Source organism: Poecilia mexicana, unplaced genomic scaffold (genome assembly GCF_051168715.1).
Source record: "Poecilia mexicana isolate PSO_F unplaced genomic scaffold, ASM5116871v1 scaffold_22, whole genome shotgun sequence".
NCBI lineage: Eukaryota > Metazoa > Chordata > Actinopteri > Cyprinodontiformes > Poeciliidae > Poecilia > Poecilia mexicana.
In genome coordinates this window covers 18,650,758-18,711,705 of record NW_028263391.1, presented here as the reverse complement: position 1 = coordinate 18,711,705, position 60,948 = coordinate 18,650,758, and the positions used below count along the sequence as shown (strand labels likewise).

Genomic DNA, 60,948 nt, shown 5'->3' with positions numbered 1-60,948 from the left:
CTGAAACATTGACTCCAGTCTTGTTTGTAGGGGATGCCCATAAGTTGTTTACTATGTTCAGAAATGCATTTTCCTTCTACTCAACTTTTCATTGAATTGCAAGCCTACCTCTGTTGTCAATAACTGTCTGCAGCAGTTAAGTCAGCAGTCTTTCCATTGGTTGCATAAATCACAGTAAATCAATTGTGTGTTAATTGGTCTAAGATAATACTGTAATTTTCAGAGGAACTGAACTTTAAATTTAGATTAGCTGTAAAAAAAAAAAAATTAAACATAGAAAATTAACAGAACATGCTTGGAATAAATTAGGTGTAAAGAATCTATACCAGTTTCATTGTTTGGACTGAATTACTTAAGCTTACTAAAAATTTGCCTTCTTACTGATAAAACTAATTCATTTTAATTGTGTCTCAAGCAAGGCTGTAATTTTTTTTTTTTTTTTTACAAAGCAATTAATGTATTTTATCAGACTTTTAAACTTCCCTTGACCATCTGCATTGTTTCATTTAGCCAGAGTACTAAAGGCCACCCATGCTCTTTATGCTACAGTTCCTACTGTGTAAACAAAGCAAGAAATGCTGTCGGGGGCCCTCTGTGTCTGTGAGAGCGTGGTGGGCATGCTTCATGGTTTTACGGTTGAATAAGAGCTATAATCTTCTTAATCTGGAGCTCTGAATAAAATTCCTCATATGGGGGCAAAACCCAGTAGTGTTCACTTTTCTTTACAAAACCATGCAATTTAACCTTAAGTGGTTAAATTGTAAGTTTTTTACTTACTTAATGCAGCATATTAATGAAATTATTTATGTGCAGATGAAGGAAACTATATTTAAGTGAACACAAAGTTTTACACTACATAATCTTGGTTCATGGAGCTGAGTATTTGTCGCCCCCCAGTGTTCATAATGGGTAAGGGTCTGTTTTACTAACTTCCTCTTCCTGTTGCCAGCAAGTGAGTAATCGAGAAGAGGCTGAGATAAGTGTTCCAGACAATTTTATTTTTATACCCTAAAAACTTCCCGTTTTGAAATGTAAAGTATTTTTAAGAAATTCAAATGATTATTTAAGATTTTTGTAAATGCCACAGTCTGAAATCTTACAATGATATAAATCCTAGTAGAAAAACAAATTTCATGCTATAAGATCAGTCTTTTCTTCGAATGTGCAGAATATGGATGTCGGGACTGCTGAACTCTGGGTCCTGTTTGTCAGAAGGGATTGTTTCACGGATGAAATTTCGTTGCAGCAACTGAAAAATGAAAAAGCGAGACAGCAAATCAGACATCAAGGATATAAAGCTATATAAAATAAAACTGTTTCTATCTATACCTCAAAAAACTTATTTTCCACTTCTGGATTAACGCCCTCGGTGCGTTGCTCATAGCAGCAGATAATGGAGGTCTCTGGTCCAGAAAGCTGCTTCAGTGTCTCCACCAGTGGTCCTATAGACTGTGTAGGATTGAACCATGAGTTAAAATGAGGAATACAACAAATAATATATTTTATAGTCTCAAAATTATTGTTATAGTACTTTATTAATGTATTCATTCCTGTTGTCATGTTATATCTTCAAACCACAGAATATCTTTGAAATCTTTTGTGGCAGACCAATGCAAATGAATAAATATGATTTAAACTAAATCTATTGACTGCATGTTTATGTTTGCTATCCAACTACAAGGCAAACCTCCACCCTGTAAAGATTTCAATATTACTCTTTGCTGACCCTAGTGACTTCTGGTAGGTATTTTCTTTAACCGTATACTTGCGGTTGTTGTCATATCAACAGCTAGTCTTACCTACCCTGTTGATTTTTCCAGCATCTGTACTTGCGTTTTCTAAAGGAAACTGACGGAACTGGATTTTATTCAGGAGTACAAAAGTGAAGAGGGCCAAATACAAATGCATCTAAATCTTCTCCGATTTTTATTTGTAATGTTTCCTTTTCATAATTATGCACTACCTTGGGTTGAATATGTGGATAAAATCCTCATGAAATAATTGAAGTTGGTGGTTGTAAAGTGATACATTTGAAACGCAGTTTAATTTAATCCATTTCATAAAAGAGTAAGTAGAAGAAAGGTTGCACAATACCTGCTCATAATATATGCAATCTGCCATGATAATGTAATGTGGAGGAGGCAATAGTTCAGACACATCTTCACCCCTTTAAAAGCAAAGAAACGGGTTAGAGTTTAGCAAATATGCAGCTCGTAAACATTTTATCAATCCAGTGCAATATTAAACAGAAGTACAAACCATTTCAGTACCTTGGCAGATATGGACCCACTCTGAATGAGTGTCTGGTTTTCCTGAATATTCACATTCAGGAGGGATTGCAAATCTTCCAGGTCTGTTACTATGACATGGGCACTGTAGAAAATTTAAGGAAAATAATTTGTAAGTAAATGAAGATGCAAAGCAAATCTGAACGATTGAGGGAGCGGGATGATTAACAAAAAAGTACGACTTCGTTTTGGGGTCTCACCCGAGTGTTGCTGCCATCAGACCAACTACTCCTGTCCCAGCACCTAATTCCACCACAGTCCTGCCACACCACATGTTGACTCCTGTCGACGGGTCATAAAACGTTTTAGTTTCTAAATATTTAGCGAGAACAATGGCTGCATCCCAGACGACACAACCAACGTCCCCTATGTAGCACTGTTTCATTCTTAAGACGCATCCGTCATTCTTTTCAATTTCTCTTACAAAATACTTGCTATTGTCTATTTCTGGTGCCGCCATGTTGACCAAAGTGAGTGACTGGTGTTATGACTGAGAGGACTTCCGGTCCTGTGCGAAATTATGTCCTCCTGTGAAAAACTGTTCCCCTTGTTTCAGGAGCGCGCACAGCAGCCAAAGAGGCGGGGATCCAAGCATTTTCACTCGGTGGGGGCACCAAATATTTCTCAAAAATACATAAAGGGAATACCTCTGTCTGTCCAGCTTCCAACTCTGTTTCTTAAAGTCAAATATCCCGCTAGGCAGGGCCGTTTTACTGTTACAACCTTTCTTATTTTATCAAAGTAAAAACTTTAGGTTCAATGAGATATAAATCTTGTTTAAACTATACACGTTCTCTTTACAACCAGATACTGCCCTTGACTTTATTTCCTAGCTTTGGCAGTTAAACGCTTTCATAGAAATACGCCAAAGTACCTTTCAAAATAAAGTCTTCATCTGCCATTAACGATAGCTTCATGCGCAGATGCTAACTTCCGTTGTTTCTCAGAATAGCCATTTGTGCTAACTGCTTGAAATATGTTTAAATCCTCTCTTTACTGTTTGTTTAAGTCTGATAAGTAGATTTTAACATATATAGAGTACGCAGTTTGGACTTTCTTAACCACTATAATTTTCTTGTGAGAATTTAAAATGTATCAGAGCAACACAGGGGAGATAACCGGCAGTGAGCCCACAGACTCTGGACAAACCTGTCGCAGAAGCGGCCTGAAGGAAGCTACCGCATCGTCCTGTTGTCCAGCATCTCTCTCCCCCGCTCTGCCTTACCGCAGTTCAGAAGTTCACACTCCCAGTTCAAGTCATGCTCCATCACAGCCAGGAACGGCCTCAGGTGATTTTAAAAACTAGGGTATACACCTCTTGTGAAAATATTCATACAGGTTGACATTTTATATATGCATACATATTTTGTGCGATAGAACCTAAATGCAAAAAGATAAGTAGTTTTCAAAACTTAAGCTGAAATGTTCAAGTCTTGCCACAAAATTGGTGTTTGGTCTGGGCTTGCACAGAGGCATTCTACAAACTATCCTATTATAGCTCTGAGTGTATTTTTAGACATTGTCCTGCTGGAAGGCAAGTCTCCATCCACTTTAACGTCTTTTGCAGCATACCAGTTACCAAGCTTTCTTCCAGAATTGCCCTGTACTTACTTCCAGATTTTCCCACTTGAGCTATGGATCTCTGCAGCTCATCCAGAGCTGCCTCTTAGCTGCTGGTTTGATTCTTGCTCTCCTTGCCCAACCTGCCCATTTGTAATGAGACAAAAAGAAGCAGTTCTGTGCGTGTGAAGATTTTTTTAAACCAAAAATATCTATAGTTTTATGAAATTCAGATTTTATTCTGGTAGTTTGAATAGGATTGGTCCCACAAGATAAATTTTGTCCTTTAGACGGCGGTTTTCTTGAAGGTCAGTGCCGGAATGGCATCAGGGTGGGACGACCAGCCTCGTCGGTTCTCATGTCTTCCTCAGACACTTCCACTGTTCGCTTCCCTGGAGGAACACCAAGACTCAGGAGGACACCAGGGTCTACAGGGCCGACAGGTTGGCACCTTACACAGCCACGAGTTCCTGAAATAAGCTTTATATTAAGTAATCCCTTTTTGAGCTGATTTCTAAATGGTCACTTTTGATAGGAACAAGCGTCTCGTCTGTTTCCACAATTTCTGGTGCCTCTGTGATAGTAGCGGTAGTTGAAGGGCGAGGTTTGGCCAGAGGAGAGATTGGCATGGCCAGTATTGACTTAAAATGTCCAGAGCTCATACTTTCTCAGTTTGCAGACACAGGGACGTATGCCAAGGTAAACCTATTAATTTCTTCCTGGGTGATTATAAGACATGGAACACAGAGAGAGTTGTTTGTTTTTCTCTTTTAAGGTTATAACCAGGCTTCACATCTTGATGCCTATGGAAATCCTGATGCCAGACACAGCCAGTGAGAAGGGGAAATGGACAAAACTCTTCAAGCTTATCACAGAGAATTTTCCAGTATAAAAACATTAAAAAAAAATTTTATAAATTTTTTTCAAAAATGAAAATCTATCGATCGCTTTTAGTATGTTAAACCTTTGTTTTTCAGGGTGTAAACCTCACTGCAATCCAGAGAAAGTACTATAACGAGAAGAAAGGGCTGGAGTACATACAGCAGCTCTGTGCTCCAGAATTTGCCACTGTCCTCATGGAAGTGCAAACAAAGTAAGCTCCAAAATCCATGAAGGCATAAAAATATACTGGTCAGAAGTTTGGATACATTCATCATTAATCATTAACATGAATGTCATAGCAATTTTGAGCTCTTTACAATTAATTTGAATAGTTCTTATGGGGAGTGTTGACTTTAAACAGCTTGAATCAATTTTAAAAATGAGGACATTTGGTGTTTGAGCAGGATGGTTGGCTCAAACACTCATTTAAACTGATTCTGGTGGATGCAAAGTAGAATAACATGTCTGCAGAAATGGTCACAACATCCACACTATTGATAATTTATGGACTGCTCTTAAAATCTGTCTTTGTGCCACCTAATTTTTTATTAGATCTAGTTTTTTCTCTACAACTTAAGGGTATTTATCAAAGTATGAGTTGGGGTGTGTATATTGGAAAAATCCACAATAAATTAAAACTTCTATGCAAAACATTTGTTTCCGAAAGTTTGCTGAAGCTGTTACTAATTTGAAAACCCCCAAAAAGCATAATGTAAAGCTGAAAACAAATGTGACATTCATGCTGCCGACGTGTTTATGCAAACCTGCCCGGCACTCTTAACTCTGCTGTAACCCTGCAAGTTTTTGTTTATCTAACATTATTACCATTTTAGGTATTATTGCCTAGCAACGGCAGCTGCTTTGCTGAAATACTTGGAGTTCATTCAGAGCTCGTTTTATGCTGCCAAGTCTCTAAAAGTGATCTTTAAGGGAAGTGAACAGACGACTATGATCGACTCGGCCTCTGCAGCTAACTTGGAGTTGGTGGTTAATAACAGAGACAACAGGTAAGAGAGGAAAGCACCTGCAAAATCACGATGTCTCTACGTGAACACACTTTTAGTCCTTCTTTGTTTGCCCTTGGACAGAAGCGACTATACTCTTTTAGGAGTACTCAACCATACAAAAACACCTGGTGGAGCGAGGAGGCTGCGCTCCAATATCCTGGAGCCTCTTCTTGATGTGGATACTATAACCACACGCTTGGACGCCATTCAGGAGCTGCTGCAAAACGAGGAACTCTTCTTCGGCCTAAAGAATGGTTTAGGAGCTACCTTTTTATTGAATCATACATGCAAATTTAACAAATACAGATGATGCATATCAGTGTGTGTTCTTTCCCCATCAGCAATAGGTCATTTCTTGGACATTGACCGGCTGCTCTCCGTTCTCGTTCAGATTCCAAAGCAGGAAACGGTGCATGCAGGTTTTTTTTCTTTTTTTTTTCTGTTGCTCACGTTTTGTGCATTTCTCATTAGTGGTACATTATTAATCCTGCAGGCTCAAGCTGCTGAATCGAAGATTACGCATGTCATCCAGCTAAAACACACACTGGATCTGGTGCCACAGTTAAGGGTCTGTACCTGCTGGTCATCATTCAATAAACATTCATATACTGATTTTTATAAACAATTAAACATTGCACATATTAAACAGGAGGTGTTAAAGACATGCAACACAGCTCTGCTAAAGGCATACAGTGCAACGCTGGAGGACAACCGGTAAAAAGGCTTTTTCTTTTTTTACTTTAAATTCAAATTGGAAATATGTACTAAACCAGCCACTTTAACTGGCACCCTCGATAAAGATATGTAAATGTCCTTAAAATAATAAACATTCAACCCCTGTTTACTAATTGTACTGCACTTATTGTATCTTCTATGACATTTCATGATCTTTTACCATTTACAATCCGTGCCTCAGTCTGTGCTCCCTCACAGCTGATACATACTAAGCATATTATGCTACCCTGTTGCTATCACTTTTGTCCTTTTGGGTTTTTTGTTCTGTGTGTCATCTTTAGTTTCCTGTAAGCTTGTTCACCTTTTCTATTAATAATATCCCTTAGATTCCATCTTGCTTATCTGCTGCCCACATTTGTTTTTTTTACAGAAACAAAATATGACCTCAACATCTCAATAGTCAAAATAACTCATGTGCTGATTTGGCCAGATGTGTAAGCTTATTACTGTGTTGAAAACCCAGTGATGATCTATTTTAATAGAAAAAAGCCCATAGCGTGACATACTCCACCATACTTAACAATGGCTATAAGGTGCTTTTCCAAATATTCATACAAATATTCATCTGACTAAATCAAAAGGGTTTAGTTAAAGTCCCAATTTGAAGGCCGGATTTTTCAAAATGTTACATACATGTTTGTCAGGAGTTTCATTAGATTGTTCCTGTGCTTAACCTTCTTAAAACAGTGTGTGCATTTTGTTTTCCCACAGATTTGACATAATCCTCGAGCAGATCAAGACGGTGGTTAATTATGACACCACTTATTTAAAAGGAAGCCTGAACTTGCGGACCCAGAAATGTTACGCAGTGCGACCCAACATCAATGCGTTCCTCGACATCGCTCGCAGAGTTTACACTGAAATTGTAGACGACATTGCAGGTATCTAGTAAAAATTCTCGCATCATTTCTATGATGCATCCATATCTGATGGCTTTGTGTGCGTCCCTCTCCTGTGTATAGGGCTTGTGAACAAGTTGGGGGAGAAATACGGCTTTCCGTTGCGCACTAGTTTCAGTACGACCCGGGGATTCTTTATCCAGATGAAGCTGGATGGAGTGGTCTTACCTGAGGGCAAACTACCCCCAGAGTTCATCAAGGTAGGTAGGGTCCTTTTAAAATCACTCCCCAAGCAGATTAGGATGTACTACGGACAATGGAGCACTAGTAGGTAGTAAAAGAAACAAAACTAACTTCAGTAATCACTAAAGCTGCTTCTTGCTAGCAGAAAATCTTCTATTTCAGGTCACCAAGCAGAAGAACAGTTATGGCTTCACCACTGCAGACCTGATTAAGATGAATGGTCGTTGTGATGAAGCGCTGAGGGAGATTTTCCACATGTCCTATGTGTGAGAAGACAACTATCTATCCTTTCACAAACAACTTATTTTAATGGCACTGATTGATTTCAATTAAATTTTTCTACTAGGGCTTTTCTTCCCTAAAGAAAATCAAATATAAGGGCATGATTAGTAAATTCATTATCTCATTATATCCAACAATGTCTTTGTAAAAAGAAAATACTGTACCTTTCAGAGCTTTGAAACATTTCACTGAAACTTTTAACTTTTTTTGTAGTGCCAGTGACCCATTAGCAATTCCCAACTGGAATGTTTTAGTGAGAAAACTGACATTATAGCTTTTGAGGCTTGTCTTTATCATTAAATGTCCACTAGAGGGTGCTATTTATAAGGTAAAATTTATTATACTCCTTCCTTATCTGTGTTTCAATAGGGTTATATGCCAACTTCTTACAACCATCCATGAGCACATCCATTGCCTGTACAAACTTTCTGACACCGTGTCCATGTTGGACATGTTGCTCTCGCTGGCCAATGCATGCACAATCTCAGACTACGGTAAGTGGAAACCAGTTCCATCAATGATAGTGCTTTGCAAAAATGATGTATAAACCTTGAGCTTTTTAACATTTTGTCACATAGCAGAGATTTGAGATTTTTTGTGGTAAACTAATTTTGTCACTCCACAAATCTGGCAGAGTGGTAGATGACACTAAAACAGTGAAAGTGGTTCAGAAAGTAGGGATTTTGTCTCACAACTGATGGGTTGTTGGTTCAAACCTTCGCTACATTTATAGCAGTCATTTGGTGGCTCTGATTGAATGGCAGCCTACCTTCCATAATTGGCGATTGTAGTCTAGATATGTACAAGCACAAGTCACTTACCATCACCCTAATCAGACCATTTCCATGGTGAACCATTGTGGTGGGAGCATCATGCCACCACACTGCAAAAACACAAAATCTTACTAATTATTTATGGTAAGATTTTGCAAGTGTTGTAGTTGACTTGAAATAAGACAAGACTAACAAATAACGTCTCCGCACAATATAGGAGCTTGTTTTAAGTCAATAATGAATAAGTACTAGCTATAAGTAAAATAGTCTGCCAGTGTAACAAAGTATTTTTTTCATGTTATAAGTAAAAATGTCTTGTCATACCAAGGAACAGTCTTAATAAAAAATCCAAATAAAATTGATCAAAGTTTGCAGATTAAAATCATAATTGACAAAAATGTGAAAACATTTGCAAAATGATGCATAAACCTTGAGTAATACAAAAGTGTATTTCCACTTTTCCAGTGCTGTGTACTGAGTATTACCTCCATGAGGTTTGATCTGCTGTCTAGAGGAAGGTGGCTCCGTTAAACCGCCATGAACTGCTTGCTCTGCTAAGCCTGACTCTCTGCTGGGCTCGGTTCTTTTCGCGTGCGGCTCCGCCCCCATCAGCCACGTGGGTGGCGATTGCTGGCCCTCAGCTGTCTGAAGCTGTCTCTCCATTGATGCATGCTGACTGCCTGCCCCCCTTCTGTCCAAGCCAGCTTGTACTCCGATTACCCTTCTTACATAAGCCCTCACTGATGTGCAGTATTTGCAGAGACAACTGTAGCCGCCAACTGTCTGTAACCGGTGCATATTTTCACTCAGAAATGGCTGGTTTTATGATTCTGTGGCTTATTTTACAACCTGTCTGCGGCTAATCAGGCATTTATTTAAATACGCTGATGGATTTAGAACATTGCAAATGCTTTTACAGTATTTTGCTGTTGTTGTCACTGAGATGCCTGGAACACAAAACAGCAGACGAAAGTGACGTGTCTGTGCTGTTCTTCTGTGGCCGCCAGTGCGTCCAGAGTTTACAGACACCTTGGCCATCAAGCAAGGTCGTCACCCCATCCTGGAGCGAATGGCCCGACAGCAGCCTGTCTCAAACAATACCTACATCTCCGAGGGCAGCAACTTTGTCATCGTAACAGGACCCAACATGAGCGGCAAATCTACATACCTCAAACAGGTGGCGCTCTGCCAGATCATGGCCCAAATAGGTCAGCGGCTAATATTCTAACCTTATAAATCGTGCCGTGCGCTTACCTTAATCTTGCGTCATGACTTCTGTGTGTTTATGTTCTTCAAGGCTCTTTTGTCCCAGCTGAGTACGCCTCTTTCCGCATCGCTGACCAGATTTTCACCAGAATTGGTGTTGATGATGATTTTGAAACCAACTCTTCTACCTTCATGTTGGAAATGAAGGAGGTAGGGTCTTTTTTGCACACAGATTGCACAGATTGTTTCATGTGATATAAAAAGGAAGGCTTAATCTCTAACACTTTTTGTTTCTTTCAGATCTCTTACATAATCCACAATGCGAGTGACAGGTCATTGACCATTATAGATGAATTGGGACGTGGCACTAGTGCTGAAGAAGGCATTGGAATCTGTCACTCGGTTTGTGAGTTCCTCCTTGGCCTAAAGGTGAAAAATGCACTAGTACGGTTGAGTTCTGCCACTCCCCTTTCTGAATTAAGAACCAGATCATTCAGATTCCTCTGCTGTTTCTTAGCCATTTACCTCCTTTCTAATTGCTTGTGATACACCTTCCTGATCAACGTAAAGCAGCAGAACAAAGAAAGGCATCCTACATAATAGGTGTTTTGAACTTGAAGGTGTGTCTGGTTTTTCCTCTTCTTTGCAAGGCGTTCACTCTGTTTGCCACACACTTTCTGGAGCTCTGTCAGCTGGAGTCTCTCTATCCTAACGTGGAAAACCAGCACATGGAGGTTGAGCACACACGTAACAGAGACTCTGGTGCTGAGCAAGTGGTGTATACATATCTGCTGAGTCGAGGATGCTCTGACGAAAGACAATACGGTAACCAGTCGGCGTATTTCAGGAACAGTCTTGTTAAAGTTTGATATGAAAGCCATTACAGGACACAGTTTTTTTTTTCTGATTTAGGTCTGAGAGCAGCTGAGATTACCTCACTTCCTCCAAGTATAATCCAAGAGGCGAAGTTGGTTGCCTGTAAAGTCAGCCAGCAGCTTCTGGTAATGTCCATAAAGATCAGATTTAGTCATTTTGTTCTGATAGTTCTGTAATAGGTTATTCATACCCCTGAAACTGTCTAACGTGTTTCAGCTTTAAACTTCTCTCTTATATGGGGAATTTATACGATAAATAAAACAAAATCTAGTGCAAATTTGTGGAGAAGAATTTTTTTACTAATAAAAATCAAAAAATTGTGACATTCATATATTTAATCTGTGTTGAGTCCATAGTTTTTAGAACCACCTTTTGTTACAATCACAGCTGCTCACTTCAAAATTATTAAATATTTTGTGCTGATCTCTGCCAAACATCGTAAAAAATATTTGCCACCATATTCTATAAAGATTTTGCACTTATGCTGTTAAAAGTGTGTAAGTACAATATGTAGCCACATAGGCTGACATTAAACTGCCCCAATGCTAACAGTATTTTTCTGACATGACATTAATAACTGGATATTTTGAGTAATACATTTTAGGAGTAGACTAAACTTAGCATCTGTTTGACACTTTCAGGCCAAACGTCCCGCTGATCCAGAAACGCAGAGACAGAGAGCTGTGTACCACCTGGCAACTCGCCTGTTGCAGACTGCCAGAAACTCAAGACTGGATCCAGAGAGCCTGCGTATGTATCTGAAAGGACTGAAGAAGCAGTATGAGGCGGAGCTGCAGACTGCAGCCCCAGCAAGGCCCACTGACACAGAGGAGGAATGAATGACTGTGCCTTTCTTCAGGGAGACAACTGTCCTTTCATTGTTACTGACCAAACCTTACATTTTAATAACTGTGTTGTTTTTAATTCTAACTGTGGTGTTATTTATTTGGTAAGTTATTCTGCCTGGGCAGAAAAACACAGCTATATTACTGTGATGATTTCCCTGTTATTCTGTATTGTTTGATGTTTTCTGGAAATAATTGATGGCTAATTATATCAATTCAGTAACATATGAATTGGTTATACAGTAAGTTTTGTTCTTATGGATGTTTTGGGAAAACTATGAAATCTTCCATTGCCAATATTTTCCTATGTGTTTTTTTTTTGTTTGATAAGAGCAAACATATTTGCAATAAACAACAAAAAATCTAAGCAAAAGCTGAAATAAAAAAAGCTATAAAATGTTAAATTAGCAATAAGCCAGGTGATACCTCAAAATTAAAAACAGAAAACAACAAAAGAAAACTCATATACACAATAGAATCGTACTTGACATAAATATTTAAACTTTTACTTGACTCTTTTATTGCAACAATGTTTCATACATATGATGAACCAACCATAAGAACTAACACCAAAAGGCCCCAGGGGTCCTATCCAAAACAGAAAACTGTATTTCATCTCAAAAAAGAACTTTGAACAACAAAGCAGTCATTCAGTCCGTTTTCTCTTTTGCTCATGAAAGACATCTTTGGCATTGTCTTGTCCAGGAGTGACTGATCACAACTCAAAGTGGCAAAACTTTTTGTGTTGGTTATGTGTAGTAGTCTAATATTCTGAGACTTTATCTCAGAAAAACAAAAAAATAAATAATAAAAAAAAAAAAAAATATATATATATATATATATATATATTACAAAATTACACTAAAAGAAGAGTACATTTTCGATTATATTTTCATTATTCGAGAAACATCCGTAAAATGACTTGTTCCGCCGGTGTACGTCGGCTCACAAAACGAGCGCTCCCTATCAGCCTGCTTATGACCCGCCCCCGCAAACCAGAAACAGCAGAGCAGAGAGTGTGACGGCAAGCGCAGGAGAAAGCCAGGCTGGAGCTGCCCTGGGAAGTCGGGAGTGTGCCAGAGTCAACGCAGAACAACGCCATTTAACCACGGGCAAAGGAAACAGACAACTGAAGCCACAGGTACTCACGACTGCGGTTTCCCTAGATGTTATCGGTAATTTTTGGTGAGAATAACCGCTTGTCCCGGTCAGAGCTGCTCTTTAGCTTCTCACGCAGGCCTGGGAACGGGCCGCAGCGGAAGAGTGAAACAGTGCGCCGGGTCAGAGATTTAAAGAGAGGGAGGCTGGGATAGTACGAGGCCCGTCAGGGAAGAGGTCCACGCCTCCAGAGAGGAATGAGTGTTTCTGAGTGGGAACCAAACTATTCCTCCTACTCACTGTCTTGGTCAGCTCATTTATAGATATTTCCGGTGTATTAAACTTGACTGACCGGTTAGCATGAGAGTGGTCAACCGTTAGTTAGCTCTGTTAGCTAGCTCATTCATAGTCCCTCTGAACTTAAAGAAAATTTAGAAAGTGAGGTCATTCATACTGACCACGTCCGGTTCACAGGACAAGCCCTGCCAGGACATTTTAGGGAAGTGAGGTTGTGAGCATTCTTGCTTGCTGCTTCTGATGACTAATTTCATAGCGTAGAAAGTATCACACCAGTAAGATCAGAAACCTTCATAGTTTTTTTTTTCCGTTTTAAGGAGTGTTGCTTCTGAGTTGACGTGGAACCAGCTGCCATCACTCGCCCTGCGGTTAATGTTAAGCATGACCAAGCAAGCTAGCACATTTAGTACTGCACCTGAGAGTGCCGAGGTGGCGTAAAGGATACCACCCTGTGTCAAAGACAAGTTAAGCTACTATGAACTATTTCTGGTATTTACACTGAGTGACATGTGTGCTGCCAAACCCTTCAAAACTGAATGTGTCCTTGTGACATTTAGGCCTCTTTGGTGCTAGGGGGACTTTGGACTCATTGGAAAGTCAACCAGGATCTACTTAGTGACAGTTTAAGAAACTTAAAAAGCACATAAATTGAAATTCTCCTCCATTCTGACTGAAGATGTTTGTTTTGTCTTGTTGTTTCCCTTTATCTGATCCCTATCTACTGATAAGTTATTTCTCAAGGCTGCTTTGCCCAGGTAGAGTAGAAAATGAAAGCATGCCTTCTGATTTGTTAATGTTTTTCTCCATAACCAAGCACGTATACCGTGTACTTTGATTCATTCAGTTTATGAACCAGATTATTGATAAGATTGAACATTGTCTATCTATCATCTACCTTGCGTCAGAGCTTTTTCTCTGACTGGAGTTCATGTCTCTGTATGAGTGTATTAAAACTCACTGTCCAGTTTGTACGTAGGCATGGGCTGAGATTCTTAAGCTATAACCTTGAGTTAACCACAATTGTGTAACATAATCTGATTGCTTTTATTTAAAACAAAAAAGGACAAAAATGCCATGTTACTATAGTAACAAGTATACATAAATGACAGTTCAATTTATTTAGTAACTGACCTATTTTCAACTGTAATATGGTGTTGTTTTTGTAGCAATGGTTAGAGAAATCTTAAGTCCTCAAACTCCTGTTTTTTTTTTTTTAATAGTTCCTGTGAAAATTCAATTGGTTTAGTTAATTTTCACTCATAGGTCCAGGTTAAGAAAACATTTACTTATTGCTTTAGTTAGTGTTTTTAAGCAGCTTGCTGCCAGTTCAGAAATGTTAACTTTAGAGTGTTGCATGGCCTTGTTTTGGACTTCAGGCTGGATAGTTATCAGGACTTGCCTCTGTGTCCTCGCCTGCCAAATCAGGAGGCCTGGCCAGCCAAGTGGGTAGATTCCGGGGAGCCAACAGCCCGAGAGGGCTTTGTCCTCCAGGCTCATTTTGATGCTGGAACGAGGCTCCAGCTCCATAAGGGAACGCATGAAATCTCCATTCTTAGTCCCAGGAATGGGAGAAAGTGAGAAGTAAACGAAAGGAAACAAGCCTGTGAGATTTACACCACCTACTCCACCCGTCGTCTCTGTGCCAACATTCAATGTTGCTTCAAGGGTTACTGACAGTTTGAAAGAGTTTACAAGTTAAGTTTCGAAGATGTTTTCTATAGAAGGTCCATACAGTGTGACCAGGGTTTTCCTCTGGGTGTTTTCTTCCTGGTGGGATGTGCCTGAAACGCCTCACCGGAATGACATCTAGGAGTACCTTAACTGGCTCCTCCACTTTTCTATTCTGCAAAGCAGCCCAATTCTAACTGTAAGAATATGAGAGAGCCATTAAAAAAATTACACACTCCTTAATGAGATCACTGGGTTGATACTGTTTAAAAGGCAAAAGGTTCATATAGGAAGAGTACATAAATGTACCACACAGAGCTACTGACGGACCAGACATCAGAACTGCCCAAGATATTCTTTAATTAGCCGTAATTATCTATTGGCTATTGAGTTTCTGAAAAATCAGATGTTTCTTCTATCTTCATATAAATGCGTCTAAACTCAGCACTCATCTATTTTCAGTCTATAAACACACCAAACATTTTGATGTTCTTCTATTTAGGTGAAAAACAATCTAAAAGTAGGGAGCATGTATTTGGATAAATAAATGGAGATAATCTTCTATTTTTGGTTGGGTTCAGACTACTAGAAGGTTAGACCGTAAAGAAAATGGATGTCAGCCAGGAAAAGCCTGATCGGTGCGTCCTCGACTCAGACCAAGGCTGCAGTTAATTAAACCACTATTGAAATCCAGCATCAGGATGTATCTGATTGATTTACAAAGCACATTAGATTGCTATATGGGCAATATTTAGGTTTTTCCTTTTATTTCAATGAAAAGTTTGGTTTTACAGCCAAACAAAGCTAAGCTTGCAACATACCTAATTATATGTCTCTTTTTCTGTTGTGAAATGTGATCAGAGGTTTTGGAGGTTTGGAGTGAAACACAATCAGCGCTGCACTGTGAGACTAAGCCTGTCGGTGCTCAGGAAGCCCTGCAGTGGAAAGTTATTCTTAAATCTATTATCATGGGTAATCTTCTTAATCCAAATTACTAAAGGCCTGCTCTACGACACTGACTCCTATGCTGAACGTCGGCCACAGCTCTTGACTGGATTGTGCAGAATTTCAGGTCACTTCTCATCAGACTCTGTACACTGCTGACAACACAACACTTAAACAGACTTTAACTTTCTTTTTCTGTTTCTCTCATGTCTGTAAGATGCTTTATTTATATCATTTTCCTCTATATCAGCTTGTCTAATTCAAAAGAGATTTTTAGCATCGTTTTAACAGGAAAACCTGTAATTTAGCCTGTAATGGTAATTTAATTACCAGAATGAAGTCGTAATATTGGAGAATAAAGTAGTAATTTTGAGAAAAATCAAGAGTCGGATGTGGTATAAAAAAAATGAGTTTTATTTATTTATTTTTTATCTCCTGGCCCTACTGTACACTTTATTCAAAAACAAAAATGGAGCTATTTTTCAACTTTTTATGGTTTTAAATATTTTTGGATAGAATTTTTAAGCCAGAGCTTTTTGTGAATTAATATTTTTTAGGGATAATTAATTCATCACAGACTACACTGTGCTTTTAGGAAATCTCTATTTAGTGTAACTTACACCATTTATATATAACAAATCTAGTGGTATATATTTTGGCATAGAAATGATTCTGCATGGAAATGGCAAAATTCTCCCTTTACCACATTGCTAATTGTTTAGCCAACTTCTGCATCATGCTTTGATGATTTGCTGAACATGCTGACAAAACCCAAAAAGGAGCTGATGTGGAAAGAAATCTAAAAATTTGAGTCCAAAACATGAATGGGAACTAGGAAGAGCAAAGGCACATTTTTCTGAAGAATGTGTTTTTGTGGATTTTAAATTGATTACATCTGAGGCTATTGCGTCCTCAGAGATATCTAGAATGTAACAGATGAATGTCCTCTCCCCTGCCATAAAGGACTGAAGTTCCCGGCTGCAGCTGGAGCGGTGTTCAACCTCTGACACTTTCATGTCGGTATATTTTTGCCCCTTTCAAATCCAATCCAGTGTAAGTTTAGAACAGCAGGGGCTTGTCCTTACAGAGGCCGAACGGCAGGGAAGTGGCTAAATGAGAACGTAGGCTACGAATGTTAGCCTAGTTGCCTTTTGCTTGGTATTGACCTATTTTATTCCTGTTTCAGTCTGCATGAGTGAAGCAGACTTTTTTAATATTTAACATTTTTGGCTCTAACAGAATAGTTTTCAGTTCTCTCTGTTCCCTCTGTGAACTTACAGTATGTAATGAAGACGTTAAGCTGTCTGGCAGGGGCAGCGTGGTCTAATTGGATCATATCGCTAAGATAGGGTAAGGTCAGTTCTCTCTCGCCACCCTCTTAGCATAAACAACGACCCACCACACATGGAGAAATATCACACAGAAGATACCACAGATTTATATGTGGTTAGAAAAAGAGCAAAAATCAAGTCTGTTGGATGGAAATGTGCAACAGACTAAAAGCACAGTTTAAGGTTTCTATGTAGCCTTAATGGACATGTACTTTATAGACTGCAACTAATGATTATTTTAGTGATCGGTTATTCTATTAATTTTTTGTTGATTAATTGGATTTAAAAAATGGCACATTCTACAGATTTTTCATTTAACCTTTTAAGATTTTTTTATGTACAGTATTAGTCATACATTAAAAGATGTAAAAAAAAAAAACAGATCACTCATTTCCTATTTTAAATAAGAGAGACAATTTTATTTAATAAAATGCAAGTTTTAGGAAATGGGAAATAATTTAGTGAATTTGAACCAGGGAAACAAAATTATGTTACTTGAAGAGTTTGAGAATTTGTTTTCTTTTTTAGCAAATGGTTGTTTTTAGAGTTTGTATATCCAAGTTAACGATTAATCGGTTGCTAAATTAGTTGACGATAATTTCAATTGTTGATGTATTAGTCACAATTGTTTCTTCCCACTTCTCTGGATTTCTACAAGTTTGAGGTCATTCTAGAAGCCTTGTCAGTTTTTATGCACTTCCAAATCAGTTTTTGTTTATTTGTAACCCTCATCTTGTTGGAAGCTCGACTGTCGAAGTCTCACCTGTAAAACCCCAACCGTTCTTTTTGTTCCTCTCCTCAGAATGGCGATGGATATCTACGACTCTCAGTACCTTCTCATCCTGGCCCCCACACTGGTCATCGCCCTCATGTTCCTCTTCTTCTGGCTCTTCATGAAGGAAACCTCTTACGATGAGGTGCTGGCTCGGCAGAAGCGAGACCTCAAGCTGCCGGCGACCAAGCCAGACTCTCGTAAGAAGAACGAAAAGAAGAAAAGCAAGAAGAAGGAAACCGCCAGTGGGGGAAGTGCGGGAGGTGGAGGAGAGTCTGAAGAAGACCTGCGGGATTTTGACTTGACTGACGTCATTGGCTCTAACGTGGAGGCAGAGGAGGAACCTGAACCTGTGGTTACCCCGGATCCATCCCCGCCTGCACCTGCTGCCGAAGTTTCGGTCTCTCCAGAGGCTACGTCTGGACTAAGGGAGAGGAAGAAAAAGGAGAAAAAGGCTGCCAAGGCTGCTGCCAAAGCTGCTGCTGCAGCAGCTTCCAACCTAGAGGAGTCGGAAATGAACGACTCAAAGCCAGTCAGCCACAAGACGGAGACGTCTCCAACTTCAGGCAAACGGATGAGCCCACCTCCTCCACAGGTGGAGACACAGGTTCAGGTCCAAGCTGTTCAGGCTCCTGTTCAAACTCAAACTCCTCCCCAAACCTCTGGGAAGAAGAAAGACAAGAAGAAGCAGAAAGTGGAGGCGGGTTAGTAAATAAGTGAAGTTTTTAGCCTGGTTTAGCAAGGGATAGACTTGAGCGTAAATATCAAAATTTCAATGCATCCCAATATCGACACAAAGATTTTAAACCAATATATGTTGCATGATTGACTGTGCTTAATATTTCCATATTAGATGAATTGGTCTGTATCGTAAATGATTGAAAAGTGTATCCCTAAATCTTCTTTCTGTTTCAAGCAGAGGTCCAGCAGCTTGAGGTGAAAGCAGAGCAAGCTCCAGCTCCAAGCAAAAAGGAAGCTCCTTCTGTGGCCGAAACCAAAGTTCTTGACGGTGTCAACCCGACGGCTGTCACTGGCAAAAAGAAAAACTCTGCCAAAAAGCAGAAGACAGAGCATGGTAAAAATGATCAAAACAACCTCACTATCTGAGTCAGATGTCAGTTTCTTTAAGGCTCATAGGTTAAATCTTTTTCTCCCCTAAACAGTAGTAGAGGAAGCCCACATTCTGGGAGATGCATCAGCCTCCAACCACCAGGCAGCTCATAATGACGACGTACCACCTAAAGCATCTGGCAAGAAACAGAAGAATGAGACCGATAAAGGTAAGAAGTATTTTGGATTTTTTACTAGCTGTGGCTAGTAAAGTTTATTTCATTCATTTAGGTTACAAAAGTAAAACTCCATTTATTTCACACAGAGTGATATAATTCAAGTGTTGACTCCTGTTAATTTTGGCTTATGAAAACGCTGTCTCCCACCATATTCATGGAATGCTGAGTGGAAGGAAAACATTTGGTAAAGAAAGGTGGACAAACCCATTCTTGAGCTTACAGTAGAGTCCCAAAGACTCGACTGTGGCTGGAGTCACCGCACACAGACCTTTCCAGAGCAGGAGTTGCAGCTGCTACATTCTTTGTGTTAAGCCACTGCTAAACCAGAGGCATGATGAGTGTTGGCTAAGAGCTGGACTGATGCTCAGTGGTCCAGTCTGATATTCAAACCAAAGGAAAGTTTTGCATTTCATTTAGAACTCCCGGTTAAAAAAAGAAGAGTAGAGAAACTCAGATTTCAAGTAGCATAAGGTTCAGTGTGACGTTTCCAGGTTTGGGGAACCCTGTCATATACTGGTGGTGGAGAAACAGATTTTATTTTTCAGCTGGGGCTAAATTCTGAGGTTATATATGATTGATTTTATTTTTAATAGACTGAAATTTCTCTATTAAAGATATATATATTTTTTCTCTTCCATCACTTTTTTTGCACATTTTTCAACCATATGTTTTCCTTCCACTCAATTTTCCTCAAGCTGAACTGGCTGAGAACTCTGTGATCCGCTAGATTCTGTCAGCTTATTTTCTTTTTGCGTTTCAATATCTGTGTGCTGATTAACTGTCAGATCAGCTCTTTTTCCTATAATAATTTACATCATAACATTTTTGTTTTAATAGTTCTTCTGCTGGTCTTGGTCAAAGTTCAATGTGGTGTTTGCAATCTAATATCTTTTGATGTGATTTTGCAGCTCAGTCAAAGAGAGTTTAAAGGTCCATTACCTGTAAAACATTTACAGACTTTTCATTGTATAAATAAACTGCAGCAGCAACCTTTTTGTGACTTAGCAGGGAACACAGAAGTGAAACTGAAGGAGCTGCTTTCTGGTCTGTCCAGCCTGACTTTGTCAGAAGCGGAAGCTACCAATGTGATTGCTCTCCTCCGAGAAAAGAACCCTACTGCCCTGGATGCCTGGCACAAAGTAAGATTACTGGACCACAAACCACACAGCTGTGACAAACGGCATGTCTTAATATTTGTATGCAGCTGAAAAACCTGAAAATCATTACTGAATTTCCCCTGTCTGCTTTTCACTTCTCCTCTATCGCTGTGACCTCCAGTCCACAGCGAGGCCCGACCCAGCGGCCCAGGAGAGAGAGAAACTTCTCGTAACTCTGCAGGAGGAATCCTCCATCGCCAAAGACAAAGTGAAGCAGCTCAGTCAGGTCAGAAACGCTCTGACAAATCCTTCACTTATAAGGTATGGATTGTTTTGTTGAGCTTTCCCTTGTGATTTTTTAAAATGCTTTAGGAGCTTCAGCTTGAGAAACAGAAAACTGGCAGAATGGAGACCATGATGAGAGACCAGCGAGTCGCCATGGAGAAAGAGCTGGGCGGCATGCAGGCCAAAGCGCAGGGCAGCTACCAGGAGCTACAGAATATGCAAAAATCGGTGAAATCTAACGTTCTCCTCTGTTCAGTAAAATAGCTTTAATTTAGTAACTGATGTGAAATGTAACACGTTGTGTGTGTGTGTGTGTAGTTTCAGCAGGTGAGGGAGCAGTTGGAAGCCCAGATCACTCGGCTGCAGCAGGAGAACGGGATCCTGAGGGACGCGGTCAGCTCAGCCACCACTCAGATGGAGAGCAAGTCAGTGCGGCACTTCTGGGTCAAATGTGTCAGACTCTAAATATTTGAATTATTATAGTACACTCTCTTAAAGTGTGTACTGTATTTGTATGCAGTTGAAAAACCTGGAAATTATTACTGAATGATTTCCAAAAAATGATATTTCTGTGACAGTTTTGTAGCATTAAAGGCTTCAGGCCTTCCTGAAGTACTTTACAATTATGACTTAGATCAGTGGTTCTTACACTTAACACATAGGTGTCACTTTGCATTTACCTTTCAAATAATACCAACATTTCTGCAGAGTAGCACTGAAGGTGACTCAACTCCCACCATTGGTTGATCCATGAATCTGTCAATGCTACTGGTGGTACCCGGGTTGCCTTTATTGGGACTCTCAATAAATTTTACTATTGATTATTTTCAAGTTAAATATAAACAAATCAAGTGTGTTGTTTTTTTTTTTGCAATTTTGATTTTTTTTTTTATGCAATAGTTTTTTCAAGTAGCTGGTTTTTTTTTTTTTTGGAAATTGGTGTTGATCTGCCTTTGCGTATAAAATATCCAATATATCCTACCCCTTTTCACACTGAAATATGCTTTTAGTGGATTTGCTTCTTCGGCAATTTCCCAAAATATTGCCCCATGAGCAATTTTCGCATTACATTCTTGACAGGAATTCTGCAGAGCTGAACAAGCTGCGCTCTGAGTACGCCGGCCTGATGAAAGAACTGGCAGACAACAACAGCAAGTTGCAGCAGGAGGAACACCAGAGGAAGTCACTGGAGGTCAGCTACAAGCAGAACGTGTCCCAGCTGGAGGTACGCTAAGCCAGATGTGTGTGTTTACCTTCTGCTTCAGGGTCCCTCGACACAGAAGAGTGCAGCTTAGCTTCAGATCTGGTCAGTGGGTGTGGCAGCATTAGTGGGGAAGCGGCAAGGGAAGCTGTAGTAAAAGTCCAAGGGTGGATTGTGGGAAACAAAACCTGAGATGGGTGGGTTTGCTTGCTTAGGAAGCTGGAATGTTTGAAGCTTTGTATAAACATGACTTTTTCCTGTAAAATACTTGGATCAACCCTTCCTGTTGGCTTGATGCAGATCAGTCTTTGCAGTGAACTCCAGAGGTATACCAAGCTTTGGGTTTCACGGATTTCAACCTCAATGAGGCAATTTAAAGGGGTCTACATACATCCCCACTCAGATGTTTACATACACTTATCGTTAGGAGTGAGAAATATGAATTAAAAGTTTGTCTCGATATTTTGTGTTAGCATTGCGATAACAATAAAAGTAAAACTATTTATTACTTTTTTAGATAACTGTATAATTATGCCTGACACATCAATCAGAGCCGCACAAACACAAATACTGACCTTTAAAACAGTTCCCATTTCTAATACGCTTTTATAACAATAAATTATTATGATAAATACAATATGATAAATCCCCAGTCCTACTTATCATTAGGTATTACACTTTTACTCTTGAACATTTAGAGATGAGTTTGAGCCATTCTTTTTCCAAAGTGTAAAGATTATACAACAACTTTCCTGAATTAAAAAGAACTGGGTGTCCACTTTGACTATATAGCAGAATTTTTGTATTTGGTTTAATGGCATTAAAAGTAGTAGGTCAGTACACCTTATATTCTGATAAATATATTTTTAGCATGTTGCATTTCAACCACACACTTTTTGTTGCCATGAGCATAATTTCATTTTCTTATTTGACCAGTCATCTAAATGTTTTCCTGGAACAGGTCTGGCTTTTAGACATGGTGGATACATTTTGAGTTGGATTGAGGGCAGAGCCGTTTCAGAAGCCTATTGTGGGCTTATTTAGAAAGCCTGACTGTGTCTGCTTGACTCATCTGACCCAGACTGTCACCTCGAATGAAGAGAAATGGGTCAAAATATTTATGAACTCTGAAGCTACCAACACACGAGGCAATCTTTAGCATTGAGATCTTTGAAATCTTAATATTTATAAAGATATAGATGCTGAGATATGCTTTATGTAAGAAAACAAGCATTCTTCTACTGTGCCTTTTGTTATAAAGTTGCTTGATTCCTCGTTGTCCACAGGCCCAGTTACAGGATGCCAAGCGAAGCTGGGAAGAGTTGCAGAACTTCCTCCACAATGTCAACGCTGAACGAGAGAAACTTCAGGCCTCTAAGCAAGGTCACTAAACATCCTGTCACACAGAAAACATTTATATATTCTCAGCCCTGTTCAAGTGAAGTAACTTGATGTCTTTTTTTCTTTTAAAAGAGCTTCACAGCCAACTTCTGGCAGCCGAGACGGAGATGAACAACAAAAACAAGGAACTCCAGACTCTACACAGCAACCTGAATGAGGCCGTGCTCTCCAAAGAGCAGCTGGAGCGGAGGGTGTTGGAGCTGATGGAGATGTCCCAGCGCAGCGTTCCGGATGAAACTGTGCAGGCCCAGGTTCAGGTAAGCTGCTGTGACCAATTCAGAATATGACTGAAAATAAATCACGCACTCCAGCTGGAAATAACTCTTCCAATTTGTTTTATTAGCAACTTAAGAATGAGAACAAAGCTCTTCAGGCTCAGAACGAAGCACAAAAATCCCAGAATGAGAACCTGCAGGCTCAGATCTCCTCACAGGTGTGGGCCGGCTTTTTACCTGTCTTACTTCACTTTTGAAAGCAATAAGATTAAAACCTACATATCTGAGCGCAAGTAGGCTAATGAGATTTCTCTGTTCAACATTTAGGCCAACCATGTGTCCCACATTGAGGAGCTACAGAAGCTGTAAGCAAGTCTTTTACCCTCGGATTGCACCAAATGTGTTGGGATCGGAGATCATTACAGTGATCTTTTGTATTTGAATATTTTTACCTCTACCTAGGCTGTCTGAAAAGGAGCTGCAGCGAAAGAGTCTTCAGGATTCTCTGAGTGCTGAGAGGAGCAGTGGAGCGAGCAGAGAAACTAACATGCAGGTATGTCTTAAAGCTTCAGGTTCCTGTGCTAACATGTCACTGGTTAATCTGTAGGCAGTTTATCACAATGTTCTCTACCATGCTGGGAAGACATTTTGTTGACGTTCACCTTGCAAGATTATTCACATTTCTTGTTTTTTTTTGTTTTTTTTCCGCTTTGCTTCATCTTGCAACCATGAATTTCTCTGTAGGTTGTTGGAATATTATGAGATGCACTGAGAATAACTGAGAACCGGAAGGAAAAAAATATCAACGTTCTTTACAACACAATAAAAAAATTGAAAAGCGTGCCAAGAATTTATAATCAGACCTCTGTAATGTGTTCAACATCTGTTCAACCAGTTGCCTTCAGAAACCAACTTATTGGTAAATGGAGTAAACCTGCCTCATCTGTACTTTCTATAAATACAGCTGTTCTATTGAGGCCTTAAATGTTTTTTTGTTTTTGTTTTTTTTAGAGAATATAACTTAAGGAAACGATTGTAGAGAAGTCTAAAGATGGGTTGGGTTTTAAAAAGTTATCCCAACTAGGCCCGTCACAAGAACAGGTTTTGTGACAAGCTTATTGTGTTCTTATCTCCATTGGCTTTGCATGTCTAGAAACTGTCAAAAAACTTGCAGCTGTAATTTGAGTTAAATGTAATTATTGAATGCATTGATTCAGTGGGACTGAACAAATGCATGCCACACTTTTCAGATTTCTTTTCATAAAGCTTGTTAAAATCGTTCCTTCCACTTCTCAACGATGCACCACTTTGTGTTGATCTAAAGTCCCAATAGAAACACAAATTTATGGTTCAACGTGACAAATTTGACAAAGTTCATGGATTGAGTATTTCAGAAATCCACAGAGCTTTTTTGTCTTTTAGACTTTGCACAATGAGAACGTGTCGCTGAAGGCGGAGATTCAGAATCTGCAGGCACAGATTACTGAACAGGTTAGCTGCTGCTTTGTTTTTTCGTTCAACACATTTAAAGGGCCCTTACATTATTCTTCTTTATTACACACCTAAGCATATTGGCTTTGATCCTTTTCCTTTCAGAAAGCTTCCCAGCTGGCCTTGGACCAGATCCAGAAGAGGTGGGTGTGGAAAAAAAACATATTTTTATTGCAGGTGACTTTTGTTTATGAAACAAAAGATCTGTAGTGAAAACCTGCTTCCTCCGCAGTGTCCAAGAGAAAGAGGAGAACATGAAAATGGTTGAGGGACTGTTGGAGAAGGGGCTGATTGAAGTGGCCAACAAAGAGGCGGAGCTGAAGGTAATGCCAGGTTTAGAAAAGAACAGGCATGTTTTTAATTTATGAACATTTTGATCTCTTTCCCTGTTTTTTTGAGGGGGAAAAAACCCCCAACAAAAAATCAGAATGTTAACTTTCTTCCCCCAAAACTGCAGATTATGAAAGAAGAGAATGAGGCGCTAAGACGTGAAATAGATGACCTTAATAAAAAGAAGGAGGAACAGGTGAGATCTGGTTTATTTATGTTTTAATGATTAACAGATTTTTTTTGTCCTTTCACATGTTTATTGTATTGTTTTCTAACCACAGGCCACATCAGAGTTGAAAGTGGAAGAACTCCAAAAACAGTAAGATCAATCAAGCTAATTCTAACATTTCCTGGTTTGTAACAAGTTGTTTTCTCCTGACCTGTAAAAGCTCAATTAAGCCACACATTCCTTTCTGATAATCTCAGGAGAGCTGAATGTGCTGTCTTTGTAGCTAAAGCTTTTTAATATTTGCATGAAAGTTGCAATAGCAATCCTAGTATTAACATCTGGCCAAGTGACATTTCTGTCATTATCAGAAAGTCCAAAGTATCAAGTGTAGGCATAAACCAGAGATCTAGGCTTAGTGCTGCTTTCTCTTGTCCAGCAAACACACGCAACCACTTGCTATAGTCATTATATATGATATGTTTAAAGATATAATGACATGTTGACCTCAGCCAGTGATCTATCGCAATCAGCTTTCTTGGCCAAGTTTGTGCAAACAAACAAGAATTTAACTTCGGTTCCACTATGCTCTCAATATACAGACTTAAAAAGTCCTATGCTGTATTTACTTGTATCTGTACTATACAAATTATTAGAAGAAGGTTTTTACTACAGCATGTGGGTTGGCTCTTTTTTAAGGCCTAATCAACAGATTACTCTTTTTGTTTTAAATCCTAAGGTTGAAAAAAAGTGTATTTGATAATGCTGGGAGACTCTGTAAGGCTTGTAAAAGTTTTTTCTTTTTTTTTTTTTGTTTAGGATCCAACAGAAAGATTTGAAGCTGAAATCGGTGGAGGAGAGTCTACAAGCAGCACAAGCCAGCAGCTCCACCATGGAGAAGACGGTTGAGGTTTGGGCCTTTCCAGAACAACAGTTTGAGCATTTTTCACAGATGACCGTCGTTGGTGTAGTTTTGTTCCCGTTTTGAGCTCGTTTTATCCTCTTGTATCTCATAGACTCTTCAGCAGCAGTCGTCTGCTCTTCAGCAGGAGTTGGAAAAGCAAAGACAGGAGCAGCAAGAGACCGCCAGTAATGTTACCAAGATTCAGGAACTCCAGTCTCAGTGAGCTGACCTCGTTCTTTACATTGAATTCCATTTTTCAAAATTTTTCTCCCCAAATCTGACCATAATGGAGAAACTCTGAACTTCAGGTTAGCAGCAAAGGACCAGGAAATTCAGAGGCTTCAGACTGAGCTGGAGGAAAAGACAAAGGATCTGGGTGAAAAAGTTGAGCAGATGCAACAGCAGGTGAGGAAGGTTTTTATAAACCACATGACTGCTATCAGAAGATATTTTGTTTTCATTTCTGTCTTGTTCACACAGCAATCCATCTCTGCAACACCAAGCCCTGAATTCCTCACAGCGTAAGTGAAGCGATGCCACTCTCTCATGTTTAAGAAGTTTATACTGAGAATAGTGAATAGCTTTAAAAACCAGAGGCTGTTCTGTTTGGCAGGATGTCTGAGAAGGAGAGTCAGGTGGGCAGTCTGCAGGTGGAGCTGGCTAAGCTGAAGGACGCCTTGGAGCTTCAGAGGAAAAAGAATAACGTAGGTTTCCTGCAGCATTGACCTGTAATACATTAACACAAAACTTTTTCCCCCCTGTCCTCTGAATGTTCCCACCAACCGTTCCCCCTCCTCAGGTCCGAACACTGCATATTTCCATAGTTCCTGTTCTCCACTGCCACTTATTCTCAACTGGTTTGCTTTTTTTGTTCTGTTCAGCTAGTATCTCTTAGCTGGAATGTGCTCTGTAGGAAAACTAGGGAGTCCAGCATAATTGGACTCATCAGTATCTTTTCTGCCTTGATTTGGATTTGATAAGCTGAGCATTGCAAAAGAGAGCTTCCAGTCTCCTCTTGTCGTTCTCAATGTTGGATCCAGTTTCAGCAGGCTTGGTTGTTGATGTGAATGACTCAGAATTTTAGAAACTCTGTTAATAAAGCATCAGTGATAAATTATTTTCACATTAAGAACTCTGTAAATGCAGTTTTTATACCTAATGAAGCTCCTCACATTTTATCACATTGCAATTGCAAAACTTTGATATTCTTTATTGGAAATTGGGACAAATACATTAGGAAGATTGGAATTTCTTCTCCTCTTGTACCTTTAGCAGTTGGAGTTTTTTTTTTCCCCTCTAATGTAAGAAATCATTCTGGATCAGGCTTTGTTTAGGGGTCAGTAACTGCTTTTTCCCTGAGGCTAAACTGAAAGTAGTATCTTTCTGGAACTGACTTTGTAAAACAGGAGCTTCGGGAGAAAAACTGGAGTGCAATGGAGGCTCTGTCAGCCACCGAGTCCATGCTTCAAGGAAAACTCAGCAAAGCTGTCAAGGTTCGACACGTCATCTCAGTCCTGCTTCACTCTAGATCCAATCTGATGCATTCCCCCTCCAAAATGTCTGTGTTTTGCCATAATTGACCCTGAATATTTTCTTTTTGCATCATCACCATCCATGATAACACTGCATACTCGTTTACCTTACTTTTGCTCTCTCTCCTCTTTTCATGGCCCAATTTTTAATTGGCTTTAATTCCAGCTGCCGAATCTGATCGATCCTTTTGTTGCATGCCAGATTTTTCCAGTATTTTTCTGATGCTTTGCTAAACCAAAAGACAGGCAATGAGTGTGCAGTTACTTAGTCATTCACTAGATGTCATTAGCTCAAGATTCATGTTTTTATTTGTCTTCTTGTCATTAAGCATGGCATGTTTTCTCCAATATTGCCAACTAATCAAAAACGACTCCTTACAATGCAGTTTCTTTTCTGTTTTAATTCTGTTTAATCTTTCAAAAAGTTTAATCCATCTGCAGCAGCCCTGTACTCACAAAGAAATCCTGACCCATCATCATCAAGACAAACTGGTGCAACTGGATGTTTTAGCTAAGTTTACCGGTAACACTTTATTTGACGGGGTGTGAATAAGACTGACATGACACTGTCATAAACATGAACTAGTCTTTATGAATGTCTGACTGTTGTCATGAAGTGTCATTCGGTAAATAACGACACTTTTAATGCAAAGTTTCTCTAAAAGTTGCATTGAAATGCCATTAAAAATGCCAATGTTGCATTAAATTGTCATTATTTACAAAATCATGCAAAGTTGGGACTTTTAAAGCAACTTTGCATTAAAAGTGTCATTATTTACTGAATGAGACTTCATGACAACAGTCAGACGTTCATAAAGACTCGTTCTTGACAGGTGTTATGTCATGTTTATGACAGTGTCATGTCAGTCGTATGCACACCCCTTCAAATAAAGCGTTACCAGTTTACCTTAGATTTTGCGTAGTCTCAGGTCAGTTTGCAGTTGGATAGCTGTTTCTATTTTCAGTTGCAGTGATGTGTGTATATTTTTGCCATCCTCCTACAGCAGTAGGTTAGCGCACTCGCCCAAACATCACAATGTAGCTGTGATACAGTAGAAAGCTCGTTTTCTGGTCTGAGCCTGGTGCTTTCTGGGTTGCTGTTGTGTATTTTCAGACAGTTCAAGTTCTGCCTCAGCTTTGCTAAGTGTTACTGCTGAGAGTGAAACTGAGTGACATCAGCTTATTGCCAGGAGCCCAGTCGTGTGACGGCTCCTTTTGCATTTATCGAAAAGCTTTGAGTTAATTTGGTCATTTTTAAGGAGGCACAATCATTTATTTACTTGTTTTGGAAAATGAAAGATAATGAGAGGCTCAAAATCTGAAGTTTTGTGTTTAGCTATGGCCACAAAATCTTCGAAAAAATAACAGAAATTTACCTCTTTTACAAAGGTTTCAGCATTCATTATTTTTCTGTTTCTATTTTTTTTACTATACACATTTGATATGTTGGATTATATATATATATATATCACGTTAATCAAAACTGTAATTCAGACTTTGAAGGGACTGCAATTTGGGAAGTTTCCTCCATATATAGATCCTAAAAAATGCAAATGTTTTGATCCCCAAGTCACTTTTACCTTGTGACATTCTGTTCCATGGTACTGGGAAAAAAAATTCTAAGAAAATACTCCTGCTTCATAAAGAAAATGTTCAGTACTATTCTTTATTCACTGCTAGAGTTTTGAAGTAAGATTTTAAACAAATCTATTCCCTTTGATGATGACTAACCTTTCACATGACATCACACTATTGCCGTGACACAGTAGCATTTATCTTTTCTTCGCTGGACATATGGTTGTTCTGCTGCCTGATTATGGTTTTCATAAAAAGTGTCCGTTTTGTTCTCATACCTTCCCGCAACCATGTCTAAGTAAGCTCTGCACTGGTCACAGCTCTTATCTCGTGTGCAAATGAGATTTTAGATTAGACTTTCTTGCACCTCCTGAAACTTTTTGAACAACAACTAAACTTGATGGTTTTGGTTATGTGATAAAATGGCTGTTTTTTTTGTTTTTTTGTTTTTTTCTGGTTGACTCAGCGAGTCAGAATGACGGTGATATCGGCTGCTCTGCCACAAAATGCTTCCTGCTCAATTTGTGACAGGGCTGAAATGCAGCTGTTTTAATATCAGTTAATCAGTTAAGTTTGCAATTAATTGCATTTCCTTTGATCACTTTTCTTAGCAACTCAATGCAAATTGCCTCCATAAAAGATTTCTCCTGGTCTCTAAGCATGCTGAAGGGTGCAAATGGGATGGCATAAGCTTAATTTATCCAATAAAAACAAGTTGATTCTAGTTAAAACACTGATGAAATTAATTTAGAAAATGAAGAAGAAATGATTGGTTTACATCAGGATAAGCGCAGAGGGCCCTGTTGCCGCATCGCCTGAATCAAATTATCACAGTTCTCAACGCACTTTCTCTCTGTATTTTTGTTTCTGTACTTTCTGCTTTCTAGGAAAGCCAAGCAGCGCTGGCTCAGACCCAAGCCGAGTGTCGAGATGTTCTGCACAGACTTCTGCCCCACGTGCCTCTGCCCTCTGAACAGGTATCGACAGCGCTGCATTTTTGCCTTCAGATTTATTTTGTTTCATATCTCCTTGTTCTTCTGCCATGTTTGACTTGAATTTTTTTCCACAAATTGTTCCTCAGAGCCATCAGGAGTGGTTACAGAGGTTCGAGACTGCAGTGGCTGAAAGCTTGGTCGCACCGTCTAGACAACAATCACAGGAGTCAGAGGTAAGTTAAAAGTAGGAAGCCTAGGTTTGCCAGCAGTCCTCTTATATTCTGGATGAGTAAATAAATGTTGTCCTTCCTGCAGGAATTGGCTGAGAAACTGAAAGAAGCAGAGGAAACCCAAAGGATTTTACAGAAGGACTGTGAGACGTACAAGAAGGTTTTGGCAGAGACGGTAAGATGTTTCTTTGAGTCTTGAAGTCATGGGGAGAGCTTCCTCCAACTGAGGTCTTATTCCTGCTGTGTCCACAGGAGGGCATCCTGCAGCGCCTGCAAAGCAGCGTCGAGGAGGAAGAGTCTCGCTGGAAAGTTAAGCTGGAACAATCGCAGGAAGATGTCAGAGAGGTGTGTGTTCAGGCTTAGAAAGGAACAACTCTGCTGATTACAGATTACAACACAGATGTGTTTGTTCCTTTTTATTCCAGTTTGTTTCTTTGTAGTCGAAAAGTTGACAAAAGTGTCTAACAAAAGTTAGAAAATCTAAAGCTTCCTTCACTGTTGCTGTTCTTGTTGCATCCAAAAGATGTGGAAAAAATGAAAGTAGAAACAAACATTGAAACGTTCTTGGACCACTTCCATCGTGCAGAACCTAGATATACAGGCTCTTTCTCTTTAAATACATCTGTGAAAGAATGCGTTAGTCTTAGGCATACAGTAAATTCCAGTGTTGGGATCAGATTCCCACTGTGGAATAAGGGGGAATCCACTTGGAGTTGTTAAACGTTGTCACTTCTGAATATTCCACATTGAATGGTTTGTGGGGTTGCAACAAAATGGAAATGACCTGGGAATGACATCAGGTTAGTCATAAAGCGGTAGGCCTGTTGACATGACAACAGGGTCAGTGAATGCCAAGGTGCATTGTGAGTGGAGATCCCATTTTTCTGCACCCCTGGATCTCCAGACCTCATTCAACCCTCAGATTAGCTGAAGATCAACGTGTAGAGAGCTACAAGGAATGGGTTTCCATGGCGAGTAGTTGCATTTCAGCCTTTTATCTCCAAGTACAACACTTGAGTCTCAGATGTGTGGTGCATGTCATCTGGACTCTAAACCAGAGTAGTTCTGTTCTCCAGAATGATAAAAAAAAAAAAAAAATCAAACGAGTCCAGAGCAAAAACATCTTGTCCAGCATCAGTGTCTGACCTCACAAATGATCTCCTGGAAAATGATCCAAAATTTCCATAAAAAATCTTTTTGAAAAGCCTTTGAAGAAGAACAACATGCAACATTAAACCCTGTGGATTAAGAATAGGATCTCACTCAAGCTATGTTGTGTGCGAATGGATGAACTGATGTATTGTGGCTATACATATCTTGACGATCCACTTGTGTTTTGACCTTCCTGGTGACATAATGTGGCAGCAATTTACTGAACAGAGTTGGATAATCCACTTCAGTCCACTTCTGTTGACTAAACGTTTACCATTCCTGTGCACTTTCCCATTTAATTGTTCTGTAATTCTGTTTGCGGTGCAGCTGAGAAGAGAGAAGCAGCACTTGGAGTCCGAGTTGGAGAGGGCAGAGAATGAGAGCGCTACGTATGTGACAGAAGTGAGAGAGGTGAGCAGAACCTGAACTGAACGTTCCTCTCTGATCATTCGAAGGGTTTTGCAGCTACAAGATTATTCCTCAATCATCCAGTTTGACTGTTTAGACTCTGAATCGTTTCCCACAGGCCTCCATTAAACAACGACATGTCAAACTTAATTTCAGCTCAAAGATCTGTTGACTGAATTGCGGACCAGACTTGATGGCTCATATACAGAGGCTTTCAGACAGAATGAGGAGCTGAATTTGGTAAGCATGGATGATCCTCTAGCTGGAGCTTCTTTAGCGCCTCTCTGGGTTTCACTGGCTGCTGCCTAACTTTGGGCCAACATGCAGTGCTTTGCAGAAGTATGTTTACTGTTTGTTTGTTTTTTTAACTTTTAACTTTGTTGGAATTTTATATGCTAAACCAGCAAAATCATGCAAATTTATTTCAGTAGAAGGAAAATTTTGACATGGTTTTCAACATGCATTTGTATCAACTGTCTTTTACTTTAAACACCTTTAAATATAATCCACTTGAACAAGTTGAGTTAAAAAATCATCTCCCATAACTTTGTATAATCTTTATTCTCCATATTACAATTGTGCATTTTGTTCTGGAATGTTGGTGAACAAAAAAGCATCAGAAAAATTTTAGACTGCAGCAAAGTTGATATTTGACCTGGACAAAAACCCTAAACGTACAGTCAGAGCGACAATAGATTGTTTAAAGCAAAGCATGTTCATCGTAGAGTGGCCTAGTCAAAGCCCAAACCTTAAAATGATATATGTAGAAACGTAAAAATTGATGTTCAGACACATTCCACCCAATCTGAGTTTGAGGAGTTGTGTAAGAAAGAATAAATACACAAATATTTCTGCCGATGGGAGCATACAGCAAACTAAGATTGCAGCTGTTATTACAGAGAAAATGATTTCTACAAAAGTATTGACTGAATACATGCATACTACAACACCTCAGATCCAAGTAAAATACATTAGTTTGGGGCTGTCACATGAGAACATATGGCAAAGTTTAAGAAGCATGAATACTTCTGCAAGGCACCATAACATCCCGAACAACAAAAACTAAAGAAATAAGATCCTGAATGAAGATCCTCCTTCTACTTGCTGTGATACTAACCTTTCCTTTTCCACATCTGTATTCTGCTTGTCTTTCTCACACCACTAAACATTTTCTCTCTAGATGCCAGAAATGGGTCACCGCAGTAATTAACTAACGCCTCAATCCTCAAACTATTCTTATCTGTTTTGTCTGTTGCTCAACTGGTGCTGAAGATTTTTTTTCACTATTATGTGTTAAATCCACCCCCTGTTTTGAACTGTAATGGCTGTGTTCAGACTAATAGCAGTACTACTGGATGTGACCTTCTTCCTGACAACTGTTGGAATTTCACAAACGTCAGATGAGCCGTTCACATAGCAACATTTTTGCAGCCAAAGAATGAAGAAATTAACGTGACATCTGAACATCAAACTGCACAACAATCATTAAGTTTTAGCTTTGAAGATCATGGAATGACTTCAGCAGAGACCTTCCTGACCTGCAGGAACATGTTTTGCTGTCGGTCGTTGTGTAATGTTAAAATGTCTGAAGCGTCCTGTCAGTGTGTGAGTTACTCAGACTGGACTTTTCGGATTGTGACATCATTCCTCCGTTGCAGCAAAGTCATACTGACACAGTGCTGTTCTGTGTTTGAACACACTCATTAAAAGACTACCATGTCATGGGCATTTTAACATATCCATGACGTTTTTGCAAACACATGGGTTTTAATAAATTAGAATATCAACTCAAGTAAAAGTGTTTCTGACTCAGGAATGACTTCAAACCAGGAATTTAACCGTTGTAGTCCATATCCTGAATATGTCCCCATCTGCAGTCCAGAATCACTTACAAATTCTTCAATTAACATTTTCTTCTACTACGCTTTTTTCAGTTTCTCCTTCCACTTAACTTTCCATTAATATTCTTTGACACAGCACTGTGTTCAGCTAGCATTTCTAGTGACGACCTTTTGTGGCGTCCTCTGATCCAGTGTGTTAATGACAGTCTGCTGGACAACTGGTATCTTTCTCAGAGCTTTGAGAAATTGAATTTGAGATTTCCATCCGCTGTAAGCTAAAATCATCAAAGTCCATAGAAATTATGTATTGACATGTATCACTCTGTGTGTGATTAATCCTTTTTCTATCAAATCATTTGAGTAATCTTGAGATGCACCTGTGGGTCTCCGCTGTTTTGATTCTTCTTGTATAATCTGAGGAACAAGCTTAATCTCTGTCTTCAGTTGAAAAACCAGCTGACTGACACGCTGTCCAGGTTGGAGAAGGAGGAAAACGAGAGGCAACGAGTAGCTGGAGACCTGTACAAGGTAATGGCGCTAATTTCTTTCGTGCGTCTGCTCACACAGGTTAAACCACAGCTCATAATGCTAATAATCATTGTTTATTGTTCACTCAGGCCCAGCAGTCTCTTGAACAGATTCAGAGTGAACTCACAAAACTAATAGAAAACACTGCCCTGATAGAGAACAGCAACCTGTCATCACAACATGTAAGTGTTTTCTAAGAGTAGTAGTAGTGGTAACAATTAGTGGTTCAGCATCTGCTTTAAACCAGCTGATGTTTGTCCGACAGGAGGAGATTGACAAGAAGGAGAGAATAACTGCAGGACTGAATCAGACAGTGAGAGAAATGCAGCAGCTGCTCAATGCGATCAGCCAACAACTGGCTAAGAGACAACAGGGGGTGAGTTGCCTTCCTGACAAAATGTTGCACTGCATCTGCAGCTTTAATAAGATCTGCTAAAACACACTGACCTTATTTAAAAAAATCAGATTCTTTACCTTTCCACTGATTTATCAGCTGCACTAAAAAGACAAGCAGGTTTCTGCTGTCTTAGAAAAACCACAAGCCATTTCTCCTGCTAACGTTAGACACAAGCGTTTGTTTTGGTTGTATTTACCCAGAATGCCCTGTGCTATGGTCTGCTTCCTGCTTTTGGAGCAGTCTCTGGTCTACTTGCATTCACTTATGCATTCGAACCGCATTAGAGTTCACATCAACCAAACCGAGACCGAGGTTTTGATGTTTTGTTTTTTTTTTCCCTCCCCATTAAATCAGACTTTCCAGACACATTGACTAGAGTTGCATTAAACTAAACAGGGCATGTGTAAATGCACCCTGACTAACGAGGAGCTTGTGCATCGTCAAAGTATTACCAGTAGCTTTACTCACAATTATGTTTTTCTGCAAACAATACAAAGGTAGTCTTGAGATTGAAAAATCAGATTAATAAGCAACTTATCATTAAGAGCTGCACTTATAGCTAAATTAGGAGTTTGTCTGAATATAAAATCCAGCTGAAACGGGCCGAACCTAAGGCTCCTTCTGTAAATGAAAAGTCAGAATTAAGACGTGTTGCTTGCTACACATCCTCCTGTTTTATCAGCTTTTAACAGCATAGTTGAATGCACAGCCTGAATCGGTTTATTTTCTTCCAGGAGCTTGAGAAAGATCAACAGAAAGTATAACGAGAGGATGCCGCCATGCAGGCACACTGACTGCAATACAGAGACAGCCTGCAAACTTCAGCTTCCTCACAACCGCATCACACAGTCACTCCTGCTTACTTCCTCCCAAACCCTGTCCTCTTCACCTGAACTGTAGATGGCCTCTTGTCTGATGGCCTACCCAGGAGCAGGCAGAGGTTCTGTTTTATTCTTAACACTCCAAGCACAGTACCAAAACTCCAATTCTCCACTCCAGCCACATTCCTCCTCTTCTGCAGCTTCATCAATTGATTTATTTTCTTTTTTTACTTCAAACTTTAAAAATGACCCTTGGCATTATTTAAACTGTGTGGCAACCATTCCTCTGTTATAAATCCACCTGTATAATTTCCAGTGACATACTTTTGAAAACTACGGTAGATTTTTGTTTTGTCTGGAGAGGTCAGAGATGAAAGGTCCCAGCTTAACGAAACAAACTTTGGGGTTTTCTGTATCTTTTCCTTTTAACTTAAAGATATGTATTGTTTAAATGTACCACTTAGGACCTGCTGAAATACACTGTTCTGTTGATTTGCTCACCGACAAGAGAAACCACCACGATTGCTCCATGCGTACCTTGGCTCAATACTTCCTGGGGAAAGAAGGGAGTCAGTAGAGCTCTTTGCATGCGAGATGGGTCACTACGTGACTGTATCCATGGTGACATATTTTTCTCCCGCCTTTACTGCAGCTCCACAGAGAAGAGTTTGGAGTACAAGACCAGGCATATTTAAGAGGTTTTTAATCCAACTGCAACCACTTTAGAAATGAGCGTCCCATATCGTGTGTAATCAACACTTACTTTATTGTTGGCTGAGTCCATTAACAATGAAGATTTTGTTCTTTTTGTAATGGGTGATGTTAATAAAAGGGATGCTTAATAAAGCTTGTCTTTTCTTCTTTTTTTCCCATTGCAATCTTTGTATTGGCCACAAGGTGGCAGCATATTACCAGAGGATGTTTTTCACACTTTTGAGTCACAAGCTGGAAAATTCTGAGTGCACACCATGAAAATCCAAAGTTTCTCTTCTTGTACTTTTTGCTGGCGGGTAATTTAGTTTGGAAAACACATTAAACTGTTTGAATGCAGACATGTTATTCTAGGTCAAATTTAAAGATCTATTATCTCTCAATGGAACATTGAAAATGATTAGTTTATTGGTATTGTAACCTGCTGTGTATTCAGACTCTTTACAGATTTTTTTCTGTTGTTTTTGTAAAGATAAAAATTATGGTAAACAAAATAATCCCAAGATGAATCCTGATCCCCTAGTGAGAGCTATTTTAAATCCTATCTGTGGGTCGTCATTCACATCTTCAACAAACGTTGGAGCCTCTGACATGCTGATCTTTGCAAAACTATTCATACCTCTGAATCTTTTCTCACAAAGTAGTGTGAAATTGTGAAATACTTAGTTTTGAATATCATATATGTCTAAATCTACTTACTAACTGCGGTGTCTTTGGTGGCGAAATTTGTATCTGGCATTTGAGATGACATGCAGTGAGTCTTCTACAGCTGTGGAGGATTTCTGGCCACTGCTTTACAAAACTGTTCAAATTCAACCACTTTAGAGGTGTTTTGAATGTGTGATGGATGCTTAATGCCATACCACAGCATCTCAACCGATTAATCCCAGGCTTTGACTAGGCCTCCCCAAGACCTAAATTTTTGCTTTGTTTTAGGCTTTTTTAGCATTCAGATAGGCTGTTCGGACAGTTCATTGTGCCATGACTCAAGAAATGACAGATCTTAGAGTTTTACACCAGATCTAATGGGATGCACATCTTTAAAGAATTTCCACTTTTGTCTCATTTGTACTCGGAGTATTTACCAAAAAATGTTGTGAATCCTGAGCTGCATGGTGGTGCACTGTTGCTTTGCAGCAAGAAGGTATTGGGTTCGAATCTTGTCCTGAGATCCTGCATGTTTTCCTTGAGATTTGGTTGGAATGTCTCCAGATTTCTCCCACATTTGACAACATGACTCTTAGGTTACTAGTTTCTCTAAATTGCTTTTAGGTTTGAATGTCTGCATGCTTGGTTGTAAGTCCTGTGATGAACTGGTAGACCAGACTCTTACTCAATGACCACTGACAGACTGGTTTAGACAATGGATGGGTTGTGAATCATAAAGATCATTTTCGAGAGATGGGACTATGATCACTGATTCTGAGTCAAGTGAGGAATGAAGTGCTTTAAATCTTGCTTTGATGTTTTTCATTGTGATCTCTTGGATGAGTCGTTGATGCTCTCCTGCAGTAATTTTTGTTCCAGCCTGTCCTTGGAGGGTTCATCGATGTTGCTGGTTTTCTCCACTTGAAAATAACAGCTGTCACTGTTCTACTGGATTCCCAAAGCCTCAGAGATGGCTTTGTAATCTTTTCAGACACTTATTGATGTCATTGTATTTTAATTCTCTTACCTTTTTATGGAGAATCTAGACAATTGTTGAAAAATACAATTTTTTCTATTTTGCTTAAACGCGGTGCAAATGTCTTACACCAATGTGTTTCATTTGTCAAAATTATTTAGATTTACTATGTCACCCCTAAATAAAGTCCAATGCAAGATGTGGAAAATAATGTTGGAAAACAACATAATCTGAGACAAATGTTATGTTTTATTTTAATTTTGTGAATTGGATTCACACGACAATTGGGATGGACAGCTTTGTACTGTACTGGAAGCTGTAATACCAGTTCCACGTGAGTCAAATTGATGCCGACTTTATATGCATGGAGAGCTGTTGCTGCCTTGCATGTTAAAAAGGCCGTTTGGACAACAAGGCTGTTGTGCTGACTGACTGGGAGAGAGGGTGGGTGTTTGGGTGGGTGGGGGATGTCGGGTCAAGAGCACAAGCAACACAGGATCAGCACATTCCTTGCATTCTCCCACACTGTCATGCTACAGTCAGCTGAGTGGAGAGCTGGCTGTTGCTTTGATCGAAACCATGCGACGCAGCGTGTGCCCACAACATCTTCATTACAGAGGAAAATGCCTTTCACTGGCTGGAGATTCAAGTTGCCGAAACAGTACTTTGAGGTAGATTAATCTAAGCATACTGTCCATTAAGAGGAAAATATGATAAAACTGGGGTTAATAAAGGAGGAAAGTTAAAGCATTCCGCTCTTACAACATACATATTTGTCATACCTTGACTCAAAAATGTAGAATAGTCACATGATGAGTCTGTTGGACATCATACATGGTTGAGCAAATCCTCACTAAGAACAGTTCAGATGTTAACAGGGACTTTACCAGTCTGTTGTCATTGCTCACAGACTCTCTATTGTGCAACTCAGCTCTGCATGCTTCTTGCCTGGTAACATTGGACTCCTCCTCCTAAACTTAGATTTATACTCACGCTACGCCAGCGCAGCTTCAGCAAAGCGGCCCACTCCCTGCATCTGCTCTCCATCAGTGTGGTATGTGCCGGAGAGCCTTTGATCCCCACCCACCCCCAAATCTTCTGTGTGTGTGTTTATGCGAGTCAAACAGAGGTAGAAACAAAACCTGCAGTGCTCTTTTACAAAGACAATGCCCAGTGAATGAAAAGCACAGCGGATAGAGGCAGTGGCACAAAAGAGCAGTAAACATTCATTATACCCACTCCTTTAGGGGGTTACCCTGAGCCCTTTAGTTACAGGCCTAACTCAACTTCGTGTTTGTGAAGAAGTCACCAAGACATCTGTGGTGGTAATCAGCAAGAAAAACTTCAAAATGAGATATTTCACCTCTTTTTCCTATACATGGATATCCAATAGTGCACGAGGGTGGGAATGGAAATACCTTCACGCACCCCGGTGACCCTCATCGCTGCCTTTTTGTTTTTGCGTGAAGTGTTATTGCGCTTTGAAACTGAACACCAGTTCAAACAGAGGGCCATAATTAGAGGGGGGCACCAAAGAGGCCCCAGGCAGTGGGTGAGCACCTTCAGCCATGGATGTTCCTGTGAAAACAAGACTGAGGCAATAACGTGTTGACGGGACCGCCAGAGAAAGGTGGGGAAGTGGAGCATTCACCAGAAAGGCGAGGGAACAACTGGACATGTGACGTCAGTCTTAAGTTGTAGGTTCAGCGAAGCGTCAGTGAGTCAGCCTCCGAAGAAATGTGTATGCCAGTAAACCAATCAGTGATATCAGATGTGAAAATAACATTTCCAGGCATGCGGCTGAGTAGTGGTTTAACATGTTTCCACTAAAGTTAGCAAAATAGAGCACATCATACTAAAGTCCTTACTTGGGCTCCCTGTAGCTCAGAGAATAGACTTTAAAAATACTTTTGTTAGTTTATAAATCTTAGCAACAAAATACGATGAAGACCTGTTGTTTTATCACCCTTCCAGATCTCAGGTTTTGCATTTCAGCTTTACCAGTAACCAGAACCAAACACGGAAAAGCAGCATTCAGTTTTTATGCTCTTGTGATCAGGAACAAACTTCCAGAAAACTGCAAAACAGCTGAAACACTGAGTTCCTTTAAATCGAAGCTGTAGATCCACCTGTTTGGCGTTGGCTTTAACTGGAACGTTGATTAAATATTTGATGTATATTTAATGACGATTATTCTTGATGAGTCTGATGATGGCATTTGACAAAATGTAATGTCTGCTGCTTGTTTCATAATTGGTTACTGTGTGATGTTTTGATCATGTAAAGAACCTTGAACTGCCTTGTTGCTGAAATTTGCTACTCAAATAAACTTGACTTGATTTAACACCTCCTCTTAAACATATTTACACCCCTTCTTGAAAGCTTTTCCCATTTTGTCATGTTGCAAAACCAGCTTTCACAGCTGCAGGTCTCTTGTTTGTCTGCACATCTGAAGTTTTTACTAATTCTCCTGCACAAAATGTCACAATTTTGACTTTGGACCAGTGAAACACAAACATATGTTTGGATGTAAAACATTCCTTTGTAGCTTTCTTTGTGTGAAGGATTAGGGCCATTCCCCTGTTGGGATTTGAACTTCCACCCCAGCCTCAAGTCTTTTGCATTTTCAATGAGGTTTTCCTCTAGTTTCCAGGTCCTTTCTGAAGAAAAGCCTCTTCACACCATGGGGTTTGTGTGTTCATGGTGATGCTAGTTTCCTGCCACTTTGCCCATTGTAGGCTATAAAGTTTAGATCTCATTAAAGCTCACCTTGCCCTGTCTGTTGGTTTCTTAATTAGCTTTTTTTTAATTTTCATATGACTGACTCAGCCGTGGTCTGTGAGATGTAAGAAGCTTTAGAAACCCGATTTAAACTTCTCCACAACTCCATCATGACCTGCCTGATGTGTTGCTTGGCCTTCATGTGATTGTTTGCTAACATACCTCTTAGATTTAGAGGTATTAAAATAAGATTGAGGTGAATATAAGCAATTTTTCTTACTTCCCAATTATGCACAATTTATTGCTGGTTTGTCACACAAAATCTAAATGAAACGTATAAGTTTGTTCTTACATCATGAGAAAGTGTGAACAGGTTCAATGGGTATGAAGGCATTGTGTTTGGTTGCACAATCAATCACATGCTTCAGCAAAACTGCCATAAATCCCTGATTATGGAAAGAGAGGTTTTAGAGAGCTCAAAGGAATCACAAACAAAATGAGGAAATCTGATTTCACCATCTTTTCATCCCCCAAGAAAACAAACCAGGGGGGATTATTTTCACCAAGTGTTTCCCACCACTGCTGCCCCATAATCATTATCTGTATTTATACTAAATATGAATATAGATCGTGCTTAAGATACTTTTATGAGACTATCTATTAATCATAAAGTGTGCATCTGAAATAATATTAGGAGTTAAAATTAGAAAACCCCTTTGTTGAATATAAAAACCTATTTAAGCTACTGGGATAAAAAAAAAATCTGAATTAGCTTTACTTGCCAAGTTTTGTACAAAATCTAGGAATTTAACCTAAGTTTCACTTTGCTTTCAATTATTACATTTTAAAAGTTTTTTTATACAAGAAGGGGGAAATAAAATTATATATATAAATGTATCTGTTTATCAGCTGGTTTTTATATTTTAGTCTGTCTGATTGCATCATTTTAAAAAAGAAAAAACCTTTTTTAAACCTTACATGAGTAATTTCTTGGTGGGATTCTATTTATTTTAATTGAGTAAAATATGTTGAAGTAGTGCTACTAATTTTTTTGTACTTTCCCCACCTCTTCGAGGGCTGTTTCAGTTACTGAGCCAAATAACAACAGATGATTGTTTATAATTTGCTACTGAAACAAATATTAAACATTTAGATTTGAACTAGGCTACAATCAAACAAATATTACTGGAATATAGTTAAAAACACTGCTTTAAATTTATTTGTGCTACAACTGTTAAATCAAATTATTCTTGTTCTCTCATTTTCACTCCCAATAAGCAAATATAAAAAAATATAGATTATTAGATTGTTGGTTTGGGCTAAACTCAAGAATGTTTTTGGAGGTTTGGTATCAAATTTTTGAAGTATCAGTTCTCACAAATATTTAAAAAATGACGACCTGATCTGAATCATCAGATAGAAATTAATTTGTTGAAACAAATATATTTCTTCATGGGGCCCCTTTAAGAATTTCCAGATTGTAGTCTTTGTTTACATAACAGATGGTGCCACCCATGGACGGCGTACGGTGGTTCAAATGGAAAACTAAACCCACGCTTTGATCACTTTATCCCCACAATATTAAATCCATGAAAATAACATCAGTAGGTGTGAATGTCTGTGTCTTTAAATAATAAATCACAGTCACATCTGCGCAGACTCACCGTAGGAAGAAGCAGAGCTGCCGAGGCGTCCCCCCCTACAGAAAGTAAAGCAGAAGTGAATGGTACAGTCCGGCCCTGCTCTTCGCTGTTTTTGTATCTGCTGTAGAGCGGATTCAACCGCCAAGTAAGTTACGCTCTGCTGTGGTTAGCCCAGGAAGTTACAGAGCAGTTTTTATTTTCCTTTTCCCCCCCTACAAACAGACAACTGGATTTAATCGGATAGAGATACACGGATGATGTCAGAGTCATAAGATGTAGTGAGGGGACTTGGTGTCTTTTTTTCCTTCTCCTCTCTTAAAGGGAATCTGTTAATCTTGTGAGACACTGTTATTACTGTGGAGCTAACACAGTCAAGCCTCATGTTTTCGTCAAGCCAGGAGGAGCACTGCGCTCCGTCCAAAGACCCGGTGAAGTACGGGGAGTTGGTGGTGCTGGGGTAAGATTATGGCATATTTATTTTTAAATTTACTAGTTCAGGACGAACAAGAGAGCGAGTGTTTAGTGTCTTAAAAGTTTCCCCGGATGTTCCTCTACCTCGCTCTGCCGAGCCGCTATAAGCTGACTCTGAATTAGCAGGAATGTGTGTGTTTTTCTTTTTCATTTATTTACGGTGTCGGTCGGATTTAACTCGGGAGGCCGTTGGGCTTAGTTTAGAAATTTACGAGCTCACGTTACTCCTCAAAGCAGACACGTGCGCAGTCAGATATGCAGTCCAGTTGTTGTTGATGATGATGTTGATGATGATGATGATGATGTCTCGCTCCCTGATAACCAGTAGGGTATAGAAACTAAAGCCTGACCAGATAATAAACACGTTCAGGACAACTTTAGGTACACCTCCTGCTTCCCAGCAGCCCCAGCCGGAGCGCTCCTCCCTGCCTTGGAAGTTGGATTCACGGGGCTTCAGGAATTCGGAAGTCGTGGTGGTCCCCACCCCCAGGCCCCCCGGCTGCTTCCTTTTCGGCTGCCACAACCCCAACCCTGCACAACTTTTGTTCTAACACGCACCATTGTCTGTCCCTGCTGGAAGGATTAATAATTACTCCCCAAGGCATTGTTTAGTTGAATTATATCACCACACAAATAGGCACTAATATCAGAACAGCCTTGGAAGCTTAACTCCTGACAGGATCAAGTTGAGAATGATGAAAGTAAGCAGTACAACTTGATCTTCATTGTGAAATTCTAAAGCCACATTGTGCAAGTCAGAGGACAGGAAGTTACTGTGCATATGTCATCACTAATAGGACACAAGTCATCCAATTCTTTAAAAACAAAGCCAGGGGGTATGTTAGAGTTTGCATTGCATGCCTGTGGTCAAAATCTATGTAGATCCTCGGACTCCCATCCCAAGGGGCGTGATTGAACATCCACAAAGTAATTAGAAAGTGGGAAAGTGTTAGTACAGGGATTCCTGCAGCGATTGCAGTTTTCTGGACGATCTACTTTAAAAATTCTGGCCTTCTGTTTTCAGTTTTGGCTGATACTGATTTGTTTTACTAATGACTCAGGTGTTATAAGGTCACAATACACATTCAATGTTCCAATCTTATCATGAGAAACATCAAACAATACCTGTGAAACAATAATCTTCCATGGCAGAACAGAAGGAGACAGTGGGTGACTTTCAGACCTCTGCAGATGTCTGAAGATCGATTTTCGATGTGCTAGGATTAACTAAACCATTTCTATTTGCTAAATGCCAGAATAATAGGGGAGAATGGTTCAGTTTGCGTCATATCCAGAAGTTTTCACACACACTATAGGTACTTACCAACTGATATGACTTTAAAAACTTCCAATGTTTATGTCCCAACATTGGACATAAACGGGGGAACATTTGTGGATAAAGAAAGGCCTTAAAACTCACCACTCTCTTGCGTAATTTAATGGGAAACTCAAAAGACAACATATCAGGAAAAAACATTGTGAACTTTGGGTATGATTTCCAGATGGCTGAAGGTGCAATGTTCATCTGTCATCTGAGAACTGTGTGTATGAGCCACACAGGAGGTAGGAGCATCATGTTGTGTGGGAGTTTTGCTGCAGGAGGAACTGGTGCAACTGGTAAAAATATAGATGGCATCACGTGGAAAGAACATTTTGTGGAAATGTTGAAGTAACATCTCAAGACATCATCCAGGAAGTTAAACCTTCCCCACAAAAAAGTCTTCCAAATGGATAGTGACAATATGGATCCCTCTAAGTTAATTAGAACATGGCTTACGGAGAGTCTGTGGGCCAAGCTGAAAAGTTTTGTGCTACAAACCTGACTCAGCAGAATCAGTTTGGTTGGGGGGAATGGACCAAAATTACAGCAAACTATTGGTTGTGTAAGAATTTCCAAAACATTTGACCTAAGTCAGGCAGTTTACAATAAAAGGCATTGTCAAGAAAGCCTGTAAAATTTCATCTCTCATTTAGCAAAAATGGTCATTTAAATGAGACCATTTCAAGGACTTTCTGAGTCAACTTTTGGACTCCAAAAGTCCAAAAGTGACTGGATTTCTTTTCTGGTATTAAGCAACACAGCAGCAGTGGAAATAAACGCCGTCTTCCTCTTTTCAATAAAAACATTAAGATAATTTTACATATTTTTCTTTTTTAATTTACACGTATCTCAGGTTTATTATTAGCTCCAATGTGAATATCACAAAATAAACTAATATCATGTGAAATAAGGTAGAAACAAAAGTCTGTGTTGTTATTTTCAGCTGGGTTTTAGCTGTAGAGGAAGTTTAGTTTTTACCCTGAAGTACCAGTTCCCTGAAAAAGTGTATGAAAGCCTGATCTGTGTGGTGTTGTCTATCTTTGTATGTTGTTTTTTATGCTTTTTTGTACACTATTGTGCAAAAGTACAATTGGAAAATCTTCTCTTTACGTTCAAAACAAGAAGAATTTGTCCATGATGGACAAAAGTAAAGCTGCAACTTATTCATAACAAAGGTGAAATACCTTGAACTAGAGAAGTAGGAATCTCAGTTTGAGACTTCTTGCAGCGGAATCCTTCCTTAATCACCTTAATGTTAATGATTAAGAAAGCTAATATTTCAGTATTAGCTGCATCTTGTTTCAGAACTATTGAATCCTTCAAATGTCAATCCAGATTTGTGGAAAATTACCAGTATTACAAAGCAAGAACTGTGTGTAATCATTTATTTTTTTTATTTTTTTTTTAAGAAGAAAACTCTAAACATCATTCTGGATAATCAAGCTGCAACATGTCCAATACTCTGTCATGCTTTGCGTTGTCAATGATTAGACTTTGGTCAGTATTTTTACTCTCCTCAAAGTTTGACATGAATTATTAACAGTTCTCGTAGTTTATGCTGTTCGAATCTCACATTTACAGCACTTGAAGCGAATAGCAGCAAAGTTATAGACTGGGGAGTAGAGTGGGCGGCTTTGTCCTTCGCCTCCAGCTGCCCATTCAACAGCCATCCTGCTTATTGTAAAGGACAAAAAGCAGCGCTGACTGGTTATCACCCAGGGCTGAGCGTGTGGTGTGTTTGACGCCTGGACTTTTGTTCTCCCTCCTGACATCAAGACACGTACGTGAATCAGATGTGACGGGTGCATAATCACTGCCGTGACATCACATCCCCATTGATAAAGCCGATGGTAGACGAGATAGCTGTCAGCATGGCACAAAGCTTGTTTGAGCTGCAGTTTCCCTCGGCGGCTTGTTGTCACGGCCGCGGCGGCTCTTATTACTTGCATGGCTGCCCGCCATCTCCGCCGCTCTCTGCTGAGGTGGGATTGGCTCGGTGCTGGTCAGCGAATGGAGGAAGGGGGGGAGCTGGAGCTGGACGGGTATCTTGGAAATGAAAGAACGGATTGATCAGGACTCGGTCTTTGCTTTTCCTCAGCTTCCTCTGTTCATTGTGGCTCGGAGACTGGGCCCATTGAGGGAACTTTCTACATTTTTGCCATGAAAAAGTGCTCAGTAAAAAGAAGCCAGCTTAGCTTTGTTACAGACTTCCACTGATTGTCGATACATTACTCCTTCAGCAGAAACTTATTACAGAAAAGAAAGCTGTCTTTTAAAAGTTTGTGTTTAGTTTTGTTTCACCCTCTATGACCCTGTTGGATCAACTCAGTGTACAGTAGCTGGAACATTTTTTATGTTCTCTTTGGAGCTGAAATCAACAAGTGATGAATCGATTGTTGAAATAACTGTCAACTAATTTAGTAATCGATCATTAGCTGGAGTATGCAGACTCAAAAAAAGCAAATCAGAGCAGTATTTAAGCCAAAATTTTACAACATGTATACGTTTTGTATTTAAGATGAAAACACCTTTGTCTGTAAATACGTTTTACCCAAAACTCCTCATTAGCATAGATTTATCTTCACCTAGTTTAAATTCATTAAACAAATACTATATTACTGCGTTTGGGTAATAAAATATTTATTTTCTTGTTTAAGTGTGGAATTTAATTATTTAGGGTTTGTTTGCATCTTCTACTATTGTATGAAAAAACTTAAGTGAAATGAGAACTCTGTAGAATGTGACTACTCTTTTATAGGACTAATGGGTTAATTGCCAGGATAAGCTATAGAATCACTGATTACGAAAATAATCATCAGTTGCAGCCCTCGTCTTTTTGCAGATTTCTTTTTCCTTGTTCCAAAGTGCATGTTTAAAGTATAATTCTTTAATTGAAAAGGCTTTCCAAACAAGCCTGACACTATGAAAACCTAATCACTCCGTAGACCTGTTTGTACCATCAAATGTTAGCAAGGTTTTTTTTTTTTATGGTGAAGGAATTTTGAACCACTTTTCTTTGTAGAATTGTTAAATTCAGTCACAAGAGAGTTTTCAAGCAGACATAGCATGTATGAAGTCATGCCACTTAAATCCATCTCAGTTGGATTTAAGTTCGGGCTTTGACTAGGCCTTGTTTTCATTTGATTAAACTTGGAGGTGGACTTGCTGGTGTGTTTCACCCCATATTCCTACTGCACACTACCACACTACCACCACTATGTTTGTATGATATTCTCTCTTGTTCCCTTTAGTCTTGTCAGTCCAGAGAATATTTTTCCAAAAGTCTTTGGGGTTGTTTAGATGTTTTTTTTTTTTTTTTGGTAAATGTGATACGACCATGTTGTGTTATTTTTAGCCAGCAGGAACGCTGAAACCCTTTCCAGGCCGATTGGTGTCACTTTGTTTCTCGTCTGTTCTTCAGTTTCTTGACATTAGGTCTACTTCATGTTGTCAAATGGGTTCTGCATAGGTGAGTTTTTGATTCTACAAAATCAGGGCATAATCAAGCCTAAAAAGATTGAACGAATCTGTCCTTAAAAATGTGGTTTTTGCCAATCGAGGTGATTACTCACTTGGGGCCTGGTTGGTTTGGTTAGCTTTTTCCCATTAATAAATAAAATGACGATTTAAAGACTACATTTTTTTATTTAAATGACAAATTGAAGGGTGGCAAAAACAGAAGAAACCTATAAGGGGAGCAGACGCCTTTTCACAGCACCGTATCTCCTTCGTGTTCTGTAATCGGTACACTTTGACATTAACACAAGAGGTAGGAGGTGCTGTTGGCTCCTTACTGCAGCCCTGGAGGATACGCGATATGCCACAGTCTTCTAATCCCTGCTGCTAAATATTGGAAGGTAAATCCGCCGTCTGCCTGGCACAGGTCAAAAGGGAACGTGATCACAATTAGTTGGTAGAGCCGCTTTAAAGAGCCTGTCCTGGCTAATGTGACGGTGGCAGCTCCCGGATGACATGATATTGTTCTACGGCGTGATGATGAATTAATTTAAAGCTTGTGGAGCTTTTTATTACAGACTTAGAGGTTATGTTCTTCAGCATAATTCATCATGGTGAAAATGCTAAGCTTCGTGTCAGCTGAATACATGCTTAGTGTGAGACATTCAGGAGCCAGCCAGTGCTGAGTGTACGTCTGAACAATGCAGGCCTTTATTTAGGCTGGGAGTTTCTACGGTTGATCTAGGATGTTTGTCAACTGCTCTCATCCATCATGGGGTTCAAATCTTAAGCAAACACACACAGTGCAGCGTGTGTGTTAGTGTAAATTTGGATTTTATTGCAAAATTGAAACAATAAATCAGAACAGTGATGGCAGAAGGAGTGACCTCAAGCACTGGCTTGTTTCCAGTAGGCCTTCAAAGCAAAACTTTTCAATCTGCTGAAGTTGTTTGCCATTTCTGTGGTTTTCATGATATCCCAACGTATTGTTACAGAGTGCTGCTCCTCCCCCACATATTGCTGTAAAAACATACATTGTTGCAGCTGGTAAGGGCTGTGTGTTCTGCATCTTTGCTTAGATGCATCACAAATTTTAAAAGCAGCAGCATATACTTTAATTATACATATGCTATAGATTAAGAAACCAGTTGGAATGCAATATTTATTGGTAATTATATTCATGTCTTGAAGTCACTTTGCCCAATAGATATAAGATATTCAGCCTGACGGAAGGATATGTGAAAAGAGCGGCGTGTGGAAAACATTTCGTGATATTTCAATTTCAGGTTATGTTAGAAACAATAAGAAATCGTTGGAAAAAAAAAAAACACATTTCTATGCTGTATAATTTTAGCTGCAGTAGAAATAATTGTTGCTTTTGTAATTTAAATGAAAACAATTAGATCAGGGGTGTCAGACTAGTTTCATTTCAGGCACATCAGAATGCTGTCAGAGGAACGGTTATAGCAGAATGTATCGATAAAACTACTTATTAACAAACAGTTAAAATATTATAGTGCTACAATGAGTACTTCTTAAAATTAAATGGCATATAACAACTTTTTAATTTATGTAATTTAGCACTATACAAATAAAACTGGTTTGATTTGACTTATAAAATAATATCTTCAAGTGTGACCCTCTGGAGTCCTGAGGGCCACGTATATAAATTTGACCAAATTGAGTTTGACATATGTGAATGAAGTTATAATGAAGTTATGCTGTAGGTCATAGATTGAAGATTTTATCTAAATACTATGGCATTGGTTCATTCAAATCTCAGAAAAAAAAATGTGTTAGATTTATAAAAGCAGAGGTTCTATTAGGAATGAAGTGCACACTCTCAAACATTATAAAAAATGTGAGTAAAAATGAACAAAAAAAGCCATAAACTTGCTTTAGTTGTACGTTTTCCATAGAATCCGCCTTCCTGGCTCTCTGTGGGTGGCTTGTCTTACAGGCCAGCTTTGTGCACAGTGCTGACTGGGACCATGTGTTTCCCTGCCTGGCCAGCCGTATGGAGACACGGGACAGGTGGGCCAGCTTAGGAGGGAGTTGAGGGAGGAGGCGAAGGAGGTTCTGTCGCCTTTATGTTGTAACAAAGACGAGAGGAGTCCCATCATGGTGCGGCCGGTTGAACCTCTTCCCTCAGATGAACTGCTATGCAAAGTTGGGGCGTTGGATGTAAATATTTCTGCTAGACGGTGTGGCTGTTTAGCGCTCCGTGGTTACGTGTGCGGGTGTGAGCAGAAGGTCTGCGTGTTGGATGGGAGTAAAGCATGGGGTGACCCAGCTGTAGGAACCAGCTGGTGGACAGAAAGTGGATCAGTCCCACCGGAAAGGGCTCCGCCATTCATGAGGAGGAGCTTGGGCGAGGAGCCTTGCTCTGGACAGAAGGGGCGAAGCTGGAATCTGGTGTGAAGGGATCAGGAAGCACAGAGCTTGTGGATTTGAGTAAAGGCTCTCAAATCATGTCAAATCTAAAATTATTCTGACGATTAATCAATTGATCGCATAAAAAGTTGGGATATTGTGCAGATTTTCATTTAATCATGTAAGCCTTCTTTATACAACATTATTCATACATTAAAAGATGCAAAAGAACAAATAATTTAATCCCTTTTTTTACATAAGAAAATAAACATTTCATTGCCTAAAAATGCAATAACAGCATTTCTTTAGTGTACGCTCGATTGTTGGTAGCAAAAGGGTTCATCTGCAGCCAAAAAAATTCTTCTACCATCATCTGTTGACTACTTTTTTGATTAGCCAATTAATAACTGGATAGAAAAAAGATGCTTAACAAGTTTTTCTTCTTACACAGTTTGAACCAGGTGAACCTAAAACTGTCACATGAGCTCCTGGTAGACCGTATTTACAGACAAGCAAGGCTTTTTCTTATCTTCAATGCAGTGTATACATTTGTTGTATAGCTTCAGCTTAATTACTGCTCTGAGGGTGTTGTTCTTTCACAAAATGTCATGTTTTATTTAGTGTTTGTATTCTCCAGTAAACAATTAATCGATTACTAGATTAGTTGCCGATTATTTCAATAATCGATTAATCACGATTGATCCAATTAATCATTTTAGCCCTAGTAGCTTTCTATGTAATTATGTTAAAATATGCTCAGTTTGCCACACAGTCTGCGCATTTTAAAATGTGTTCCTGCTTGTAGCTGCAGTTTACGCAGCCCCACTCAGTGAAATCACCAGAGTGCATTATGTAATAAGAGACATTATCCAAGGTGACGCTTAGATTACTAATATGGTGTATTAGATTGCCAGTGATGTAATGCGTGGAAAAGCTCCCATTCAAAGCACGCAAATGTTTCTAAATCTCCATGTGTACTTTTTATATGATTACAAGAATTTTGCCTGCAAATCTCATTACACACATCTTTTTGGAGCTGCAAAAAAAAATGGCTTTTTATCCAGAGGGGGGAAAAAATAACTGTGAATGCTGTCCTTTTCTCCACCCCGTCCTAACCCCCACCTCCCCACTGTGACAGGTACAATGGCTCTCTGCCCAATGGAGATCGGGGTAGACGGAAAAGCAGATTTGCGCTTTTGAAGAGGACCAAAGCCAACGGTGTTAAGCCGAGCACCGTGCACATCCTCAACACACCCCAGGATAGCAAGGTACAGAACAAAAGATGACTTAAGACTTAATGAACACACTGTCACTGTGAATGGTGTGTATTTTGGACCAAATATGTATGAATGAAGGTGTGAAATGTTGTTTTTCTCCTGAATCTGGTGGAGTTAAAGTGAAGGGAGAGTCTTTCGGCAGCACGGTTTCCTGTTCTCTGTCCCTCATGGAACCTGAATGTACGTTGCTGTTGGCCTTGGCCATTGTGTTGACATTTCCAGTTCAATAACCATAGTTCCTAGCTGGGCCTCATTGCTTCTCTTCACACCAGAGAGCCAGGATAACATGTTTCCCTTCCCGCATTCCTCCTCTCGGTTCCAGAGCCAGGCCGTTAAACAAGGAGCTGCTTTTTTCTGCTGTTATTCAGACGTTTGTTCTCGCTTTAGCTCTCCGACCAAAGGCTCTCAGGTTCAGGTTTCTGTCACCTTGTGTAACGTGACTCCTGGTATCTGCTCAGAAGGTTTTCTTTCTGGGAGAAAGGCCTTTTCACAATAGAGACGGAGCTTTATAGCTGAATGTTTGGAAGAAGTGGTTTAAAAAAAAAAGTATTTGTACTCCTTGTACTTTTTCACATTTTGTCAGGTTACAGCCTCGGACCTCAGTCTGTTTTTTAGAGATCATACGTGATAAAATTTAGTTCAGTTCCCTTTAATCCTGGGACGCAGTATTTAGGCTTAAATACTGCTCTATTTTGGTCCCTCCCTCATAAACTCCAATTTTATTCAAGTCAAAACAGCAGATTCTCCACCTGAGCTGTGAATTCCCGCAGCTCCTCTGGAGATGCCGTGATGTCTCGACCCACGGCTGTTGGTTTGGTTTAGGTGGAGAGCCATTCCATGGCAGCTTTGTTTTTGTGCCAGTCTCTTTTTTTTTATTTTTCAGATGATGGATTGAACCGTGCTCTGTGAGACGTTCAAAGCGTGGGAAATTGTTTCCTAACCTGACCCTGCTTTATGATGCTGTGTGTTCACTGATGTTTGCCAACAAACCTCTGAGGGCTTCACATAGCATCTGGTTTTATGCTGAGATTAAATTACACACAGGTGAACTCTGTTTACTAACTAGGTAAATACAAACATGAAATAATGCATGGTTGTCCTTTCTCTTCCACAATTATTCACTACTTTATGTAGGTTATACATTCTAAGGGAAATACACTGGAAATGTGATGAAGTTTAACTTTTGCAAAGGCAATGTGAACTGTGATGGAATATCATTTCTCAGAAATGTAGGCTGCATTGTTTGTGGCTTTAAAAGAACAATAAGTGGTGTCTGTTGGAGGCGTTTTGAGTATGGGAACTGCTGCGACGTTCTTCCTCTTTTACCTCTGTTCCTCTTTGCCACCCTGTTACCAGGCCTGGGATTATTAGTGCTGAGCGAGCGGAGGATGTTGTCGCAGTCGGCCAGCCCTCCTCCACTCCCAGCTGCACGTACCGTCAAAAATAACCATCTGCGAGAGACAAACAAGGTGCCGAGCCAATGGAGTGATTAAATATATCAAACACTGAAGGAGTCAGATGAAAGAAGCCATCTTTTTCTCCTGTTTGGAGCGGTCTTGCCAGCGCCGCTCACGCTCCCCAACAGTGCAGCCTACGAATGAACCGAGAATGCCCGGTGGCTGAACGGGAACACTCACATGTCTGTGCACACGCTGGTGTTCATGACAGATATTGAGAAGCTCGCATGATGCCGCTGCCAGCCTTCGACTCGCTGCAGTTTATTTTGACTCAAGTCGAGGGGGAACACGGTTATTTTTACTCGTCTTTCTGTTTTGTTTTTTTTTGTTTTTTTGTGTGCAAGCACTCGTTTTCCTTTAGCTGCCGAACAGGTGGAGCAGCGTTTGTTTGCGGCGATGATGACATTTGTCCCCCGTCTGTGTCTGAAGTTACAGCAGAGCGTTGCGGCTCCGGTGACCCACTTTCTCTCTCTCCCTTTTTCCCCTCCCCGCACGTGACAAAATAGGAAAGGAGGAGGGATGGGGGTGGGGGGTTGTTTTGGAAATGGCATTTGCAGATAAGAGCTGGATGATGGTGGCATGTGTTTAAGTGTTGGTGAGAGCTGCTTTTTGGGCCTTAACGCGCCCTCCCCTCAGCGCGCTGACTGGCAGATCAGCCGCTTGGCGAGCTCATGCTAACCGAGGGCCAGCGGGCAGTTTATGGTCACTGTCATGGGAGTGTGAGTTTACAGGCTTTTCTCTGTTCCTGTTCCAGGAATTTGTACCGCACTGTGCAACTTAAGGTAATGCAATAAAGAAATTGTGCAATAAATTGGAGGAATTTTTTTGTTGTACTCTTTGTCTGTAAAGAGGAAAAAAAACAAGGACGAAAGTATGCACAGCTCCACCGCTGGATGGCTCTCATTTGTTGAACGGTTTGTGTCTCAGTACTGGCGTTGGTTTGGTTTCCTCCGTTGTAAAGCTAGCAGGAGTGGAGGGAGGGATTGCGCAAGGATGTTTTGTGGCACTGTTCCTGTAAATGACTGGTGGTATTGAAGCCACAAACAAGATGTAAAAGTAAAAGGATTCACTTCTTTGTGAATTAAGGCAGTAAGTTTCAGATGCGGTGCCTGGCAAAAGTATTCATACCCCATGAAGCTTTTCACTTTTTACCACATTAAAACCACAAGCTTAAGTATTCTATGGGAATTTTAATTAATAGACCAACTCAAAGTGGTGCATAGTTAAGTGGAAGAAACACTGCTGCATAATTTTCAACTTTACAAATGAAAAATATTAGTTTTCATTTTTTCCCCCTTTATCCCGATACACACAAATGAAATTCAGTGCAATCAGTTGCCTTCAGAAGTCGACTATATTGCACCTGTGTGATTTTAACATGAGTGTAAATCAACTGAACATTAACAAAAAATTAACTAAGAAACTCAACGCAAAGAAAATTAACTTATATGGCAACATCTTTGACCACAGAGAAATAAAACATTCTAAGACATATGGAACAAAAATGAACAACAGAGAAAGGATTAAAACGTAAGCACAAATAAAACACCTAAGGATGACGATGAGGATTCGTTTTATCATCAAATGCAGTTTAGGAACATTTGGATTTAGATCTTTGTATTTTCCAGTTCTAGCTCAGTATGAAAATAAAATCACATGGAAATATTTTTTGTATTTGCAGACTGTCCGAATGCCTAACATGTTTTGTCTTGCCTTCATTGTGTCCTTCTTTTAGGGCTGTGTAATATCGATTTTGCGATATATATCGATATTTTCTTTCCTGGAAAAAAATCGACAACCATCCGCAAGTATCGTAGCATCCAACTGTCACCTTGCTCACTCACTGCTTGCTTCGCCGGGAGAGTGATTAGGTCATCAGGCTTAGAGTGATTCCTTCAGATGTTAAGTGTCGAGGTTAAAAAGGTATCAAACTATTCAGAGCAGGGTACTTGGTGCACTTTATTTACTTTGCAAATGCATGTAAGCTACAGTTTGTACTGTTTCAATTAAAAGAAACATGTTTTCTCACCACTTCTTTGATTCATTTTGTCCAGCTGTCGACTTTAAGTCTGTGTCCATGTCCAACCAGAGCCAGGTATTGTGTAGTTGGTGCTTTTAATCAGTTTTCAGTTAAATTAATTCAGTCCAACTCTATAACAGTCACAAAATGTCACCAAAATCACTCTGTCCCTCTAAAATCTTTTAGAAAATCCCAAAAGTGTATTGAATTGTATCATTTGCTGAATATCGTAATATATATTGTATCAGGAGCAGAATATTGTGTATTGTATCGCATCGTGAGATTATTGTATCACTACAGCCCTACCTTCTTTCCTAACATACTTCTGTCAGTTTTGCTTTTTTTTTATCCTTACTGACGTCTTTCCTTACTTAATTACTCACCTCCAGTTTCTGGTATTCACAGCTTCCGTATTTAAAGCCTTTCCAGTGTTTTACATTGTAAGATGAACCAGAAGGTTTGGCGAATCTGGAAAGACTGAATATGGAAAAGTCTGGAACCTCCGCATCTAAAATGTGTATTAACCAAGTCCTAAGTCTGAAATGTGTCGTCTTCTTCCAGGTTGTGAACTGTAAAGGCCAACACAGCATCTCCTACACGCTGTCCAGGCACCAGACGGTGGTGGTGGAGTACAGCCATGATAAAGACACAGACATGTTTCAGGTGAACGCCCTGTTTAATTATGTGCTTGGTTGTAAAGGAGGCTGCATCTAAACCTCCCATGTTTTAATGAGAAGCTTGTACATTTGGAAATAATGTTAGAAAAAGACATAGTAATGTTTAAAATGTTTGTTTTAAAACTCTCAGTGACGAGGCAAAATATTTTTTTTTTCTTACATTCGAAAGCCAGTACATAATGCAAAAATATATATAATGCAAACTTTATTGGAAAGTTCGAAAGAGGGGCGAAATGAGTTTCACAAAACAAGAGACGTTCACAAACGAAGGATTTTTGAAGTTCTCAGAGAAGAAAAGTGACGAAATGAAACAGGAAATGCTTATTTCTACCTCTGGTTTCCTCTCCATCACTCTGATGCCTAGCCCCGCCCCCCTTTCACAAACTCTTTTCGTTTAGTGTGTTTTTTTGGAAGCACTATCTCAGGATTTCCCAGTGTTTTATTTGAAGCAGCACGAAGCCATCTGAATCTGAAACTGAGACAGTTTTGCCGCGTTTTTAATAAACGGATGCTAATTTTGAGACTGACGGCAGCAGCACGTTTAAAAACGGAGCTGAGACAGGAACATGAAAAGGTCAGTCGCCTACAGGTTAGTAACATGTTATAAAAAGAGCCTCAGAGAGGCTGAGGAGCCGGGCGGGTGGGGTCCGCCGAGTGGGCCTGTAATATAAACACCATGATTTCTGTCTCAAAGTCGCTACACGGCTCCACGTTTGGTGGCCTGTAATAGAAGTTAGAGTGGCTTGCAAAAATATTTATACTCCTTGAACTTTTCCACCACTTCACAACCAAACACTTCAGTCTATTATTACTGGGAATTTATTGGGAGGAGGGGTCGGCGGCTTTTATCGTCCAAAAAGCTCCTTCTCCCTTTCTAGAGCTGCAGAACACTAACCACAATCTACGTTTAAGTAAAGACACATATATTATACATCTAATTTTATGTTTTAGAGCAAACAAAAACAATTAAAACATTTATTTTACCATATTTATGAAATAAAAAGATATTATTCAGAGCATATTGACTAAAGAAAAATACGAGAATAAAGTCATAAAATTACGACAAGAGAAAAAGTTTACACAGCCCTCATATAAACTGTCTGGTTTATTCTCCTAAAGTAATTTCCTGTTATTGTTTGGTTGTGTTTTAGAGCACCATGGGTAACCAGAAGGTCAGTGCTAAAACTGAACAAGAACACTGGTTGTAAAACTTTATTTCCACACGAGAATGCCATGCTATGCCGTGCAGAGAAGCGAGTTTGTTTGATGAATGTTCATTTCCACGCCGAACTGCTGCGCCTTTAGACGCTAACAAACAGGATTATTTGATTGCCGCTGAAATCCTGAATCAAGCGAGAATGGTGAAAACACTTTGCTTTTATTTCTGCGTGAATTGGCCTGCTTACATCCCAAATGTTTACTCCGGCATTAGTGGAGACGGAGGTGACGCAACACGGTAGTAAAGGTGCCTCTGGCCCGACACTTTTGAAACCTGCTTTTAACATCAAGCCGACGCTGAGCTTTCAAAAACAATCAATTTCTCAGTTTCATCATGTTCAGTGTTTATTTTTCTCGTTCATAATTCCAGGGGTAAATACGTTTTGAAATTGTAAACTTTATTGAGGGTTTCAATGAGCTGAACGAACGATTTGTTGTGCAGATTGGACGGTCCACGGAAAATCCCATAGATTTTGTGGTTACTGACACCGTAGCGGGAGGCCAGGATGGAGAGGAGACTCAGATCACCCAGAGCACCATCTCTCGCTTCGCCTGCAGAGTCGTCTGCGAGCGCAGCCCCCCCTACACCGCTCGCATCTATGCGGCCGGATTTGACTCCTCCAAAAACATCTTCCTCGGGGTAATTACTAGTTGCTATTGATTTAAGGGGTTTCGTGAACTTCTACGTCAGTTCATGGGACGGAAGTATTCTTTTAATATAATAAAATACTATTTCTGCACCAGGAAAAAGCAGCAAAGTGGAAGAACCCTGATGGCCACATGGATGGGCTGACGACCAATGGGGTGCTTGTAATGCACCCTAAAGGAGGCTTTATGGAAGAGTCCAAGCCCGGCGTCTGGAGAGAGATCTCCGTTTGCGGAGATGTCTACACTCTGAGAGAGACCCGCTCGGCGCAGACCCCAGGAAAACTGGTGTGTTTACATACAACAGCTGCAAACTTAAATCTCATGAGTTCTAGTTCTAGTTGTGGCTCAAGCTGCACGTTTAGCGTCATTGTTCTGCTAGAAAGCAGGGAAGGTAGCAAACATTCAGCGCAGTCCTGAACCTCTAACAGGTTTTATTAGGTATTTTTTATGTAACTGAACAGCTGTGTGTAATTTTGTCGACCTTAAATCAGTCTCCCTTTTTCCAGGTGGAGAATGAGAGTAACGTCCTGCAGGACGGCTCTCTGGTGGACCTGTGTGGGGCCACTCTGCTGTGGCGCACCGCAGAGGGTCTCTTTCACACTCCCACCCAGAAGCACCTGGAGGCCCTGAGGCAGGAGATCAACGCGGCACGGCCCCAGTGCCCCGTGGGTCTCAACACGCTCGCCTTCCCCAGTATGCAGCGCAGTCGGGCCCTCTCCTCTCTGGAGGACAAGCAGCCGTGGGTCTACCTGGCGTGCGGGCACGTGCATGGCTACCACAACTGGGGCCACCGCTCCGAGCGGGAGCCCAACACCCAGCGGGAATGCCCCATGTGCCGGGTGGTGGGACCCTACGTCCCGCTGTGGCTGGGCTGCGAGCCCGCCTTCTACGTGGACACGGGCGCGCCCACTCACGCCTTTGTGCCGTGTGGACACGTGTGCTCGGAGAAGTCGGTCAAGTACTGGTCGGAGATCCCTCTGCCCCACGGCACCCACGCGTTCCACGCCGCCTGCCCCTTCTGTGCCACGCAGCTCGGCCCCTCTCAGGGCTGGTCCAAGCTGATCTTCCAGGGCCCGGTGGACTGATCCGAGGATCCCTGCTGCCGGAACGTTCTGGGAAGCCGATCAGATAAAACCCGTGCTTCATTTGTGCAAACCAGCCTCGAAATGGAATGAGTTTGCTTGAGTTTTGGCCGTTTACGTGGATCCTGTTCAACAGGGAGCCATTACAGATTGTTTAGGAGCTTTTCGGATGGAGTCAGAGAGTGCTCTGTCCAGACAACCAGTTGTTTTATGCAAGGCTTCGTCGTCAGGGTGTTTCGCAACACTACCATCAGATTGCTACAGAAAGTCTCTTAAACGATTGACATTTTTCTCCCACCAGGTGTCTTTGGGTCTGTTGGGAAAGGAAACAGTTGTTTAGTTTCTGATGGGACGGAGCTTTCACAGAGCCAGACAGCTGGACTGTTGGCTGGGAGAAAAGCCAGAAGGAACTTTGGGGTTTAACGGCTAAATAGCCAAAAAAAAACAAACAAAAAAATGCCTCCAATCGTTCCTCTTGGTGGTAAACTCTTAATGGCATCCAAATCACGTAACTCGCTAGAAGTGGCTTCCATTCACCGAACAAACTTTGATTTGTACAGAGATTAAATCCAGTGCCTGAGATCCCGATAAAACAAAGTGGGAATATTTTTATTAGAAATTGAAAATATATATATATATATTTTGTGGAAGGTAAAGGAAGAGGTGACACGTGTGCTTTACTACACTGAGGCTGTTGGAATGTTTTGTAACCCAAATGTTAATATATTTTTCTCCTTCATATATAATGTGTGTGAGAATGAATGCATGTGTAATTAGGTGTGGGTGTGTGCGTGTGTGTGTGTAGGTCGGACTGTGTGGCCCTGCATCATTTCACCCCGACCGCTTGTTATGATCTCGCATGCCAACCCGAACTGCTAGCAGAGATGTCGCAGGAATTAAAAGAAGGTCACCGGGTTTCAGAATGATGGTGTGGGAATCCACCGACTCCTTTCTGCTGGCGCTCTAATTATATGACCTGCTTTCTCAGTTGATGTCAGGCCCGCTCACAGTCAAATGTGACATTTTGGCTTTACAACTGACACCCACGTTGCTGATCAGCTTTGCACTGCTGTTAGCTTTATCCTGTACTGGGTCCGATCCAAGGCTGTTAAACCCTGGCCACGTTCTCAGTGGCATCGTGAGATTATAATGCAAGATGGGAGCGGCCACCGATTTAGTGATCCAAAGTGATCCTGTGAACCCAAACTCCTGCAATGACTGACCACTGACAGGTTGGGATTAGAGCACAGTCTGTTCTGTACCTTAGCGCAGGGTTCCTACACCCTCCCGAAGACGGTGAAAGTGTCGAATTAGCTTTTAAAGTGAAAAAGCAAAATCAGTATGGAAAACCGCTGTCTCCACGTTCCACTTGCCAGACTACGAGAATATGAATTCCTAATAACTCGCTCAAAGAAAGCGGAGTAAATTTGAGATGTATAAAAAGCAGTCGTGCGGGCTCACAACTCATTTTATTTTTAATTTTTAGAGTTTACAAGCTGACTATCTCCTATTTTTGTTAGATAAAATAATTTTCTTGCAATAAGAACCAACTGCTAACGTGACTGTTCTGATTTCTAAGTTGACACGTATCTATTGTTTCAGAAAATCCAACTTTTAATGTCTCATGGTGGCTTAGTGTTTTCCAATATAGTAATAATATCTCATTATTTTGAGATGAATGAAAGGTTCATTAAGACAGAGAGATAACGAAACTGTTATTGTTACAAAATGAACATCAAGTTTTATCTTGAGATAATCTAAAAAAAAAAAAAATTATTTTGGGATAATGCAACCACTATTGTGGGAATAAAATTAGGTCAAGGTCTAGTTATGAGTAATATAAATTAAGAATGAAAAACCCAAGAAGTCATTCGGCTTCCATTACCAAAACAAAATGAACTGGAGGAGACGTTCTCTTGAGAAAAAGAGATGGCTTACTTGAAAAACCAACAAAAATATCAAAACCTGATCATCTCAGTCATGTTATTTATAACATTAGAAAACTAACACCCTTGTAATCTTGTGGTAAGAAATAAAAGAAAAACTTGCTGACACAAAGTTGATATTTATTTCTCTCAAGATTTTGAGATAACAAAACATCACTGTAAAAAACAAACTAGGTATTTCAGTTTTGATTTGTCTTGTTATTTTAAAGCAATGAGAAATGAATAATGGTATCACTACACGTTTGAGATAACAACTTGAGATAACTCGTACTGTCAAAATCGGAACTTACAGTTTTGCTGCAAAAAAGTTTGGAGTTTGTTGCATCAGGATCAGATGTGCAAATCACATAGATAAAATATATTTTCGGCTACGAGAGTGACTGTGCAGTTTTTAGTTTGTGTTGCTTCAGTATTGCTGATAATAAACCTCAAATTGGAAGAAAAAAAAAAAACAACAACTAGTAAATCACATTAAACTTTTAGACCCAACTGTCTGACCTGATCCGACATTGAGATCTTTGATAATCTAACTCTTTGAGTTTTAAAGTGGAAGAATGTGTAGGAACCCTGTCTGTCTGGAATAACAATGTTATCCTGCTTTATGCCAAATTCAGCAAATGACGTTGTGGTCAGCTGAGTCAAGTCGTCCAGAACAAAGTAGCAGAGGAACTAAAACAGAAGAATCTGGGAGAAATGGCTTGAAAACACTGTTCCCATATGTGAAAATCTCATCAGTTCTGCTTGTAGTAGAGCATTAAGACGGTGGGATGTTGACTGCATTCAAGTAAACTTCCAGGCTGAATCATAAAGAATAAAATGAATTCAGGTATCCCTACAAGGGAGGGGGTGGGGGGAAAT

The 60,948-nt window shown here is 40.0% G+C and overlaps 4 protein-coding genes across 13 annotated transcripts in view; 3 read left to right on the top strand and 1 right to left on the bottom strand.

The window, feature by feature from the left end:
* Positions 1-977: 977 nt before the first annotated feature.
* vcpkmt (valosin containing protein lysine (K) methyltransferase) lies at positions 978-2,802 on the bottom strand. 2 transcript variants are annotated; one of them, XM_014987084.2, is made up of 6 exons: positions 2,713-2,802; positions 2,489-2,570; positions 2,260-2,373; positions 2,095-2,167; positions 1,330-1,449; positions 978-1,249 (listed from the first exon to the last, which is right to left on the bottom strand). In XM_014987084.2, exons 2-6 carry the CDS (start codon positions 2,560-2,562, stop codon positions 1,145-1,147), a joined length of 486 nt encoding a protein of 161 aa, XP_014842570.2. In that variant the 5' UTR covers positions 2,563-2,570; positions 2,713-2,802; the 3' UTR covers positions 978-1,144. The 2 variants fall into 2 exon arrangements, with proteins under 2 accessions (XP_014842570.2, XP_014842569.2); XM_014987083.2 differs by having other exon boundaries at positions 2,489-2,798.
* Positions 2,803-2,873: 71 nt separating this feature from the next.
* Positions 2,874-11,835, top strand: msh4 (mutS homolog 4). Of its 4 annotated transcripts, XM_014987081.2 has the most exons (20): positions 2,874-3,577; positions 4,139-4,291; positions 4,384-4,547; positions 4,624-4,734; positions 4,826-4,941; positions 5,564-5,737; positions 5,819-5,991; positions 6,079-6,146; positions 6,231-6,305; positions 6,387-6,451; positions 7,184-7,353; positions 7,435-7,571; positions 7,717-7,820; positions 8,206-8,330; positions 9,617-9,817; positions 9,907-10,025; positions 10,116-10,244; positions 10,466-10,640; positions 10,728-10,816; positions 11,333-11,835. In XM_014987081.2, exons 1-20 carry the CDS (start codon positions 3,379-3,381, stop codon positions 11,528-11,530), a joined length of 2,745 nt encoding a protein of 914 aa, XP_014842567.1. In that variant the 5' UTR covers positions 2,874-3,378; the 3' UTR covers positions 11,531-11,835. The 4 variants fall into 4 exon arrangements, with proteins under 4 accessions (XP_014842567.1, XP_087859009.1, XP_087859008.1 ...); XM_088002883.1 differs by having other exon boundaries at positions 6,231-6,451; XM_088002882.1 differs by having other exon boundaries at positions 6,079-6,305.
* Positions 11,836-12,531: 696 nt separating this feature from the next.
* On the top strand, positions 12,532-36,291 carry ktn1 (kinectin 1). Of its 5 annotated transcripts, none has more exons than XM_088002879.1 (35): positions 12,532-12,677; positions 17,678-18,351; positions 18,567-18,722; positions 18,814-18,927; positions 19,945-20,075; positions 20,215-20,319; positions 20,406-20,546; positions 20,637-20,743; positions 21,399-21,543; positions 22,806-22,902; positions 22,993-23,177; positions 23,264-23,353; positions 23,463-23,500; positions 23,598-23,688; positions 24,558-24,626; positions 24,732-24,769; positions 24,859-24,949; positions 25,084-25,152; positions 25,238-25,275; positions 25,942-26,032; positions 26,139-26,245; positions 26,335-26,431; positions 26,507-26,547; positions 26,640-26,730; positions 27,433-27,519; positions 30,021-30,110; positions 30,215-30,301; positions 30,384-30,473; positions 30,551-30,643; positions 31,778-31,861; positions 32,015-32,098; positions 34,144-34,227; positions 34,317-34,409; positions 34,493-34,603; positions 35,359-36,291. In XM_088002879.1, exons 2-35 carry the CDS (start codon positions 17,679-17,681, stop codon positions 35,386-35,388), a joined length of 3,738 nt encoding a protein of 1,245 aa, XP_087859005.1. In that variant the 5' UTR covers positions 12,532-12,677; position 17,678; the 3' UTR covers positions 35,389-36,291. The 5 variants fall into 5 exon arrangements, with proteins under 5 accessions (XP_087859005.1, XP_087859004.1, XP_087859003.1 ...); XM_088002878.1 differs by having other exon boundaries at positions 19,942-20,075; XM_088002877.1 differs by having other exon boundaries at positions 18,811-18,927.
* A 5,918-nt stretch (positions 36,292-42,209) lies between these two features.
* The window catches only part of peli2 (pellino E3 ubiquitin protein ligase family member 2), a 19,187-nt gene continuing 448 nt past the window's right edge, over positions 42,210-60,948 (top strand). The window contains exons 1-6 of one of the 2 annotated variants that reach the window (XM_088002370.1): positions 42,210-42,289; positions 50,904-51,033; positions 55,081-55,182; positions 56,857-57,054; positions 57,159-57,347; positions 57,569-60,948. The exon at positions 57,569-60,948 is cut by the window's right edge and continues 448 nt beyond it. In XM_088002370.1, coding sequence (XP_087858496.1) covers positions 42,225-42,289; positions 50,904-51,033; positions 55,081-55,182; positions 56,857-57,054; positions 57,159-57,347; positions 57,569-58,147 — 1,263 coding nt within the window. In that variant the 5' untranslated portion in view covers positions 42,210-42,224 and the 3' untranslated portion in view covers positions 58,148-60,948. The other variant, XM_014987072.2, reaches the window with a different exon arrangement.

Coding starts and splice junctions, on each gene's coding strand:
- vcpkmt (XM_014987083.2), bottom strand. CDS start 2,748: ATGGCGGCACCAGAAATAGACAATAGCAAGTATTTTGTAAGAGAAATT. Junction 2,168..2,259: donor TCTGCCAAGGTACTGAAATG/GTTTGTACTTCT, acceptor TTGCTTTTAAAG/GGGTGAAGATGTGTCTGAAC. Junction 1,250..1,329: donor TGGAAAATAAGTTTTTTGAG/GTATAGATAGAA, acceptor TTCATTTTTCAG/TTGCTGCAACGAAATTTCAT.
- msh4 (XM_088002881.1), top strand. CDS start 3,379: ATGTATCAGAGCAACACAGGGGAGATAACCGGCAGTGAGCCCACAGAC. Junction 7,821..8,205: donor ATTTTCCACATGTCCTATGT/GTGAGAAGACAA, acceptor GTGTTTCAATAG/GGTTATATGCCAACTTCTTA. Junction 9,818..9,906: donor CCAGATCATGGCCCAAATAG/GTCAGCGGCTAA, acceptor ATGTTCTTCAAG/GCTCTTTTGTCCCAGCTGAG.
- ktn1 (XM_014987075.2), top strand. CDS start 17,679: ATGGCGATGGATATCTACGACTCTCAGTACCTTCTCATCCTGGCCCCC. Junction 23,178..23,263: donor CTGTGCAGGCCCAGGTTCAG/GTAAGCTGCTGT, acceptor TTGTTTTATTAG/CAACTTAAGAATGAGAACAA. Junction 30,302..30,383: donor AACAATCACAGGAGTCAGAG/GTAAGTTAAAAG, acceptor TCCTTCCTGCAG/GAATTGGCTGAGAAACTGAA.